We start from the raw sequence: 61,946 nt of genomic DNA, 5'->3' as shown, positions 1-61,946 counted from the left end.
CAACAAGCACTGAATTAAGACATGACCGCAATAGTGAAACCACTCCCATGCTAATTAGGAACTGAAACCCAGGCTACTCTATCATTTTTTACTATTGAGAAACCGATACCCACGACTATGGCCTCATCTGGAAAAATAAAAAAGACCTGAAAAGCACGCCTGCTATCACATCTCATGTGATGAGCTGAAAACCACGCCAAATGCTAATTAGGCTCTTTATAAATACTCAGGGAGCGACCAGGAGACATGGAAAGCTCCCTGTGTCCCACTGGTGACAGTGTCCTCGGTGCCACCCCAGGGCTGCTCACCCGCGCTCCCCGGTTCGGTTACAGGAGGGGCGATGCCCCCCGTGCCCCCCAAGGTCCCCGTCCCGCAGAGCGGGGACACTCGGACGCTCCAGGGCTGGAGCACGTCCCTGTAGGAGCACGGACCTTCAAGAGTGGCCCAGCGGGCGGGGATAGTCGCAGAGAGGGACTCCAAGCTGCACCCGGAGCTCCCGGGAAGACAGAGAAGGCTCCGAGCAGACTCTGCCCGCCCCGTCCCGCCGGAGCAGCCTCGAGCCAGGGTCTCTCTTCTCCAGGAGAGCTCACAGGACGAAGCCACACATGTCACATCCCCCTTATTCCTCATTTGGGGACAAAGGGGCAGCGGGGACCAGCCCATGGTGGCACCATGAGTGTAACACCCGGTGCTCCCGGCCCGGCTCTGGTGGCACCACCGCGTCCCCGGCCAGGTGAGGAAAGCTCATTAAAGGGTTTTTTATTTACTTGTGGGCTTTTTTCAGCAGCGCTAGCAAAGAACCTCCAGCTCCGGGAGCGCTGCACGGCGGCAGGCCCAGTGCCAGCTCCGGCTCCGGCGGGATACGGGGTGCCGAGGGGCCCCAATTGGTCGGGGGTGCCCGCTTAGCTGGGACATCCGCCGAGAGGGGAAGATCCAGGAGCTGCCGCATTCTCAGCGGGTCTTCCAGCTGCTCGTCTCCATCGCTGAACTCTAAGATCCGGCTCTCCGGGGAGGGCAGGATGGGCTTCAGCTCCTTCTCCGCCCTCCTCACCGCCTCGTCTTCCTCCTGCTCGCCGTCGCCGTGCCCGCCGCGCCCCGCCGGCGCCGGCCCGCGCCGCTCGCTGCCGCCCCAGCGCACGGTGACACCGGGAGCCAAGCGAGCCGAGGCCAGCCAGGGGTCACACAGCTGCGGCTGGCCCCTAGGAGCCCGCCCGGCTACCGGCAGAACGTGCCGGGTGCCAGACGGGATCAGCCGGGACCGCGTGGCGACCTGCCGCACCCGCTCGGGCTCGGTGGTCACGTCTATCACCTTCACCTCGGGCAACAACCAGCGAGAGGCATCGCGGCGGGCGCTCAGCCTGAGCGCCGGGAGGATCGCGGTGCCCCGGGAGGATCTGCGCTGCTGCACCGATGCCAGGCTGATGCGGGAGGCGGGTGACGGCGGTGGCGCCGTGCCCCGGCGGGACTGCCGCGATGCCCGCGCCGCGGCTTCCGAGGGCGCGGCCCGGGGAGGAGCCGGGGTCTGGGGCCGCAGGGGCCGGGAGCGGCGGCGGTCCCTCCCGGGGGACCGGGGAGAGATGGCCGGCACGGGAATCTGGATGGAAATATCTGAGGATTCCGAAAAGGAGGACAGGCACGGCGGCGTCGGAGAGCGGACCTGCCAGGGGGACAAAAGGGACCCGGTGTGGGTGGGGGTGACCCGTGGTGTCCCGTGGCCCCGGAGAGGCTGGGGCTCAGTCCGGGGGGCAACATGCTTCCAGCTAATTAGTACAGACACCCCTATCCTCCTGCACCTTGGTTATGGGAGGTCGAGGCTACCTTCACTTTAGTAGAACTTCCTTTAGTTAGTCCTTCCCTCCCTGACGCACGCGTGCTGCCAGGACAGAAGTGGGTTTCCCATCAAATTTTTCCCAATTTTCCCCAATTTTCCCAAAATTTTTCCAATTTTGGGAAAAAATTTGGGGATTTGGGGGTTATTTTGGAGGAATTTCGAAGAGAAAATGAAGAATTTTGAGGAAATTTGGAATGGTTCTCCAAGCCTCACCCCAGATTCCCCCAAAATGACCCAAATGACCCTAAAAGGATCCAAAATTGCCCCAAACTCTCCCAAAATGGTGCTCGGGGAGGGTTGATCGGGGCACATCTCACCTCGCCTGGGACACTCAGGAAGGAAACAGCGTCGGGGACCTCGGCGGGACGCACGAGCGGAGATTCTTCAGCCTCGGATGTCACGGAGAGATCCTCGCACGAGACCTGCCCGGGGGACAGGGGGGACCCGGTGTGGGTGACACCGCGAGTCCCACGGCTCGGGCGGGTTCCGGGGCACATCTCACCTCTTCCGAAGGCGGAGGGACATCCGCGACATGGACAACACCGGGTGTGCAGGAGTCCCAGTGGCTGGTTTGGGGCTCCTCATCCTCGCTCCAGACTCCGTCCCGTTCGGGATCCGGATCCCCCGCGCGGTCAGGGTCGCCGTCATCCCGCACCAGGAATCGCCACTCGGCGACAAACAGGATGGCATCCCGCGCCCGCGACACCGTGAACGGCACCCGCTGCAGAGACAGCGCTGAGACCCCCGCCCGCAGCTCCCAGCCCCCCTCAGACCCCCCGAAATCACGGCAAGGGGGGTCTCTCACCTGCCGTATCGCGGCCGCCAGCGCGCAGGCGGTCAGCACCCGATCCACGAGATCGTCCAGGATGGGCTCGACATCCAAGGGCTCCTGTGGCTCCTCCTCCGGGGGCGGCGAGGGCTGAGTCGGGGTCCGCCCGAGGGTTTTCTTGGACTGGGCTCGGGCTGGCGTGCGTGCCTTGTCCAGTTTCGATCTGGCGCCCGCGCCGCGGGATTTTCCTTTCTGCTCCGGGACATAGACCCCCAGCAGCCCAGTGCGCCCCAGTATAGACCAGTACATCCCCACGCAGCCCAGCGTGGCCATTCAGCTCATCCCAGTATAGCCCAGTACATCCCAGCCCAACCCAGCACGGCCCCCCAGTTCATGGCAGTACATCCCAACCGGCCCCAGCAAGACCCCCAGCTCACCCCAGTACATCCCAGTATGGCCCAGTACACCCCAGCCCAACCCAGCACAGTCCTCTAGCTCATCCCAGTACATCCCAGTACAGCCCAGTATAGTCCAGTATATCCCAGTCCAACCCAGCCTGGCCCCCCAATTCATGGCAGTACATCCCAACCGGCCCCAGCAAGGCCCCCCAGCTCACCCCAATACACCCCAGTATACCCCAGTACCTTCCACATCCCCCAGCTCCTCCCAGCCAACACCAGCCCCCTCTGCCCCGCTTTGCCTCCTCCCAGTCCCGCCCAGTTCTTCCAGTCCCACCTCGGCCATCCCGCCCCTTTGGCGTCTCGGGCTCCACGGCAACGTGACGTAATCACTGAGCGCTTCGCGTCCTTACGTCATCACGCCGCGACCGGTCTCCATGGCGGCGAGCAGCGGGTGAGCGGGGAGGGGGAAAGGGGAAACTGGGGGCACTGAGGGGAAACTGGGGCACTGAGGGGGAACGGGGGACACTGAGGGGGAACGGGGGGCACTGAGGGGGAACGGGGGGCACTGAGGGGGAACGGGGGGCACTGAGGGGGAACTGGGGGGCACTGAGGGGGAACGGGGGGCACTGGGGGAAACTGGGGGCAATGAGGGGGAACGGGGGGCACTGAGGGGGAACTGGGGGGCACTGAGGGGGAAAAGGGGGGCACTGAGGGGGAACTGGGGCAATGAGGGGGAACGGGGGGCACTGAGGGGGAACTGGGGGCACTGAGGGGGAAAAGGGGGGCACTGAGGGGGAACTGGGGGCAATGAGGGGGAACAGGGGGGCACTGAGGGGGAACTGGGGGCACTGAGGGGGAAAAGGGGGGCACTGAGGGGTAACGGGCAGGGGTGGGTGAGGGCGGGGGCCTGGGAGGTGGGGTTGGGGTGGGGTCGCTGGCAGAGAGCCTTGGGCCGGGGGTTGTGGGGGGCTCTGGGAGGGAGAGGGGTGGATCTGCCCCCGCTCCCCTGAATCTGCCCCCAGCCCCCTGGAGCTCTCCGGACCCCCTTGGAGCTGCTCCCGGCTCCCTGGACCCACATCAGCCCCTCCGGATCCATCCCTGGCCCCTCTTGAATCTGCCCCCATTCCCTCTCTGCACCCATCCCACCCCCTTGGATCCGCTCCAGCCCCCCCAGAATCTGCCCCAACCCCCTGGATCTGCCCCCACTCTCTCTCCGGAGCCACCCCAGCCCCCTGCTGGCTGTGCCCTCCCGTCCCCCAGGCGGTACCGGCGGGAGCGGAGCCTGGCTCTGCGGAACAGCAGCTCCGCCCTGTACAACAACCTGGCCGTGCTGTGCCCTCCCGCCCGGCCCCCCGCCTTCGGAGCCGTGCACGGCACCATCCTCAGCCTGCTGGGCAGCGAGGGGCCCCCCCGGCAGCTGCAGGCTCGGGGAGGGGGCTCGGCCCTCAGCACCCCCCTGCTCACACAGGTGGAAAGCACAGGAAAAGCCTTGGCTGGGTGCGGGACACTGAAATGGGGCAGGAGGACTCCAGGAGTGACAGATTGTGGGGAGGGGGAAGGAGCCTTTGAGGGGTCTGTGGGACTCTGGGGGGTTCCCCAAAGACAGCAGGGAGCCACCTTTGGGGACATCAAACACATCTGGAGTGGGGGGACTTGCCCCACAGGAGAGAGATTAAGAGGTCCTGGCCCAGGAGGAGCAGTCTGGGGGGCTCCGGGGGAGATTTGGGGGGCTTCTATTCCAGGAGGAGGGGTTTGGGGGGACTCCAGGAGATTTGGGGGGCTTTTATTCCAGGAGGAGGGGTTTGGGGGGGCTCCAGGAAATTTGGGTGCTCCTGTTCTAGCAGGAGGGGTTTTGGGGGGACTCCAGGAGAAGGATTTGGGAGGCTCCAGGAGGGGATTTTGGGGGGCTCCAGGAGAAGAACCAGGAGGTGGGGTTGGAGGGAGGTTTTGGGGGTCCTGCCCCAGAAGGGGACAGTGGGGTCCTGCTGTGCCCCCCACTCCCACCTCCCTCTGTCCCTCCCAGGCCGCGTGGTGCGAGCTCCCGGCGCGGGTGCTGCTGGTGCTCACATCCCAGCGCGGGGTCCAGGTGAGGCCTGGGGGCATTGAGGGCTCCTGGGGGTCCCCCTGTCACCCCCAGAGTGTCCCAGCCTGTCCCTCCATGCCAGATGTACGAGTCTGATGGCTCCACCATGGTGTTCTGGCACGCACTGGACATCCCAGAGCACCCAGCAGGTGAATGAATCTCTCAGAGAGCCCCAAATTCCACAGCACTGCCCAGGCCACCAGTGTCCCTGTCCCCAAGTGCCACATCCACAGGGCTGGTAAATTCCCCCAGGGATGGGGACTCTACCCCTGCCAGGGTGGAAATTCCAGCTGTTTCCAGGAAGGAATTTTTCCAGTATCCAACCTAAACCTTCCCTGGCCCAGCTTGGGTGTTGGAGTCAGTGAGTGGGAGTGGAGCCTAAGAGCTCCAGAGTAGGTGCCTTAGAGCACTGGAAATCAGAGAACCTCACACCTGGGGCTGTTCCCTCTCAATCTGTCCCTTGTTCCCCCTCCTGTCAGGGAGGTGTGCAGAGACACAAGATCCCCCCTGATCCCCCTTTTCTCCAACTGAGCCCCTTTCCAGCTCCCTCAGCCCCTCCTAGGGCTATAGACTCTTCCCCAGCTCCCTTCCCTGGACACCACCACCTCAATATCTTGTTGTGACAGGCCCAAACCTGTGCCAGGATTGGGGTGTGACCCCAGTTCCTGTCACAGAGATCAGTCCCTGCCCATGAGTGACACAAAGTTCCCTTGCAGCACATTCCGTGTTCGCCCGAGGCATCGCCGCGGCCGGCGGCCGCTTCATCTGCGTGGGTGAGCCCAGGGTGTGAGGAGGGTGGTGGCCCTTGGGTGGCCCAGCCCTGCTGACCTCCTGACCCCACAGGAACATCCTTTGGGGCCGTGCTGGTGTTTGACATCCCCCCAAAAGGGACCAACGTGACGCTGAACGAGGTCCTGGAGCAGCACCGGGATCCCATCACCGACATTGCAGCTGAGCAGGGCCAGGCCCCGGTATGGGGAAGGGTTTGTTCCCAAAATCCCACCCCAATGTCTCCTTCTCCACTGGGAAGCCATTCCCTCTGTCCTGTCACTCCACCCTTTGTCCCAAGTTCCTCTCATCTTTCCTGGAACCTCCTTAGGCACTGGGAGCTCACAGAGCAGGTCCCTGCACACTCACCAGCTATTTCCTCCCACTCAGCACTTTCCCTGATGAGTCACTGAACTTTCCTTGCACCGGGATCCCCAAGGAATTCATCCCCCAGAACCCATTCCCGAGCTGCTGTGTCAGCGTGGGGACACAGAGCTGTTGTGTCACCTCCCACTGCCGCCCGTCCCCTCACACACCCCCCTGGACTTTGCTCCATGACTGCTGAGAGTTCCCAGGGCTGCCCTGGGACATTCCCAGGGCTGGGAGGAGCCAGGAATCCTCACGGAGGGAGGGAGGGGTGCACTGACTCTTCCTCGAAATCCACCCTCGGCGTGGCAGCGTGGGCAAAGACGGACGAGTTCCGACGGAGCCGCCCGTGGGCGCTCCCACCCTGCTCCAGCCGGGTTCCTTAGCATTGCAGGCGCTGTTTGAGCTTGTCCTGGTGCCCGTGGGGCAGTGCTGGTGCCATCCCAGAGCTGGGGACAGTGCTCCTGAGTCATCTCTCCCCACAGGATGGGGCTGGAGACCTGGTGACAGCCGATGACTCGGGAACCCTCTGCCTCTGGAGCACCGGGGAGGAGTTCACCCTGCTCGGGCAGATCCCGGGATCTGGGTGAGCCCCCCGGGGATCCTGCAGGGTGTTGGTCATGAGGGAGGGACACCCTAGAGGTGGTGACACGTGGCCCTGTGTGCAGCTGCACCTGCTCCTCGGTGAGGCTGTGGAACGGGATCGTGGCTGCAGGCTATGGGGACGGGCAGATCCGGCTGTGGGAAGCGGGGTCGGGGCGGATCTGTGCCCAGGTGAGCGCCCACGCCCGCTGGATCTACGCGCTGGACCTGGCACCTCTCACCGGCAAGGTACAGAGGGGACAGGGGGTCCTGCCTGTGTCACACCTGGAGTCACACCTGGCATCACACCCAGCATCCCACCCCGGCATCCTGCCCAATATCCCAACCTGCATCCCACGCAGAGATCCTGCCTAATATCCCACCCTGCATCCCACCCTGACATCCTGCCCAATATCCCAACCTGCATCCCACGCAGAGATCCTGCCCAATATCCCACCCTGCATCCCACCCCGGCATCCTGCCCAATATCCCAACCTGCATCCCACCCCAGCATCCTGCCCAATATTCCAACCTGCATCCCATGCAGAGATCCTGCCCAATATCCCAACCTGCATCCCACCCCGGCATCCTGCCCAATATCCCAACCTGCATCCCACCCTGACATCCTGCCCAATATCCCACCCTGCATCCCACCCTGACATCCTGCCCAATATTCCAACCTGCATCCCACGCAGAGATCCTGCCCAATATCCCACCCTGCATCCCACCCTGACATCCTGCCCAATATCCCAACCTGCATCCCACCCCAGCATCCTGCCCAATATCCCAACCTGCATCCCACCCTGACATCCTGCCCAATATACCACCCTGCATCCCACCTGCCATTCCAACCTGAAATCCCAGCCTGGCATCCCAGCCCAGTGTCCCATCCTGCCCCATGGCACTGCCACCTCCGTGGTGTCCCCACTGTCCCTCTGCTCCCCTCGCAGCTGCTGTCGGGAGCAGAGGATTCCTTTGTCCACGTCTGGAAGCTCAGCAAGAACCCGGACACTGATGACATCGAGGTGAGTCCAGGCCTGGGACATGAGGACTGGGGACCTGGGCAGGGATGGAGCTGTGGCTGCCATGGAAGGCTTGGAATTGCCTCTGGATCCGCTCCCACCACAGATCCAGCACTGCCACGCCGAGTGCGTGACGGACACGCAGGTTTGTGGCGCCCGGTTCTGTGACCCCGGTGGGGACACCTTCGCTGTCACCGGCTACGACCTGAGTGAGATCCTCTGCTACGGCCTCGCCTGAGCCGGGAATGCCGGGAACACCAGGAATACCGGGAATGCCGGGGCACTCCAGTGAGCACAGACCCCGCTCCAGCTCCGTGGGGATGTGTGGGGGGATTCCAGCCAGGATCCCCTCCTGCCCAAAGCCCTCCTGAGATCTGGGAGCTGCTCCGGGCTCCAGCTCCACCAGCCCGAGGGGATCCCCAGGATCCTCCCACCGGCTCCGGGATCCTCCCGTCGGCTCCCACCCTTCCCGGAGGGCGGCGTGGCTGGGAACAGACCCGGCTCAGACGGGAGGATCCCGGGAAACCTGTGCTACCTGCTGCTCCAGCCCGGACAGCCCCAGCCCAGCCCAGCGTCCCAGGGTGCAGCACCCGCCGGCCACGGCTGCTGGGGAGGGAAGAAAAGAGGGGAGGGAGGCCAGAGGAACGTGGGGGACCCCGCATCCCAACCCCCACAGGATCCCAAATCCCCAGGGGATGCTGCAGACCCATGGCCGCTGGCCAGAGGTTTGAGGCCCCAGCTGTGCTCTGGGGCAGGAAACAGCTGCAGCAGGACCCCAGGGACCTCCCCAGGTCCCCTCCAGCCCCCCTGACTGTCCCTGACCACCCCCATGGGAGCTGAGGTGACCCCAGGCTCTGCTCCCAGGGCCCTGTGAGGCTGGGAGGGGAGAATGGGGGGCCCAGCCTGGGAGAGGAACCCCCCAGCCCCTCCTGCCATTGCCAGGGATCTGCCTCATCCATAAACGACCCCCCACCCTGTATGTCCCACTCGTGTCCCCCCAGTGTGTGGGTTCTGTTCCCCACCCCCATGTGCTCTGTACCCCCCACAATAAATTCACCCCAATGAAGCCCCCCGTGTCTCTCCTTCCTGGGGAAAAAGGGCTGGCGTGTTGGGGGGCACAGCAGAGTCAGGCTCCGTTACAAAAAGCTTTATTAAAGGTTAAAACAGCTGCTGCTGAGGTGGGAGGGGAGCCCCGCTCCGGGCCGCGGGGGGGCCGCTGTGCTCCTGGGTTAAAAAAGTGTAAAAACGGTTGTGCAGTTCAGCCCGGGGTCGGGACTGTGCCCCCTGCCCTCACTCCGGGGTGGGGACACAGCCCGGGGACAGTGACAGTGCCACACCCCCGGGACAGGGACAATGATCCCCCCCGGGACACAGCCCGGGGCCGGGGGGCCCGTCCAAGGCACAGAGATGAGCCGGGGGCTCTCGCAGCCACACAAGCACCCAGGGACCCCTCCCCACGCCCACCCCCCACCCACCCCACCCTGCTCACAGCTTGGCCCCCCCGCCACCCCACTGTGGGGGGGGGGGAGAAGAAAATACAGCACCAAAGAGCCCTACGGGGGTGGGGACCCCCCAGAAAAGAAAGGGGGAGCGGCAGAGCCCCCGCTCCCTGCACACCCCCAGCCCCAAATACTGCTCGGTCAGAGGTAGCACCAGCGTTGGCCGGGGCGGGGGGCCCTGCCGGGGGGAGGGGGCTCAGCACGGCCCCCCCACACCGGGAAAAGGCACGGTGGGACCTGGGGGGGCTGTGACCCGGCAGAGCCTGTAAACAGCCCGGGTGGGGGGTAAACAAGCCCTTGGAGGGCCCCCACCCCGGCCAAGCCCCCTGGCTCAATGTTGGGGGGGTCCCAGGGCTGAGAGGCACAGCCCAGGTTGGGGGTCCCAGGGGTCCAACCCCTCTGTTAAGTATGGGATCCCTGGACCGAGGATGGGGGTCCTGAGCCCCTCAGCCCAGCACAGGGACCCCCAGCCCTGTATGGAAGCCCTGGGCCCAAGCCCCCCACTCACCACAGGGACCTTCAGCCCAGCCCACCCCCCAGCCCTTTATAAAAGCCCCAGGCCCAAACCCCTCACTCCACACAGGGACCCCCAGCCCAGCTGAGCCCCCCAGTCAAGTGTGAGGGTCCCAGGCCTGTGACCCCTGCTCAGCAGAGAGACCCCCCAACCCAGCCAAGCCCTCCCATCCCAAGCCTCCCACTCACCACAGGGACCCCCAGCCCAGCTGAGCCCCCCAGCCCTGCGTGGGGATCCCTGGGCCGAACCCTCTGCTCAGCACAGGGGCTCCCAGCCCTCCCAATTCCCCCAGCCCCACTCGGGGGTCCCCTCCCCGAGCCCCCCGCGCTCAGGACACGGAGGGGGAGGGCCGCCAGAAGCACCACTTGCTGCGGGGGTGCTGCTTGCGCTGCAGCTGCTCCTCGCGCTCCCGCTCCTTCTTGGAGCGCAGGTACAGATCCTCCTCCTTCAGGTACCACACCGGGGGCCAGCGGTGCCGCTCGAAGTGCGCCTGGTTCTCTGCGGGGACACCCCGGGCTTCAGGGCACGGCGGGGACCCCTCCCCGTGTCCTCCCCACCCCGCGCCCCCCGCCCCGCGCCCACCCCGTACCTGGGGACATGAACTTCATCTCGCGGGGGAAGCGGCGGCACACGCGGTTGTAGTTGGTGCAGATGTAGTGCAGGCACCACGCCGCCAGCTGCCGGGCGTTGTGGAACTGGTGGGGGGAAAGGAGGAGATTTTGGGGGGTCACCCCATCACTTGGAAGTCCCCCCGGGGGTCTCCGTGCCCTCCAGCCCCCCATACCTGCGTCATCTCCAGGTAGATGATGACCTGCTCGTCGATCTCCACGCGCTGCATGAAGGCTCGGAGCAGCTCGTCCACGGCGTATTGCTCTGGGAGAGGGGGGAAAATGGGGGGACGCGGGGGGGGGGGTCACACACCGGGGACGTGTCCCCCGGGGCCAGCCGGGCCCCCCCGCGCTTACATAAGGACAGCAAATGACACACGGGGACAATCGATCTGTCCCCGCGGCACCAGCAGGGTATTGGCAGGTGACGTCAGGGGACACGGGGGGTGCGGGGGGACACCGGGGGGGTGCGGCGGGTGGGGAGAGGGGGGGTCTCACCGGTGAGCGCCTGCAGCCGCGGCAGGCACAGCCGGTCCGTGAGGATGAGCAGCTCCATGGCGTCCAGGTCGGGCGTGGGGGTGAAGACCCCCGTGTAGAGGAAATCGAGGACGGCGCGGAGGCAGGCGCAGTTGGTGCCAGGCAGGGACACCTGTGGGATTTGAGAGGTTTGGGGGGAGCTCAGAGCCACCCCCAAAGGAAAGTGGGACCCTCCTGGCAGTGCCTGAGCTGGCACAGCACCCTCAGCACTGGAATAACCCCCACAACCCAGCACAGCCCTCCCAACCCAGCACTTTCTCCTCTGCAAAAGAGAAGTAGGAGACACAAGTCTTTGGGACAGGGGGTCTGAGCAGCCCCTGACCCCAACCACAGATGGCCACCCTGCCCACAGAGCCACAGGCCCCCTGCTGGCCCCCACCTCGTCGGCGTAGCTCTCACGGAAGCCCCCCCGGAACATGGCCCTCATCCAGTCACAGCCAGCGATGAGCAGCGGTTTGTGCGCCGGCACCACCCCGTCATCCACACGGAACACCACGTCTGGGGACAGGGGACAGCTCAGGGGGGACAGCCACCCCTCAGATATCCCTTGTCCTCCTCAGCCCAGGGGCAGCCACCCCTCAGACACTGCAGACCAGGGATAGCCAACCCTTGACCACCACTGTCATGGAGACAAGAATCCCTTGGACACCCCTTCCATGGGGACAGCCACCCCTCAGACACCACTGCCTTGGGGACAAGCACCCCTTGGCCACCAGAGCCCAGAACTGTCACTCCACCCCAGCAGCACCTCCATGACTGACTGGGACAGGCTCCCATGACCCCAGACTCCAAACACCTCAGTGGTGCGAGGGGCTCAAGGGTGACCATAGTGACCACACCAGCACCACGAGAAGGGGACACCATCTGGAGAGGACAGTGGTGACCCTCCTGTCCCCACAGCCCCTCATACCTGCAAAGACACCCTTGGCCAGGCACTCCTTGACGCGGTTGGCGCGGCGCACGTGGAAGGCCTTGGTGATCTCCTGGTTCATGAAGCTCTCCTGGTTGAGCTCGTTGGCCACCATCATGCGCAGGTCAAACACCTCCAGCAGCTCGGCCACGGCGCCCACCTGCCGCAGGTCGCCGTGGGGCCGCTCCAGCTTCCCCGTGTACAAATACTCCAGCACGGCACGCAGCGGCTCCGGCCGCACGCCCCCGTCCATGGCCACCACCGCCATCCGCCGCTCCCGCCCCGCCACCGGGTCGGCCACCGGCTCCCAGCGCAGGCTCAGGAAGCCGCGGCCCCACGATGACAGGTCACGGTCCCCTTCACCGAGGGTCTCAGGCGGCCCCTCCAGCGTGAAGAGGTCGTAGAAGCGGGAGCAGGCGGTGGCCAGGTAGACGCGGTGGGCGAAGACGCGGTGGCCGCCCTGCAGCTGGAAGACGACGTCGGCGCAGAGCGGGGCTTGGAACAGCGCGGCCGGGCCCCCCCCCAGGCCGGGGGGGGCGTCGGGCACCTGGATGAGGGGTGGAGGGGGCTTGGGGGGCAGGAAGGGCTCCTGCAGCAGCGGGCGCTGCATCTTGCGCAGGTGCGACTTCCAGAACTGCAGGTGGCGGCGGGACACGAGCGCGGCGCGGATGGCGTTGTCAAACACGTCCTTGACCCCGAACTGGGCCACCACGCTGGTCTCGTAGTACGGCACCCCCAGCTCCTGGGCCACCTCGTGCCCCCGCTCCGGTGGCAGGATGTCCGAGGGCTTGATGGGCCTGGGGGGGCATGGAGAGGACAGGGGGCTGAGGAGGGTGTCCAGGGCAGCCCCTGCTCATTCATGTTGGGAGGTCTCATCCCCATCCCAGGGGGGCCTGGAGAGGAGGCCCCAACCCAGGAGTGCTGAGCAGGGCAGAGCTTCTACCCCCCAAGTGCTGTCAGAAGACCCTGACCCACGGGGGGACCCCATCCTGTGGGGTCAGGGGGACATAAGGCAACACACCCTAACCTGGTGGTGGCAAAACTGGGGAGCAGAGGGAGGAGTCCCCATTTTAATGGGACTGATGTGGCCCTGGTGATGACACACTGGGGTGTCCCTGTCCCCGTGCGGCTGGGAGGTGACACTTTGGGGGCTCACTTGGCCAGCGGCCGGCGCGCGCGGTTGACGGCGTCCAGGTCGGCGTAGCGCAGGTCCAGCTGGCAGCCCACCAGCACGATGGGGGTGCGGGGGCAGAAGTGCTTGATCTCGGGGTACCACATGGTCTTCACGTGCCGCAGCGAGTTGGGGTTCGCCAGCGAGAAGCAGAGAACCACCACGTCCGACCTGGGGGGAGGAGCAGGAGCGGGAGGGCAGCGCTGCCCCGGTGCCACCCTCCTGTCACTCGGCGTCCCCAAACACGCCCTGCTCAGGCGGCACCCGAGTCCCAGCCCCGCCTCAGGACACCAATCACTGCCTGGGACCCCCAAGAGCCTCAGGACCCCCCAAGAGCCCCACAGCCATGAGAATCCCACAGATCCCCGGAAGCCACACGATCCTGCTTGATCCCCATGACAGGGGCAGCCACAGGGGCAGGGGACAGCAGGGACCCGAGGGGACCTGGCTTCGGGTCGCCACTTTTGGCCAAGCTCGTGTCGGCACCGTGGTGGTTCCAACCCCTGAGCACCCACGGCGGGTGGCTGGGTGGGTTCCAGCCCCCAGACCACGCCTGCTGTCCCCAGTTCTGCCCCCGCGCCCACCGTGCCAGCCCAGCCCTGGCTCAGGGGTACATCGTGCCAGGGGACACGGTGGGGATGCCAGGGGACACGGGGGAGTGCCAGTAGCCCCAAGTTCCCGGAGCAGCCGCGTGGCCTCGGGCCCGGGTTGTTTTTAGTCTGTGCCGGGACGGGACGTGACCGGGAGGCGCCGCTGGAGCCGGGCCCGTGTCCCAGACCAAGATAGCCGCCACCGGCCCCCCCGGGGCCCCCGGCCAGCCCCGAGGCCACCGCGGACCATGGGGACCCGGCCCCCCCAGAGCCCCCTTGGTCCGGGGGGCTCCCCACCCGCGGGGCCCCGCCGTGCCGCGGGGAGATTAGCGGTGCCGCGGGGCTGGCGCGGGGCGGCGGCGATAAGAGCCCGGACGTGCCGGCGGCCACGGGGACCGGCTGTTTACAACCGGGGGGCCACGGGAGGTCTGGGGGGGCCCCTCCTGCGGCCAGGCCAGCGCCCCCGGGAAGGGTTCCCGCACAACAGCCCCGCTGGAGCCGCCCCCCCACCCCCAGCTCCGGAGGGGCCGTGAGCAGCCGGGTCCCTGCTCGGGGCGGGGGCTTCGGGGGGCACAGTGTGGGGGTCAGGGTGACCCCAAAGCTGTCCTCCGAGGAGGATGGGGGCAATCTTGCCCCTCCCAGAGGATTTGGGGTGCCAGAGCTGCTCCCTGGGCGCTGGCAGGAGCTCCTTTGGCTCTGAGCATCCCGGGATGGGCAGGGCTTGCGGTCGGGGTGCCGGTGGCAGGAGTTGGGGTGCCGGTGGGGGTCTCGGGGGTGCCGGTGGCGGGGGTCAGGGTGGTGCTGGTAGGGGGCGGGGTTCCGGCGGCGGCTCGCGGTCCCACCTGCCATAGGCGAAGCGCCGATCCTTGTGATGGTCCCCGAAGGTATCCCAGAGGCGCAGGGAGACGCTGACCTCGTCCACCACATCCCGGGAGCGCTCCAGCACCTGTCGGCACCGGGAACGGCACCATCACCGACCGCCCTGCCTGGAACCACCAGCACCCCCCCGCTGTGCCCCCGCTACCCCCTCCCGGTTCTCCCCTCGCTGTCGCTTGTGGCACCGGGTGCCCCCGGGTGCTCGGTACCCCCTGTTGCTCCCCCCCCGCCCCGGTGCCCCTCAGTGCCCGGCGATGCCCGGTGCCCGGTGTTCCCCGGTAACGCCCATCCCGCTCGCTGTCCGGCCGTGCCCAGCGATGTCCCTCGCCCCTCACCTCCTGGCAGACACGGTACTGGTCGATGGCCCACACGGTGGGCACGTGTGTGGCCAGCAGCCGGTACTGGCTCAGCGTGGCGTTGCAGGCGCGGGCGCAGATCAGCCGCGTCTTGCCCACGGCGTTGTCACCCACCACGACGCACTTGATGGTCTCGACATTGGGGCGCTCGTAATCCACGTCGGGGTCCATGGGGGCGCGGGGGGCCCCGAGCAGCGGAGCGGCCCCGCTCAGCGCCCCCCCCCGCCCGCTCCCGGCCCGTTACCGGCCCCCGCCCCGCCCGCGGCGCGACCAATCAGCGCTCGCGGCTCCGCCCCGCCCCGCCCCGCCCCGCCAATCCCGAGCGGCGCCGCCCGCCGAGCCCCGCCCCCCGCGGCCCCGCCCCGCGCGCGGACAAAGGAGCGCCGCCAGGGGGCGCTGCTCCGCCACGTGACGGCACCGCCCCCTCGGGGCCCCGCCCACCCCCTCGCAAGGCCACGCCCAGAGGGCGGGGACACGGGGGTACGCCCCCGCGTGAGGCCACGCCCACATGCTGTCGCGACAGCGGCGACACCAGCAATACCTGTGACAGCGGCGATACCAGCGACACTTGTGACACCAGCGAGACATGTGACACCGGCAACACATGTGACACCTGTGACACCTGTGGCACCGGCGACACCAGCGACACCGGCGGCATCTGTGACAGCAGAGACAGCACCGGCATCAGTGGCACCAGTTACACCAGTGACAGTAGTGGCACCACGTGACACCAATAACCCCAGTGGCACCAGTAAAACCAGTGACGCCGGTTACACTGGCAAAACCAGTGACAGCAGTGACAGCAGTGACAGCAGCGACAGCTGTGACAGCTGTGACAGCAAGGACAGCAGTGACACCAGTAAAACCAGTGACACCAGTGCTACTAGCAAAACCAGTAAAACCAGTGACAGCAGGAAGAGTGACACCGTAAAAGTAACGCCGGTGACACCAGCAACACCAGTGAAACCAGTGACGCCAGCAGTGCCAGTCACACCAGTCACACTGTGACCCCAGGACGGGGGGTGACAGGCTCGCCACACACTGCGCTGGGCGTGGCGCCGGACCCAAGATCCCATTTTCCAGCATTTTTTTCCTCCCTGGGGATTTGGGATTTTTCAGTCGCGGTGCCCAAATAAGGGAACGATGGGAGAGGCTTTGGGACAGGAGCCGTGTGGGGACGGGCCGGGCCAGACTCTGGGCTGAGAATGTCCTCAAAACCCCCCCTACCGCCTTCATGACTCTCCCAGCCCCCCAAAATCCTGTTTCCTGATGTAAAAAGTGAATGGGGGGAGAGGCTCCAGGGACGGGGGAAAGGACGGGGGAGATAAGAGGGAAGGGGGACACACCCCCCTCCCTGGTCCTGTGCTGGATGCTGGCTCAGAACACTGATCCCAGTCCAGGATTCCAGCCCAGCACCCGCATTCCAGTGTGGGATCCTCATCCTGGTGTGAGATCCTAGAACAGCGCCCACATCCCAGTCTGGAGACCCCAGAAACTTCACCCACATCCCAGTCTGGGCCCCTGGAACCTGCACCCACATCCCAGTCTGGGGACCCTCATCCCGCTGTGGGATCCTGGCACCGCAGCCACATTCCAGTGCTGGAGCCGGGCACAGTCCCAGCGTGGGCCCCTGGGACCTGCCCCACATCCTGGTGTGACATTCATGTCCTGGTGCGGGACCCTGGGACCTCCACACGCATTCCAGTGTGGGATCCCGGAACCCGCATCGATTTCCCGAGTGGGAAAGTGGCACAGCACCCTCATCCCGGTACAGGACCCTCATTCCGGTACAGGGACCCTCACCCCGGTACAGGGACCCTCATCCCGGTACAGGGACCCTCATTCCGGTACAGAGACCCTCATCCCGGTACAGGGACCCTCATCCCGGTACAGGACCCTCATTCCGGTACAGGGACCCTCATCCCGGTACAGGACTCTCATCCCAGCCCGGGACCTTATCCAAGTGCGGACCCCGGCCCGGAACCCGCGTCCCGGCGCTCCCAGCGCTCCCGGCGCCGCCCGTCCCGTGCCGGTGCCTCCCGGCCGCTCCCGCCCCCGCCCCGCCCGGTGCCGCCCGTGGGCGGTGGAAAGTGCCGGGGGGGGTGGAGGGGGAGGGAGGAGCGGGCGCAGGGCGGCGGCGGCCCCGGGATCGGGATCGGCCCCGGGATCGGGATGGCGGGGCCGGGGCTGGAGCGGTACCGGCTGGCGCTGCTGGCGGCGCGGGAGGACGTGGGGAACCCGCGGGCTGGGACCGACTGGTGAGAATGGGGGGCACCGGGAGAGGGAACGGGAGCCGGGAATGGAGACCGGGAACGTGGACGGAAGGGAGGACGGGGAACAGGGCGCCGGGAATGAGGAGACGGCGCAGAGAACCGGGAACGGGGACGGGAACGGAAGAGGGGACCGAGACTGGGAACGGGCACCGGGACAGGCACCGGACACAGGACGGGGAACGGGAGCAGGAACCGGCGCCGGCACGGGCCAGGGCGTCGGGGGCGGGCCGAGAGGCACCGTTACCGGCACCGGGACGGGGGCTCCGGGGTGCACTCGGGACTCGGCTGGGGGGTGCCGGTTCGCGGTGGGGGGGGGTGTTCCAGGACTGAGCTCTCGGATCCGCCGCGCTGGGAACCGGGAGTCCCACCCGGTCTCGCCCCGTCCCTCCCGGTCCCTCCCGGTGCCGCCGGGCTGGGAGCGGCGCCGCCGCCTGGGGCGGGGGCAGGACGGGCCCGGGGCGGGGGTTGAAGGAGCGGGGAGCACCCCGGGGTGCGGTAAAGGGGGTTCTGCCCGGCTGCACGGGGGGGACGCGGGTCCCGGGACGGTCCCGAGTTGAGGCGGGGGTCAGTTCGGTGCCGGTGCCGCGGCGCCGGAGTCCGTGTCCCCCAAAACCTCCATCCCGGGATGGGGGGCGACTGCACCGGGGCTCATCAGCCTCGCAGCCCCCGGACGTCACGGGACGCCCGGTCACGGTGGCCACCGGCCACCCGGGCATTGCCCTCTGCCCCCGGAGCGCGGCTGGACCCGCTCCAGCACCGGCTCCTCCCGGCGCCCGCCCGGCCGCGTGCCGGGCTCTGTCCCGCCATGTGGCGCCGCAGCCTGTCGCGACATGCCGTGACATGCGTGACGTGCCCGGCCGCGCCGTGCCCCACGAGTGCTGCCGGAGCCGGAGCCACGCGGGAACAAAGAGGGGCAGAGCCGCTGGAAATGCCCGGGGGGGAGGCGGGGAGGGTCCCACCGGGACGGGGCCTCCTGAGCCCTCCCAGGGCCGGGCGGGGGGTCCCGGCCCCGCAGCACGGGGGGGGTCGCTGGGGGGGCCGTGCCGCTCCGGCGCTTCCCACATTCCCATTGTCCCGGGGGCGGATGCTGCCGGCGGCATTTCCATGAATTCATCCCAAGCTGGTGGCATGGGGGATCACGGGGGTTGCCCAAGCCTGGCAGGTCCCCCAGTTTATGTGACACCAGCTCTGACCCCCACCTTGACCCCCACCCTGACCCCCCTTTTCCCCCCCAGGGCCGTCTTTGGCTATGAGAAGCACCACGACCTCAAGCTCCTGGATTCCGGAGGTACCGGGAGCGACGCTGCCGGGGAGTATTGGGGGGTCCCCCGAGTTTCCCAGTACCCCCTCTGATCCCCCCTCCTTACAGCCGGGGGGCCGGATGAGCTCGCTGGAAAATTCTCTGTGGGCAGCGTCATGTACGGGCTGTGCCGGGTCCCCGATCCTGGTTCCGGCACCCCCAGAATCGTCCTTATCAGCTGGGTGAGTGCGGGGGGGCAGCTCGGGGGGACCCCCGGATGGGATCCCCTCGGGCTGAGCAATGGCTGCGGTGCCAGGTAGGGGAAAATGTGCCGGAACCGCAGCGGGCAGCGTGTGCCGGGCACCTGCCGGCCATCCGGAGCTTCTTCAGGGTGAGTGAGGGGCACGGAACCCTGGGGGGTGCTGGGGGGGGTGTATCGGGGTCCCCGCCCCATCATGTTCCCCATTTCTGCTCTCTCTGTCCCCCCCATCCCGCCGCCCCGACCTTTGCCTGTGCCCGGGCGCATTCCTGGCGCTGCTGACTCAGCCGCCGCTTTCCCAGTGCTCCCAGTCTTGGCCGCCGTGCCGGAGCTGTGGTTGGGATCCCTGCCCCCCCCATCCCGTCCTGGCGGGGGGGGGTCCTGCCCTCCCCATCCCCCGGAACAGCTTCCTGTGATCTGTCTGGGTCCGGGGTCTGGATCCGGCCCCACATCTGGATCCAGTCCCACATCTGACACGTGGGAATTGTGCCGAGCTTCCCCGGGGAGTGTGAATCCGTGCGGGGGAGGTGGCCGTGGGAGGGGTGGCACGGTCCCATCTCGTTCCGTGCCGGTGGCAGGAGGCCACGGCCGTGATCAGCGCCCGCCGCTCCGAGGAGGTGACGCTGGAGGGGCTGCGCCGAGTGCTGGCACAGCTGGAGCCCCCCGCCCCCCGCCCGCCCAGGAGGACCCCCCAGGACACCCCGGAGCTGGTGGTGAGTGGGGGTCTCGATGTCCCTGCGGGAATGGGGGCGCCCTGCGGGGGGGTGTCTGACGAGGGGATGTTGGGGGATTCTGGGGGTCCCATCCTGCCACCCTGTGCTCCCCAGGGAACCAACTACCGCAAAACCAATCCGGCATTGGAGCTGCAGCGCACCCAGCGCGATTCCTTCTGGGAACAGGCTGAGGTGAGGGGTCGGGGGGCGGGGGAAGGGCTGGGGGGTCCCCACGGTGCCCCGGTATCCCGGGGATGGGGTCACGGCTGCTGCCTCGGGCTGGGCTTGCGGGGGCTGAGCCCAGAGGTTCCAGTGCCGAGCTTGGTGGGAGTCCCAGTCCCGGTGTGGGGTGCAGTGGGGTCCCAGTCCCAGAACCGAGACCGAGGGGGTGCTGGCGCCGGTGCTGGTGTGGAGCTCGGTGGGTCCCCGTCCTGGTGCTGGTGCCGAGGCTGGGACAGTCCCAATGTGAAATGTGAGGGTACCAATCCTGGTGCCCGTCCCTGTGCCGGTGCCGATGGCAGTGGGATCCTAGTGCCGCTCCTGGTGCCGGGGTGGGTGAGTTCCCGGTGCCGATCCCGGTGCCGGTTCCCGGTGCTGATCCCGGTGCGTGCGCAGCGCGAGGAGCAGCAGCGGAAGGAGCAGGAGCGGCAGCGGGAGCGGGAGCAGCGGCGGCGCTGGGAGCGGGAGCGCATGGAGGAGGAGCGGCGGTGAGGGGCAACGCTGGGCTCCATCCTTGTCCCCATCCCTGTCCCGTCCCCGTGTCCCCATCCCTGTCCCGTCCCCGTGTCCCCATCCCTGTCCAATCCCGGTGTCTCCATCCATGTCCCATCCCTGTCCCCATCCCTGTCCCGTCCCCGTGTCCCCATCCCTGTCCAATCCCGGTGTCCCCATCCCTGTCCCGTCCCCGTGTCCCCATCCCTGTCCAATCCCGGTGTCTCCATCCATGTCCCGTCCCTGTCCCCATCCCTGTCCCGTCCCCGTGTCCCCATCCCTGTCCTGTCCCCGTGTCCCCATCCCTGACGCCCCAACTCCCGGCCCCGCAGGCAGGAGCAGGCGCGGCTGGACGCGGAGGAGCGGAGGAAGGAGCAGGAGCGATGGGTGAGCGGGAAAAGGGATGGAACGGGGGGTCTCAGGGAGATACAGGGGCTCCGTCGCAGCAGGATCCAGGGCGTTCATCCCAGGGATCTGCGGAGTCCCATCCCAGGGGAGGGTCAATCCCGGGGGATTCAGGGATTCTCATCCCAGGGAGTTTCAGGCACCTGTCCTGGGGGATCTGAAGGGGTTCATCCCAGGGATTTGGGGTGTCCATCCTGTGGGACCGAGCAGGTCCATCACAGGGAATGTGATATGTTTCCGGGGATCCGGGGTGGGGATCTAACCCTGGGGGGGGATCCAGGATCCATCCTAATTATCCATGTTCCCCATCGCCGCCCAGGAGCAGCAGCAGCGGGAGCAGGAGGCGGCCGAGCGGGAGCGCGGGGGTCGCACCGGGCTCAGCGGGACGGCGGCCGTGAGTGCCGGGAGCGGGTCCCTCCTGCCCCCGGGGACACAGGGCCACTGGCCCTGCCGTGGGGGCCACAGCCCCGCTGACCCCCCTGTCCCGCAGGAAGCCGCCATCCTGGTCTCCCAGCGCACCCAGAACCCCCGGGAATTCTTCCGGCAGCGGGAGCGCTCGGGCTCCACGTCCACATCCCCCCTGCCCGGCAGCACCCCCGGTAGGTGCCATGGAAGGGTTGGAGGGTACCGGGGGATCTGGGGGTCTCTGCTGACCCCTTCCCTCCCTTCCAGGGGCCCGCCGGCCTTTCCTGCGGTACCAGCGCAGCCTGACGGAATCCGCCTTCATCTTCCGCCGGCCGGAGCCCCCCCAGACCCCCCCCGCCCGGCGCCTCCAGGGGGGCACCGCCCCCCAGCCCCCGCCGGCCGCCGCCGCCTCTGCCCCCCGGCCCCCCGTGTGCCACCACCGGGACCCCCGTCAGCCCTGTGGGGAGGGGCAACCCTCCCTCTGCCACCCTGGGGACGCCCCCCAGCCCAGCCCGAGCAGGGTCCCCCCTTGCCACCAGTCCTGTGGGGACAGGGACCCCACAATATGGCACCCTTGGGACGCCCCCCAGCCCAGCCCGAGTAGGGTCCCCCCTTGCCACCAGTGCTGTGGGGACAGGGACCCCCCAAAATGCCACCACCGGGACCCCCGTCAGCCCTGTGGGGAGGGGCACCCCTCCCACTGCCACTCTGGGGACCCCCTCCAGCCCAGCCCGAGCAGGGTCCCCCCTTGCCACCAGTCCTGTGGGGACAGGGACCCCCCAAAGTGCCACCACCGGGATTCTCCACAGCCCCGTGGGGACAGGGATCCCTCCCTCTGCCGCCCCAAGGAGACCCCCCAGCCCTGTGGTGACGGGCACCCCCCAAAGTGCCACCACTGGGGCCCCTAGCAGTCCCATGGGATGGGGGACCCCTCCCTCCACCACCCTGGGGACCCCCGATTTTGCCACCACCAGGCCAGGGTCCCCCACTGCCAGCCCCCCCCGGATGGGGGTGCCCCCTGTCCCCTCCGGGTCGGGGCCTTCTGAAAGCACTTATGGGGTAGAGCCCCTCCCTCCTTTCAGCACTCCCGCCTTGGGGTCCCCCCCCAGGCCCCCCGGAGATGAGGAGGGGTCCTACCCGGACACTCCCCCCCTCCCCAGCCCCCCAGCATGGGAATCTCTGGGGCCACTGCTGGAGGATGTGCCCAGCCCGCGGGAGGGGTCCCCAATACCGCCCCGCCCGCTGCAGGACCCCCAGGATTTGGGGCGCAATGGAATCGGGGGGCACGAGTGGGGGGGCTGGGAGGCCCCCTGGGAGCCGGGACACCCCCCCGGGCAGGTACGGGGAGGGGCTGGGGGCGATGTGGGGGGGCCGAGATGGGGTTCTGAGGTTGTGTGGGGCTGGGGGTGAAGGGGGTGGCGCGGGGGCTGCAGGTTTTGGGGTTGGGGTCAGAGGGGGAACACACGACCCCGGGGGCTGATTTTGGGGTTTGGGATGGGCGGGGGGCAGGGAGGGAAGTGGCGTGGGGTCCCCTGGGGAATGGGGGTGGAGAGACCCCTCAGGCCCCTCCCGCTTTTTGCAGGGGGATGAGCCCAGCGAGAACCTCGTCCTGCACAAAGCCACGCCAGGTACCCCAAAACCCCCTCCCCAAATTACCCAACCTCCCCCAAAACCCCCCGAACCTCCCACAACCCCCTCCCGCCCCATATCTCACCCCCATTCTCCCCCCAGGCTTCGCGCTGCTGCTGGCCCGTGACGCCCCCCACCCACCGCTTATGGGGGGCCCCACCCCCCCCACCGAGGACGAGGATCTCTCCCCCCATGCTGTGTAGAGGGGGGGGCCCCAGCACCTCCTTTTGGGGGGGTGGGGGTCCCCCCTATTGCACCACAGCCCCCTCCCCACTCACCCCCCAGCACAGCCTCCACTCCCCCACTTGCACCCCAAATGAGCAGCTTGGGGAGGGGGCAGCACCCCAAGACCCCCCCCCCCCCCCCACTGGTGGCAGCACATGATGGGAGGGCACAGACCCCCCCCCCCACCCGGGCACAGGGACCCCCACGCCCCCCACCCCCCAAAATCACACACAGCAGCTGTTAAATAAATTTTAATGCAAATTATTAGTGAATATTATTAATGTGGGGGGGCCTGCCGGGAGGGGGAGTTGTGTCCCCCCCGGGTTAGAGGTGAGGGGGGGGACTCTGTGTCCCCCCCGGGTTAGACCCTGAGCACCCACCCTGCGGTGGGGGGGGGGTCCCCAGCACCCACCCTTGGAGGGGGGGAAAAGAAACCACCCCCCCATTTTTGGAGTTTAGCCCTGAGCCCCTCCCACCATGGGGAGGGGCAGAAATTCCAGTTTCTCCCCAAAAACAGAAGCTGGGAGCCCCCCAACCCCTGTGCTAAGAGGGGGGGTCCATCCCCCCTGCCCCCCCCAAGTGCTGGGGGTCAGACCCGCGACTGGAGGGCTCTGGGGGGGTCGCTCTGGGGGGGCCCCGGGCTGCTGCTGCCGCTGCTGGAGGAGCTGGAGTGGGGGGGTTTTGGGGGGCCCCCCCGGCCCTTCAGGGTGCCGAGCCGGGCGTCCAGGGACAGGGTGCGGGGTCTGCCGCGGCGGGGGGGGCTGGGGCTGCGCAGGGGGGGGCCCTCGAACAGCGACAGCCACGGGGGGGGGCCCGGGGCACGGGGGGGAGCCCCCCGGTGCCGCGTCAGGATGTCGGTCACCGCCGCGATGTCATCCGAGGGGTCAATAGCTGCGGGAGGGAATGGGGGGGGTCAGGGGGATCCCCAAAACCCCCCCACTACAGCCAGCACCCCCCCAGCCCCCCGTGGATTCCCCTCACAGGATTGGGGGTCCCTCCATTGGCCCCCCCTCCCCAGTCCCCATCGTCCTGGGGGCTGTGGCAGTGGGTGGGGGGCACCCCCCGTGTCCCCCCGTCACCTGTCGCTGTAGTAGGAGCTGAGCAGAGCCCGGATCTCGGCTGAGACATTCTCCTGCAGCAGCAGCCCCTCGCCCGGGGGGGTCCCGGGGGGGCCCGGCGGGGCTGGGGGGGCGGGAGGGGCGTGGCAGAGCAGAAAGAAATGGGGAGGGGGCACAGAGAGGGGGGACAGCGAGAAAAGCAGCGTTAGGGAGAGAGCAGAGAGCAGAGAGGGGGAGACAGAGCAGAGCCCCCCCAGACAGACCCCACTCACCCGTCTGGTGGTACAGGGAGCCCTGGGGGGGCAGCGGGGCCGGGGGGCGGCGCGTGGGGGGGGCTCCTCAATCCGCATCAGCTCCTCACAGCACTGCTTCCACTGGGCTGTGGGGACAGGGACAGCAGGGGGGACATGGGACAGAGCCCCTGTGCTGGGTTGGTGTGGCCAGAAATGTGAATTCTGTCCCCACCTGGGTGGGGCAGTGCCCCTGATCTCCTGGCACACATTATCTGCTCATGGGCCATCTTTAAACCAGCTGGGCAATCATCTTTATCTTCCCACAGCCCATCCTCCCTCCAGGAGATATCTCCTGTTCATGGCCACTGAGTCCCAGGGCATGACTGATAAAATTCCATCATCCCACTGGGAGATGCTCCAGCCAGGGGAGGAGCCAAGCCTTTCCTACCCAGATCAAAACTGACATTTGGAACACCAGAGCAGCCTTTGCCACTGGATTCCAGAGGAAAGCCAGACCTTTGCACATCATCCCTGCACCTTCAGAGGAAACTGCACCTTCTCCAGGAGCACTGCTCCAGCTGAACCACATCTGCCCCTGCAGGAGGATGCAGCCACCATTGAATGGGACTGTGCCAACACCCTGACTGACTGATGGGTGTCAGCTTGGATTCTGACTCTGGCAGGGTTGGGATTGTTCTGTGTAATACTGCATTTCTATTTTAATTTTCCTAGTAAAGAACTGTTCTTCCTAATTCCCATATCTTTGCCTGAAAGCCCCTTCATTTCAAAATTACAATAATTTGGAGGGAGGGGGTTTACATTCTCCATTTCAAAGAGAAGCTCCTGCCTTTATTGGCAGACACCTGTCCTTCACACCAGGACAGCCCCCCAGGATCCAGGTGCTGGGATTGGGATTGCAGTGGGATGGGGTCAGCCTGGCATGGGGGTTTCACAGGAATGGAGTTGGGTGTCCTGGGGTGATGGAGATCCCACAGAGATGGTCTGGGGTCCTGCCAGGGTGGGGTTCCCACAGCGATATTTGGGATTCCCACAGGGGTGTGCAGGGTCCTACAGGGATATCTGGGGTTCCCTCAGGTGGGGTGGGGGTCCCGGGGCTCACCCAGGTCGCAGAGGTGCTGCCCGAAGGCCTCGAGCCAGCGCTGGGCGTCGTCGGCGCTCTCGGCCAGCAGCGCGTGTGTCACCTCCTCCCCGCCCAGCCGGTTGGTGACGGCCACCCCGGGGGGCTGCCCGCGGCCCCCCGCCGGCACCGCGTGCACCCGCGTGTCCTGGGCACCGGGGCAGCCTGAGCCCTGCACCCCACAGAGCCCAGGGCACCCCACAAACCACCCCCAGCCCCCTACAGCCCCCTCTTCCCTGTGCCCACTGCGCCCCCATGTCCCCTCCATCCCTCACAACCCCGTAGTCACCCCAAAGCCCCTGTGCCCCCCAGAGCCCCCAGATCACCCTCTGTGCCCCCCAGATCACCCCCTGTGCCCCTCAGAGCCCCCAGACCCCCCCTGTGCCCCCCTGTGCCCCCCAGACCCCCCCATGCCCCGTACCTTGGTGACAGCGATGGTGAGGGTGGGCTCCTGCCCTGCCTCGGCCTCGCCAGCGCTGCCGTAGCAGAGCAGCCCCGGACCCCGCAGCACGCAGAACAGGGGGGGCCCGCTCGGCCCCTCAGCCCCTGGAGCCTGAACCGACACCCCAGAGCCGTCAGCACCCATGGGTGCCCCCCGATTCTGCACCATCCCCTGCACGTGGAACCCCCCAGCTCCACCCCCACCACTGCCGGGGATGGACGAGACCCGGTGGGTTTGTGTCACCCCCATCCTGTCCCAATTCCCAGCTCTGTCCCCATCCCATCCCATCCCATCCCATCCCATCCCATCCCATCCCATCCCATCCCATCCCATCCCATCCCATCCCATCCCATCCCATCCCATCCCATCCCATCCCATCCCATCCCATCCCATCCCATGTCTCTATCCCACTCCTCTCCCATCCCTATATCCCATTCCCAATCCCATCCCTCACCTGCAGCCAATGCTCCTGTTCCCACAGGGATGTTAACACATTCAATTCCTTTACTCCACTCCTCTCCCATCCCTATATCCCATCCCTATATCCCATTCCCAATCCCATCCCTCAACTGCAGCCACAATGCCCCTGTTCCCACAGGGCTGTTACCACATCCCACCCCTCTCTCCCAGCCCTCTATCCCATTCCCAAACCCATTCCTGACCCCGCCCCTCACCTGCAGCCGCAGTGTCCCTGTCGCCGCCGCCGTGTCCATGCAGCTCGGCCTGGCCGCCAGGCGGCAGCACATGCGGCCATAGAGGGGCACCCAGCAGGGGCTCTGCTCTGGGGGGGGACACGGGGACACCGACCCCAAACCCATGGAGAGACCCCCAAAACCGGCCCCAAACCCACCCAGCAGGGGCTCTGCTCTGGGGGGGACACGGGGACATCAGGGACCCCCACACCGACCCCAAACCCATGGAGAGACCCCCCACACCGACCCCAAATCCCAGACCCCCAAACCGGCCCCAAATCCCAGACCCCCAAACCGGCCCCAAACTCACCCAGCAAGGGCTGGGAGGGACCCTCACACTGACCCCAAACCCACCCAGCAGGGTCTCTGCTCTGGGAAGGGACCCATGAGGCTCCCAGGGTTAGAGAGGGACCCCCAAACCCCAATAAGAGCCCAGAGCCACCTCCTGCTCTAACCCGGACCCCCAAACCCGCCGAGACCCCAGACCCCACCCACACCCTTTCAGCACCCCAATATCCCCCCTCCACTCTGTCAGGACCCCAAACTCCTCCCCAGTGTTCCAGCCCCATTGCTCGTGTTATGGGGTGCCATGGGATGCTGTGGGGAGTTTTGGGGTGCTGTGGGGTGGTTATGGGGTGTTACCAAATGCCATGGGTGTATTACGGGGCTTTATGGGGTGCTGTTGTGTGTTTTGGGGTCACATTGGGTACCGTGGGGTGTTATAGGGTTTTATAGGGTGGTTATGGGGTGTTACAGGGTGCCATGGGGTGGTTATGGGGTGTTATCAGATCCCATGGGTGTTATGGGGCATTATGGGGTTTTACGGGGTGCCTTGGGGCGTTATGGAGTATTGCAAGGTGTTATAGGGTGTTTTAGGGTGTTATAGAGTGTTTTAGGGTGCCATGGGGTATTCTGGGGTGTTTTAGGATGCCATGGGGTGTTATAGGGTGTTTTGGGGTGTTTTAGGGTGCCATGGGGTGTTATAAGACGTTTTGGGGTGCCATGGGGTACTGTAGGGTGTTATAGGGTATTTTAGGGTGCCATGGGTTGTATGAGGGTGTTATAGGGTGTTGTAGGGCGCCATGGGGTGTTACAGGGTGTTTCAGGGTGCCATGGGATGTTTTAGGGTGCCACGGGGTGTTACAGGGTGTTTCAGGGTGCCATGGGGTGCTGTGGGGTGTTTTGGGGTGCCGTGAGCCCCACTGACCGTCGGCAGCGATGACGAGGTCGTGGGTGCGGAACCCGTCGTGCACCTGCGCCAGGGACAGCGCGGCGTGGGCCAGCAGCTGGAAGCGGGGACACCTGGGGACAGCCGGGGGAGCTGAGGGGTCTGGGGGCACGGGGGGCACAGGGGGGACACAGGGGGGACAGGGGGGACATGGGGCACACAGGAGGGCACACAGGGGGACACCTGGGGACAGCCGGGGGGAGCTGAGGGGTCTGGGGGCACGGGGGGCACAGGGGGGACACAGGGGGAACATGGGGCACACACGGGGTGACAATGGGGCACACACAGGGTGACATGGGGCACACACGGGGTGACAATGGGCACACACAGGGAGGGCACAGAGGGACATGGGGCACAGGGTGACAATGGGAGTGACATGGGACACACACGGGGGCACACAGGGCACACACAGGGTGACATGCAGGGGGGTCTCAGGGTGACAATAGGGCACATACAGGGGGGTCTCGGGGACATAGGGCACACACAAGGTGACATGGGGCACACAGGGGGCACAGGGGGTGACATGTGGCACAGCACAGGGGGTGACATGGGGCACACATGGGGGGACAATGGGGCACAGAGGGGGTGACAATGGGCACACAGGGGGTGACAATGGGCACACAGGGGGTCACAGTGTGACAATGGGGCACACAGGGGGGGTCTCAGGGTGACAAGAGGCACACATGGGGTGACAATGGGCACACACAGTGGGGCACAGGGGGGACAAGGAGCACACACACAGGGGGGTCTCAGGGGGGACATGGGGCACACAGGGGGGCACAGTGCGACAATGTGGCATGCAGGGGGTCTCAGGGTGACAATGTGACACACAGAGTGACAATGGGCACACAGGGGTGTCTCAGGGGTGACACGTGGCACACACAGGGTGACAATGTGGCACACAGGGGGTGACAATGGGCACACAGGGTGACAATGTGGCACACAGGGGTACAGGGGGGACATGGGGCACACAGGGGTGTCTGAGTGGGACACAGGGCACACACAGGGTGACATGTGGCACACAGGGGGTGACAATGGGGCACACAGGGGGATCTCAATGGGCACACAGGGTGACACATGGCACACAGGGTGACAATGTGTCCCACAGGGGTCTCGGGACACTCACGGCACACCGGGAGGGGGCAGCAGCAGCGCCCCGGTGCCGCCGGTGCCCGGGGGGCTGCCCGGCGCCCCCTCCATGGCCGCCCGCGCCCGGCGCCCCGAGGCGCGCCCCAGCGAGGTGCTCAGACGCGTCGCCAGCTTTTTGGGGGTGCTGCCCTGCGCCCCCCCGCCCGGCAGCCCCGCGCTGTACAGCTCCACCTTCAGCTCGAAATCGGGACCCGCCTCCGAGCTGGGGGCACAGAGCGGTCAGGGCACACCCGCGGCCACCCCGGGGACACTGGGGACACTGCAGGGGACAGGGGAAGGCGTGCCAGAGGGGAAACGTGGGGCAGGGGGTCCCTCCCGGGGTGGGCAGGGGTGGCTAGGGGTCCCCAGGGGGGCAGGGGTCACCCCCCAAATGGTGAGAGGGGGGGTCAGGGGTCTCCTGGAGCAGGGGCAGGAGAGGGCAGGGGTCCCCAAGGGGAGTTTGGTGGTGGCAGGGGTCCCATGGGGAGGGTCAGGGGTCCCATGGGGGGGTGTCAGTGTCACTGCGGGGCTGTGGGGGTAGGCGGGGGGTCCCATGGGCAGGGTCAGGGGTCCTGTGGGAGAATATGGGGGTGTCAAGGGGCCCATAGTGGGGTGATCAGGGGTCCCATGGGGAGGATCAGGGGTCCCTGGGGGTGTCAGTGTCCATGAGGGGGGTGTCAGGGTGGTCAGGGGTCCCACACAGAGGCTATGGGGTCCCACAGGGGGGTGTCAGGGTCCCAGGGACAGGTGTGGGGTGCCGGGGGTCCCATGGGGAGGGATCAGGGTTCCCAGGGAGGGCACACTGGTGTGGTCAGGGGTCTCATATAGAGGCTCAGGGGTCCTGTGAGAGAATATGGGGGTGTCAAGGGGCCCATAGTGGGGTGATCAGGGGTCCCATGGGGAGGGTCAGGGATCCCATGGGGGGGAATTGGTGTGGTCAGGGGTCCCATATAGAAGCTCAGGGGTCCCACAGGGGGTGTCAGGGTCCCACAGGGGGTGTCAGGGTCCCAGGGAGGGCTGTGGGTCCAGGGGTCCCATGGGGAGGGATCAGGGGTCCCACAGGGGGGTGTCAGGGTCCCACAGGGGGTGTCAGGGTCCCAGGGAGGGCTGTGGGTGCCGGGGGTCCCGTGGGGAGGCTCAGGGGTCCCGTGGGGAGGCTCAGGGGTCCCACAGGGGGTGTCAGGTCCCAGGGAGGGCTGTGGGGTGTCAGGAGTCCCATGGGGAGGGATCAGGGGTCCCACAGGGGGGTGTCAGGGTCCCACAGGGGGTGTCAGGTCCCAGGGAGGGCTGTGGGTCCGGGGGTCCCGTGCCCCCTCACAAGAGCACGGCGCCCTCGAAGCAGATGTCGGTGAGGGTCCGGTCCACCAGCACCGTGGGGGTGTCGTGGATCTCGGCCCCCACCTGCAGCAGCAGGAACACGGCACAGCGGTGCAGCTCTGGGGGGGCACCGGGGGTCACAGAGGGCATCACAGGGAAAGGGGGGACCCCCAGCACCCCAACACTCACCCCCCTTGTTCCTGAAGTACTCGGTGTCCTTCCACATCAGCGGGATGCGCAAATCTGGGGTGGTGGGGGGGGGGAGAGAGCAGGAGGGGGGTGAGACCCCCAGACCCCCCACCCAAAATGCAGACGGTGCACCAGGGGGGGCAGGAAGAGAGGATGGGGTCCCCCCTCCCCAGAAGGCCCCCAGCCCCCCCATACCTGAGATGCAGACGGTTCCCCTGCACGGCACCCGCTCAGCCCCGGGCCCGGCGTCCGAGGGGCTGCGGGGGAACGGGGGGGGGGTCAGCAAAGCTCCCCCCAGGTCCTGGGGGGCTCCCTCCAGGTTTGGGGTGTCCCCTGCTGCCACACCCTCACAGCTGTGCCTCGCTGCATTTCCCCATTCCCTCCAAATTTTGGGGTGTCCCTCACTGCTGCAGCCCCCGCAGGGTCTCTCATCCCATTCCTGGGTTTTGGGGTGTCCCTCAATGCAGTGTCCCCCATGTCCCCCCAAGCTTTGGGGTATCCCTCACTGCAGTGTGAACGATATCCCCCCAGGTTTTGGGGTGTCCTTCACTCCTGCAGACCCACAGGGTCCTTCATCCCATCCCCTGGGTTTTTGGGGTGTCCCTCACTGTAGGGTGACTGATATTCCCCCAGGTTCTGGGGTGTTCCTCACTGCCGTGTCTCCCACGTCTCTCCAGGTTTTGGGGTTTTCCCTCACTGCAGTGTGACCGATGTCCCCCCAGGTTTTGGGGTTTTCCCTCACTGCAGTGTCCCCCATGTCCCCCCAGGTTTTGGGGTTTTCCCTCACTGCCACACCCCCATGGGGTCCTCAAACCCCCTCCCTAGATTTTGGGGACCCTCCCCACCACTCCCTACCCCGTGTTTTGGGGTGCCCCTCACCACCCTGTGGGATTCTCCCTTCCCCTCCACTTTAGGGTGCCCTCCCCAGGTTTGGGCATCCCTTGGGGTTACCCAACGCCTCCCCCCATAATTTTCGGGGTGCCTCACCGCCGGGCCCCCCTCAGCCGGGCCTCCTGGCGCCGCTGCAGCTCCCCCCCGGCCGCGACCACCCTGGCGTCGCACAGCACCAGGGTCTTGGTGGTTTCCAGCGCCTGCTCGGGGCGGCTGCAGGCGGGGAGGAGGCGCCGGGCGCCCTCCCGCACCCGCAGCGCCCGCTCCAGAGCCCGCTGCAGCTCCGGCTCCTGGAACGGGACATTTGGGGGTTCAGGGATCCCCAAAACCCCTCCCGCACCCGCAGCGCCCGCTCCAGAGCCCGCTGCAGCTCCGGCTCCTGGAACGGGACATTTGGGGGTTCAGGGATCCCCAAAACCCCTCCCGCACCCGCAGCGCCCGCTCCAGAGCCCGCTGCAGCTCCGGCTCCTGGAACGGGCACATTTGGGGGGTCAGGGATCCCCAAAACCCCTCCCGCACCCGCAGCGCCCGCTCCAGAGCCCACTGCAGTTCTGACTCCTGGGAATGGGCACATTTGGGGGTCAGGGGGGCCCCAAAATCCCTCCCGGACCTACAGAGCCCGCTCCAGAGCCCGCTGCAGCTCTGGTTCCTAAGAATGGGACACATTTGGCGGTCAGGGGGACCCCAAAACCCCTCCCGCACCCGCAGAGCCCACTGCAGCTCTGGTTCTTGGGAATAGGCACATTTGGGGGTCAGGGGGTCCCCAAAACGGCTTCAGCATCCACAGCATCCACTGCAGCTCTGGCTCCTGGGAACGGGACATTTGGGGGGTCGGGGGTCCCCAAAACCCTCCCGCACCCGAAGCACCTGCTCCAGAGCCCGCTGCAGCTCTGGTTCCTAAGAATGGCACACATTTGGGGGTCGGGGGTCCCCAAAACCCCTCCCGCACCCACAGCACCCACTGTAGCTCCGGCTCCTGGGAACGGGCAGATTTTGGGGGTCAGGGGGACCCCAAAACCCTTCCTGAACCCGTAGCAGCTCCGGCTCCTCCCACATTTGGGGGTCCGGGAGGGTCTGGGGGAACCCCCCAACCCACGCCCCCCCCCCCCCCCCCCCCCGGGGGTCCCAGCCATGCACAGGCGGTGCCAGCATGGGGAAGGGTCCCACACTGGCTGGGGGGTCCCAGCCACACAAACGGGGGGTCCCAGCTGCACCCACACATCGTGCACCCCATAGATTTACCAGGCGCCCCACAAACACAAACCGTGTGCCCCACAGATTTATCAGGAACCACATCATGTACCCCGCGGGGAATCCGTGAACCCCAAAACCACACCGTGCACCCCACGGATTTATCTTGCACCCCACAAATTATTTCTGCACCCCACAAGCACACTGTGCACCCCATAAGAGAACCACGGGGCCCACAAACCCATCGTGCACCCCATGGGGGAGCTGTGCACCCCAAAGGCAGGGCACGCACCCCACAAACTCATCCAGCACCCCCTAAGGGAACCATGCACCCACAGATCCATCCTGCACCCCACAAACCCCCCGGATTCACCAAGCACCCCAAAATTTCCCAGCACACTCCTCCCTCAGCCCCCCGACTCCTTCCCGGTACCTCCTTCTCCTCCATCCCGATCCCGATCCCGCCCCTGTTCCCCCCCTCCAGTGACGTCATCACCTATAAATAACCCCCCGCTGGAAACAGGGGGAGCGGGAGCCCCCCCAAAATCCCCCCCCTCTCGTAGTTTTGGGGGGCTCCCGAGGGGGTGAATCCCTTGGGATATGAGGGGCGCATTCCATCCTCCCGGGTCGCCGGGATCTCCCGGTTTCCCGAGGTTTGGGGGTCCGGGGGGAACCCGGGGGATCCCGGAATTTGGAGTCAGCAAGGGGCGGGGGTGGGGGGGGTCCCCCCAAAATTCCCACCTGGATGCTGGCGGCGATCTGGCGGATGTAGAGCATGTTGAGATCCTCCAGGATCCGCAGCCGGCGGCCCCCCCCCACCTCCATCGGGACCCCCGGGACCCCCCCCCCAGCTATTTTGGGGGGTCCCCCCAAAGCCCCCCAAGGGGGTCCCGCCGCATCCAGCGCTGGGGTGTAGTGGGGACCCCTCCCCACACCGAGGTGGCTGCGGGGAGAAAATGGGCTCTGGATGGGCACGGCCCACCCCTCCCCGGGAATTCGGGGGGTCCCCCACGCGCCTGGGCCCCTCCCTGGAATCTGGGGGGGGCGTCCACGTTGTCTGCCCTCCCCAAATCGCCGCCCCCTCCCAGGGAACAAGGGGGGGACTGTGCGGGAAAGGGCAGCGGGGGCGGGGGGGACGGGAGGGAGGCAGGGAAAGGGGGGCTGGGATGGGGTGGGCTGGGTTTGGGGTGCACGGAAGGGAAGATTTGGGGTGCGGGGAGAGGATATGGAGGGCGGGGAAGGGAAAAGATGGGGTGAAGGGTTTGGGGTGCAGGGGAGGGGGATAAGGGGTCAGGGAAGGGGTGCAGGGGACAAGGTGGGGTACAAAGCGTGGGGGGACAGGATAGGGGCAGGGATGGGATGGGGGTGCAGGAATGGGGTGCAGGGAGACGAGGGGGTGCAGGGACGGGAAAATGGGGGCGGAATGGGGTGCAGGGTTTGGGGACACGATGGGGCAAGGTTTGGGGTGCAGGGAGGGGATTGGGGCAGGGAGGGAGTGCAGGGATTGGGGTGCAGGGTTTGGGGTGCAGAGCACAAGAGAAGGGGTGGAGAAAATGGGGTGCAGGAGACAAGATGGAGTGTGGGGATGGGAAAAGAGGAGCAAGGAAGGGATTAGGGGGACAGGGGACTAGATGGGGTGTAGGGTTTGGGGTTCAGCGAGCGGATAAGGGGTGCAGGGGAGGGGAGACCAGCTGGGGGCGGGGAGGGGGTGCATGGCGAGGATGGGGTGCAGGGTTTGGGGTGCAGGGGACGGGGGACAGGACAAGGGGTGCAGGCGAAGGACGGGGTGCAAGGTTCGCGGTGAGGGGCGGGACGAGGGGTGCCCGAGGTCAGGGTGCAGAGCCTGGGGGTGTCGGGAACGGGAAAAGGGGTGCGGGGAGGGGGGGACACCATGGCCCGGGGGAGGAACACGGGGTCCCGTGCGGGGGAAGGCGGGGAACGGAGCCCCGGTAGAGACGGACACCGGGACCCCCTTCCCCCCCCGCGCCCCCCGCCCCGTGCAGCGCTGCCCCCCATTCCCGGTACCTCCGGCCGCTCCCGCTCCGCCGCGATCGCGCACAGGAAGCTGCGGCCGCCCCCGCCCCATGTCCCGCCCCGTGTCCCCCATTCCCCGTGTCCCCCCCCTCCCTTCTTCTCCCAGGAGCCGCCTCCGTGTCCCCCCCGCCCCCCCCGCGGGGCTCCGGGACACCGGGAATGGGCGGGGGGCGCCCCCTGCTGGGGGAAACGCGAGGTGCGGGGGGGCCGAGACCCCCCCGGGGTACCGGGACCGACCCAACAGAACCGGAGCCCCCGTGTGCAGCTGGTACCGGGGGGCTGACATCAAACTCCCCCGGAGTGAACCGAGACTCCTCGGGATGCACCGGGACCTCCCCGGGGAGCACCGGGATGGCATCAAATGCCCCGCGATGATCCCCGAGTTAACCGGGAGCCCCCCAAGTGTCCCCCAAGTGCACCCGGACCTGCCAAGTGCAGTTGGTACTGAACGACGGGGACCCCTCGTATCCACCGGGACCCCCACAAGTGCAGCAGGAGCCCTTAAAATGCACCAGATCCACCCCAGGATGCACCAGAACCCCCCACGAATGCACCGGGACCCCCCAAAATGCATCAGGCTCCCCGAGGGCACCGGGCCCCCCCGAGAGTGGGTGTACCAAGTGAGCTGGGACCCCCCCAGTACACCAGGACCCTTCAGTGAGCAGCTGGGACTGGGTGAACTGGAACCCCCGAACGCAGCAAGAACCCCACAGCGCCCAGTGAACCCCAAAATGCAGCTGGTTTGGGGTCAAGCGGGACCCCTTGTATTCACCAAGAACCGCCCCCCGCCCATCCCCGAGCACTGGGACCTTCATAAAGATGCCAGGACCCCACTCATATACACTGGGCCCCCCAAGCGCAGCTGGTTTGGGGTGAACCAGCACCCCCCAGACCCACCAGGACCCCCCCAGACCCACCAGAACCCCCTAGACCCACCAGAACCCCCCGAGTGCCCCGCGGCCTTTTTGGACACCCCGTCTCCTGTGTCCCGTGTGCCACCTGCCCCAGTCCTCCCGTCCCCTCCCCGATCCCCCGTCCCACCCAGTCCCACCCAGTCTCTCCCAGTCCTCCCAGTCCCCCCCTCCCCGTCGGGTGCCGGGGGCGCGGGCGCTTCCCGCTACGCCGGATCCCTCCGGAATTCCCGGCTGGGCCGGGGCAGCGGGACGGGCCGGGGGGTGCCCGGGGGGCAGGGAGAGGCTGCGGCCGCCCCCGTGGCCTCGTGCCCGGGCTGGTCCCGCTGTTCCCGGCGCTCCCGGTACCTGCGAGGCCGGGGCTGGGGGGCAGCAGCGGCCCCGGCGCAATTCCATGTCCAGCGCTGAGCCCCGCGCCACCGTGGCGCGGTTGCGCTCGTCCCGCCGGAACATGAGTGGGGGTCCCGGGGGGTCCCGGGGGGTCCGGAAGGTCCGGAGGTTTCTGGAGAGTCCCGGGGATTTTGGGGGATCCCGCGATCCGGAGCTTTCCAAGGGGTCCGGGAAGTCTCGGGGTGTCGCGGAGTCTCCGTGCGCCGGAGTTCTGGGGGGGTTTTCTCGGTGTCCCAGGTGGTCTCGGTCCTCTGGAACCTTTCAGGGGAGCCCCGCGGGGTCCCGGCGCTCCCGAGGGGTCCTGGGGTTCGAAGCTTTCCGGGGGTTCCCGAGGTCCCGGTAATCCGGGAGTTCTGGGGGTCCCGGTGCTCCGGGAGGGGGAATGAAGGGAAGCGTTCGGGGCGTTCCCTCGCACACCTGGGACAGGTGGGATCCCGGGGATGGACGCACGGGGAGATGCCGGGGTCGCCTCTCCCGGCTCCCTGCTGAGGGGGGGCGGCGGCGCCGATCGGTGCCGGCGGCTCCTGGCACGGGCGGGACAATGGCCCGGGGCAGCGGCAGCTGCGGGCGGGGGGCGGGGGGTGTCTCTGTGTGTGACATCTGTGCGCGTGTGACATCTCTGTGTGCGTGCCACATGCAGCTGCCACCCCTCTGGAGATGTCCCAGTGCCACCCCCCGCCCAGGCAGTGCCACCTGAGAGGTGACACACGGCCAGGTGACCTGTCCCAGGGCTTGGCCCCTCCGTCGGAGCAGCTCTGCCCCGTGCTGAGCTGGGATTTGTGTTTAGTTCGTGGCCAAAATTCCTCGTTCTGCCCTGGGCACCTTCCTGACACCCCGGGGAGAGATTTGTAGGGCTGGATGGGGTTTTTGTGTGGATGGATGGACGGGATCTCCTCTCAGATTATTTGAGGTATTCGGGTGGGTATTTGAGGGTTTTGTGACGATATTCAGGATATTTGTGTGGATTGATGAAGTCCTCTCTCAGTTTTCTTCTCGGACAAACCAGACCCAGCTCCCTCAGCCTGAGAAGTGCTCCAGACCCCAAATCAGCCCCATGCTCTGCTCTGGACCCGCTCCAGGTCTCCGTGGTCCCGACACAGCGTTCCAGATGTGCCATACCTGGGCAGGGCAGAGGGGCAGGATCACCCCCTGACCTGCTGGCACTGCTCTTCCCCCGGGATTCCATTGCCCCCCAGGACTCGCGGCTGGATCCCACAGCTCATACCTGAGCTCACACCTGTGTGTTCATCCTGTGTTTTCACACACACCTGCACAGTTCACACCTGAGTCCGCACATCTGCCCCGAGCGGCCCAAAAGCACCCGCGGCGCCAGTTTCCCCCCGGGACATTGCACAACATGCCCACTTCAAAGATGGCTTCGGCAGCGTCATCTGCCCCCGATAACGGACGGAAGCGAGTCCGGGCAGAAGCGAGTTTGGGCGGAAGTGGGTCCGTCCCGAATTGGGTCCCCCGCAGCCGGATGCGCAGGGCCTGGCGGCGCAGCGGGATGGAGGCCGGCGGCCACGGTGAGAGGGCGCGGGGCCGCGGAGGGTCCGGGGGAGCTCCGGGATCGCTCCCTGGCGGGGCAGAGCCCGCGGGGAGCCCTCGCTGACCCTGTGTCCCCCCTCACAGGGCAGGAGGCCGAGGCGGGCGGCCATGGCGGCCACAAGAAGAAGCACAAGAAGCACAAGAAAAAGCACAAGAAACGGCACCACCACGAGGCGGGGCCGCCGCCGGGTCCCGAACTGCCTCGGCAGCCCCGGCTGAGGCTCCGGATTAAGCTGGGAGGGCAGATCCTGGGCACCAAGAGGTGAGGAGGGAGCTGGGGCAGATCCTGGCAGCAAAACGTGGGAGGAGGAGGTGGGAGGCTGGGCCAGGGGTGTTTCCATGTGTCCCCCTAATCGGGACCCACCCCAGCCCGGCCTCAGCGGAGTCCCCAAACTCCTCTCTGTTCCTCTGCAGCGTCCCCACGTTCACGGTGGTCCCCGAAGGGGCGCACTCGCCATCCCCCTCCCCACTGCTGGGAGGGGACGAGGAGGAGCCCAGCGAGGGGGTCCCCATCGAGCAGTACCGGGCCTGGCTGGGTGAGCAGGGGGGCTCACGGGGGGCTGTGGGGAGGGCAGGGGAAGCTCTGAGGAGGAATGGGGGGGCTCAGAGCGAGGGCTGCATGGGGAGGGGGTGCTCTGGATTCCTCTTGTGACCCTCACCCCCCGTGACTTTTCCCATCCTGACCCCCCCAGATGAGGACAGCAACCTGGCCCCCTCCCCACTGCCCGACCTGGACCCCGAGAGCTGCTTCCCTCCCCGTGAGGAGGGGGAGGAGGAGGAAGAGGAGGAGGAGAAAGAAGAGGAGGAGGAAGAGCGGCGCTGGCTGGCAGCCCTCGAGAGGGGGGAGCTGGACGACAACGGCGACATCAAGAGGGAGGTGGACGAGTCCCTCCTGACGGCCCGGCAGGTATGGGGGGGCTGGGGGCAAGGCTGAGGGGGGCTGTGGGGACTGCAGAGCTGCTGTCACAGGTCTGGGGAGGGGCTGGGCAGGTTTGGAGACACTGGGATGGAGCTGGGGTGCTCAGGGAGTACCAAAACCAGATGAGCACTGGGGTGATGGGGACTGGGCAGCCTCATAGCCCCTGGGGCATGACTGAGGGGATCCCAGAACTGCCGTGGGGATGAGCTGGAACCCTTGGGGTGCCCTGGCGCTGGTGGAGAGGCAGTTTGGAGGCCTGTTTTGGGGGAGCTGTGTGGATCTCCCAGCCCACCCCGACACCTCTCCGTGCCCCCCACAGCGCGCGCTGCTGCACAAGCAGCAGAGCCAGCCCCTGCTGCAGCTGCCCATGGGCGCCAAGGCCAAGGAGGTGACGGAGGAGATGCGGGAGAAGCGGGAGGAGCGGGCGCGGCGCCGGCGGCTGCAGGCCGCCCGCAAGGCCGAGGAGAGCAAGAACCAAACCATCGAGCGCCTGACGCGCACGCACAAGGCCAAGGTCCGGGCCCTGCGCGAGCGCCGCGCCCGCCCCGCGCCCTGCCCCGTCGTGCACTACCGCAGCGCCGCCGACGGCGTCACCGTCTCCTTCCCCGCGGGGCTGCCGCTGCCGCTGCCCCCCGCCGCCGCCCCGCCCGTGCCCCCCGCCCAGCCCTGCGCCGTGCCCGGCTGCCCCAACCCCAAGCGCTACAGCTGCGCCCGCACCGGCCGCCCGCTCTGCAGCCTGGGCTGCTACCAGCGCAACCTGCAGCTGCTGCAGAGCGCGGGGTGAGCCCCCGAGAGGGATGCGGGGGCTGCGGATCCTTTGCTGTGGATACACCGGGCCTTATGGATGTAGGGAGTTCTAGAGGGGTCTGGGTTATCCACATGGACGCAGAGGGTGAGAAGAGGAACCTGTAGATCTCCAGTGTGGAGCTCCAGATCTTCCTCACAGACCCAGAAGGTCAGAACAGGGGGTTTCAAACCCTCTGCTGTGGACACAGAGGCTCTGGCCACTCCACATGAACACAAGGGACCAGAACAGCTGCAATTCCTCATGGATATGGTGAGCTCTGGCTCCTCCAAATGGATATGGACAGCCAGGATGTGGAGCTCCAGAGGGCTCCAGCCTCTCCACCATGAACACAGAGGGTTGGGGACCCCTGCAGGGACTGAGGGTGGTCCTGAGGGGATGAAGGATGTCGCGGAGCTGAATAAACGCTGTTGTTGAAGTAGCAGTGTGTGGGCCGGCTGGGATGGGGAGGCAGCCCGACCCCCCGGGAGCTCTGTGGTACAGCCCGACACCCCCCGGGAAGCACTATGGTACAGACCTCCCCCCCGGCAGTGCTGTGGAACAGTCCGATCCACCCCGAGTGCGTTATGGTCCGTCCCGCCATCGAGGGCGGGCGGGGCGCTCTCCGGCAGCGCCCATTGGCTGCGGCTCTGCCCAGGGGAGAGTGGCGGCGCTGATTGGTCGGACGCTTTGCCAATCAGACGGACCGAGGGCTGTCTGCTCGCCAATTGGCCGTGCTGAGCGGAGTGTCCGCCCCGGGGCGGAGCGGGGGGCCGCGCCCTTCGCCTATCTCGGGACTGGGCCGCCATTGGCGAGCGCTGCTGTCAGTCAGGGCCTGGGGGCGGTGCTCCACCTCCGGTTGGTTGCTGAGGCCGCCAATCACCGCGGGGGCGGGGCTCGGCTCCTTTGTCTCTGTTGTTGGGCGTGAGGCTCAGGCAGACGGCGGGCGATTGGCTGCAGCCCGGCGGCGGTGCCGGCGCCAATTGGCTGTCGGCTGCAAGGCTCCTGCTGATTGGTCGGCGGTGGCCGTGGGGGCGGGATTTCGGGCCGGGCGTGATGGCGGCGGCGACGGCCCCGGCCCGGGCGGCGGCGGCCGCGGGGGCCGCGATGGCGGCGGCGGCGGCGACGGGGCGGCGGCGGCTGCTGCGGGCGGCGGGGGCCGCGGCCGGGCGGGCGCGGGGCTGCGGCGGGCTTTAGGCGGCGGCGCCATGGAGCGGCCCGGGAGCGCCGAGGGGGCCTGGGCCGCGCTGCTGGGCCGGCAGCACCCGCAGGTACCGGGCGGGCCGGGGCGGGGGGACCGCGCGCGGGGCCGCGGTGACGGTGCGGCCGTGCCCGCAGGCCCGGGAGTTCTGCCCGGGGGTGAACAACCGGCCCTACGTGTGCGAGACCGGGCACTGCTGCGGGGAGAGCGGCTGCTGCACCTACTACTACGAGCTGTGGTGTGAGTTCGGGGGGATCCCGGGAGAACGGAGGGGACCGGGGATTCTGGGCGGGCTGATGGCTTCGGGAGGATCCGGGATTCCAGGGGCGTCCTGCGACTCGGGGAGGACAGGGACTGTGTGAGGGCTCCGTGTGAGTCCTGCGGGAACTGGGGTGGGGGACAGGGACTGAGCGCTCCGAGGACGATCGGGGGCTCTGTAGCGCTCCTGTGGCTCAGGGGGCTGCGGGCTCCGAGCTGCACTGGAGGCTCAGGAAGAGCTGGGACCGCGGGTTCTGGGAGGTTCTGGGGACTGCCGCCGGACCCCCGGTGGGAATGGGGGTTCTATGTGAGGGTGACCCCCCGCTCTGCGCCCCCGTTCCCGCAGGGTTCTGGCTGCTCTGGACCATCCTGATCCTGCTGAGCTGCTGCTGCGCGTTCCGGCACCGCCGGGCCAAGCTGCGCCTGCAGCAGCAGCAGCGGCAGCGTGAGATCAACCTCATCGCCTACCACGGTGCCTGCCAGTACCCCCCCTCCTCAGGGGACCTCCGTGAGTCAAAGGCTTCTGAATTTCCCCTGTACCCCCCAATCCCAGCCCCTCGTCCCCCACTATCTTCATAGGGGATTTCAGTCAGTCAGGACACCCTGTGCCATCCCACAATATCCTGGATCTCCTGTCCCTGCTCCAGCCCCTGCATCCCCCCCAACGCCACATCCCCACCCGTGCCCTGGGCTGCTGCTCTCCAGCTCCATCCCCCACATCCCCCACATCCCCCTGAGTCCCCCAGCTCTGCCCTGTGCCAACCTGCACCCTCCTCCTCCATCTGCATCCTTTTGGGGGCCGTTTCCCAGTGCCCCCCCCGTGTCCCCGGTGTCCCCCTAACCCCACCTCTTCCCCCCCAGGGCTGCTGGCCTCCTTCAAGCTCCCGGCGTATGAGGAAGTGGCGCAGCGCCCCGGGACGCCGCCGCCGCCCTACAGCCCCGGGAGCCCCTCACTGTCCCCCGGCTCCTCCGGGGGCTGCAGCTCCTGCTCCTGCGGCTGCTCCTGCGCCTCCTCCCCCAGCAGCTCCTCGCTCTCGGCACCGGGCACCGACGAGACGGACCCGGAGCCGGGTCCGGGCCCGGGGGGTGGCAGCACCGGCCGTGACGGTGGCTCCAGCAGCACCGGCACTGGTGCCAGCTGGGACCTGCCCCTGCCTGAGGAGCTGCAGGCCTGCAGGGACCCCCCCAAACAAGTCCCCCTGGACTTCTGTGAGGCTGAGGGCCGCCCCTGCTCCGACACCGAGGGGGGCGAGGGCGGCGGGGGCAGAGTGGTGCCAGGGGGCTGCCCCGGGCGGCACCGGCGGCTCACAGGGGATTCGGGCATTGAGGTGGGCCGTGGCCTAGAAGAGGAGGAGGGCGAGCCTGAGGGCTGTGGGGGACCAGGGGGTGGTGGGGGGCCTGGCTCACCTGTGCTGCCTGTCTGAGCCCCCCCCAGGACCCTCAGCTGGGGTCTGGACTCATCACGGAGCCTCTGGGGGCCCCTTGCACCGAAGTGACACCCATCCTACAGTGTGGTGGGGGACATGCTGGAGCCCCCTTCCCTCTGAACTGCTTCTGGGGCCTCCCCTGTGATCCCAATGCTGCTGCCTGGGGGGGCCCCATTGCCCGGGGGGTGCCTGACCATGGGGGTGGGTGGTCCTGGCACATTCTCTCACCATTAAAGAGATGTGGAAATACCATCGCCCCTTGTGATGGGTGTACTGGGCTGGGTGGCGACCCCTGACTCCACAGGGAAGGGGCAAAACGTCCCCGCTATGGCATGGGGGCATCACAGCAATACTGTGACACCAACATGGGTGGCGAGAGGCCACAGTCGTGGAGGTTTATTGCAGGGGAGACAGGGGGGCTCTGACACAGCCCCCCAACATCTCCCCTGGCCCTGAGCACTCCAGGCAGGCAGGGGGAACAGGGACCCTCCACATTAATAGTCCTCAGCCATGGCCAGCACGACGAGCGCGGACCAGCCGGCAAAGGGGTGACAGCCCTGCCCGGTGCCATCACTGTCCCGATAGTGCTCCCACAGGAAGCCGGTGGCCTCGTACTGCCGGAACACGTTGGCCACCAGGTTGTGGCGCAGCTCCCGGTAGAGCTGGGCCGCGCGCTCCCGGTGCGGCCCCGCCGCCCGCGCGTAGCCGTGCAGCGCCCGCAGCGCCAGGAAGTTGATGTTGATCCAGATGGAGCCGCGCCAGTACGGGGGGTCGTGCTCAGTGTTGCGGCGCAGGTACCAGGGGCTGTCACGGGCCAGCGAGCGCAGCCCGAAGGGCGTCCAGAGCTGCTTCTCACTGCGCATGGAGCCCAGCAGCGCCGGCAGCCGCGGGGAGTCCGCCCGGAGCAGCTGCAGCAGCAGCGGGAACAGGCTCACGTAGCCCAAAGCACCCACAAACCGCGGCCGCGGCGCCTCCCGCACCTCCCGCCGCAGCTGCGGGGCCGGCGGGGGCCTGCCGGGCACGGGGGCGGCGCGGTGCCAGCGCAGAGCCACGGCCGTGCTGTGGTTGCCAAAGTCAGCGAAGGTGCCCAGCTCGGGCGCCCAGTGCAGCCGGTCCAGCAAGTCGTTGTCGCTGAGGGCCGCGGCCATGTCGCGATAGGGCGCGAGGGGCTCGCCCAGGCGCTCGGCCAGCGCCGCCAGCACGCGGGCGCCCAGCGCCATCCAGCAGCGCAGGTCCAGGTGCCGCTCCTCTGCAGACGGGTGCGAGGCACGAGGGTAATCGTCCAGCCCCGACGACAGAGTCTTGGGGTTGAGGAAGCGCTCGAGGTCGGTGTCGCGGCCACGCCAGCGGAAGGTGAAGGGCTCGGGGCCGGCCTGGGTGCGGTTCAGCCACTCGAACCAGGCGCGGAGGCGCGGGAAGAGGCGGCGCAGGTAGGGCAGGGGCGCGTCGGGCAGCAGCCGCTCCAGCGCCAGCAGCAGCGTGGGAGGGTTCGCCGTCTCGCTGTGCTGCAGCACGAACTCAGGGGGCACCCGGGCCCGCGCCTCATCCCCCAGGATCTGCTCCCGTGGGATCCAGCCGTCAGCGTTGAGGAGGTCGAGCCAATGGGCGAGGATGTCGCGGGCCAGCGCGGGGTCCCAGCGGCCCAGCAGCAGCAGGTGGAAGCCCTCATCCCACAGAAAGCCACGTGGGAAGCAGGAGCGCGAGGGCACGGCCGTGAACAGCATGGACTCGATGCCGGGCACCGGCTCTTCCCGGCGCTCCGAGCGCATCAGGGAGCGGCCATGGAAGAAGCCGATCCCGCCCAGCATCTCGCTGAGCGCAGCCTGGGCGAAGCGGCGCTGGGGGAGGGACACCCCACGTGCCCCCAGCCCGAAGGTGTCCTCAAAGCGTTGCTCAAAGGTGGCCACGTGCCGGGCCAGCGCTGCGCTCAGTGCCGGCCCCGCCAGCCGCCCGCGCCGCGCCCCGGCCGCGCTGCCCGACTCCAGCGTCACCTCCAGCACCGCTGGCGGCTCCAGTGTCACCTGGTGCAGCAGCAGCTGCCCCCGTGGGCTCTCCCCAGGCAGCCCCCCAGTGCTGGACACCCCGAAATAGCGGCGGCGGGGTCGGCCCGGTGGGGAGAACACGGCGCTCTCACGCAGGCTCTGTCGGACCAGGTCGGTGAGACGGTGCAGCCCCGGCACCCCCGCGGCCAGGAAGTTGTAACTGTGGGGGACAGGAGAGTCAGGGACGTAGTGGGGACATGGAAAACAGGACAGATGGAGGGGACACAGAGGGTTTAGGGGCTGGAGCCCAGACGCTCACCTGGCATACTTGTGTCCCTCCCCGCCCTCCCCCGTGGGGGGCAGGAAGGTGAGGGTGAAGTCCCCGAGCTCCTCCGCCGTCCCTGCCACAGCCGCCAGCCGTGTCCCATTCTCCAGCACCGGCCGCAGCGTCCCCTGCCCATCTGTCGCCACGTAGAAGAAGAGGGACACGAGAGGGGCCGGGCCCTTGCCCTGTGGAGGAGGAAGACGAGGATGACAAAAGCTCCCCGGCATCCCAACCCCTCTCCCACTCTCGCCCCCTCACCTCCATCTTCACTGTGACCCGCCAGCTCCAATCGCCACCGTGGTCTCCCCCCGGCTGCTTCACGAACTCGGTTCTCAACACCAGCCCCTCATCGCGGATCTCCTGCACTCCGAAATTCTCCCCGTCGTGCATCAGCCACCCGTATCGCGACACGCCGTCGTTCTGATCGCTCGTGTGCCGCAAGTTGCCGCCGTGTTGGAGCCACATCAGTCCTGGAGGGGCGGGGAGGTGTCAGGGGCGGCTCTCGTGGTGGGAGCGGGGCCGGACGAGCCCCAGGGCGGGGCAGAGCCCCCCGCGCCCCTCACCGGTCACGACAGATCGCGGGCTCCGCGTCTTCATCCCGAAGTAGACGTGAGGCCGGTACGTGCCCCAAAAATAGGTGGGCGATGCGAGAGGCCCTGTGGAGCCCGGGGGAACGGCGGGGGGCGCGGGGTGGGGAGTGACGAGGCGGGAGACTTCGCTCCACCGGTTCCATTCGGCCACCGCCACCGCCAGACCCAGCGCCAGCGCTGCCGCCGCCGCTGTAAGCACCAGCACGGTCCGGACCCGCCCGGATCCTCGCGGTGTCTTTTGCTGTTGCCGCAGTTTCGGGTCGCGCTCCCGGAGCCGCTCCCGGGGCCGTTCCCGGGGTCCATCCCCGCCGCGCCGCCGCCGTTCGCCCGCCATCAGGGCTGTCGCGCTCGTGACGTCAGCGCCGCGCCACGTCTGCGGCGGCCGATTTCCGCGAGCGCCCCCTAGCGGGCGGGAGGAGCACGCGCAGGCTCGGTCCTCCCGGGGACCCCGCGAACCCCGACTGGCCCAGAGGTGTAAAAGTCGGTCCAAAGTTTCTCTGATCTGCCTCACGACCATCATCAGAGACTGAGGGCCCCACCCCAGGGCCCCACCGCTCACTCTGGACCTGAGTTCTGGCCTGGCCCAGGTGGATGCTTGCCCAGGACTGTCTGTAGCTGTGCCTGGTGCTGCCATGGCACGAGCAGGTGCTGCTTATAGCGCCCTGTTCCAGCACCTGCTTCATGGAGCAATGATCTCCGCATACAATAGTCCATAAATCTCCCCACCTTTTGGACAGAGGCCACTCACTTTGGAAAAGGACTATAAAAAGTGACTTTCTTAAAGAGGCTTTGAGATCTCTTTCTCCCCAAAGGATCGAAGACGCGTCCACCGTCGGACGACCACGAGGATGCGTCCCTTCTGTTGGTAGCTATTCCCCATCATTTCTCTCTCTCTCTCTCTCTCCCTTTTTACTTCATTTCCTTTACTTCTTTCTCTCTCTCGCTCTCTTCTATCGCAAAACTGAATTGTTGACATGCAATAAACCGCATTGCTGCTTTCTGCTGAACAAAACCTGAGTTTCTTGCTTTTGTCTTTTGCACCCTGGTGTCGAACGAACCATCACGACTCCCGCTCGGCTTGAGCGGATCGATCGTGACACGAGGGGACAATGACACAGCACAGTGTCCCTGACCGGCCCTGCCACCCAGTCCATGCTCCTCACATCCTGTTTGTTACATCTGTTAACCTCTCCAGGGACACCTAAAGGACCCCCAGCCTTCTCTAGTACTACCCTGGGACCCCAGCTATGCACCCGCAGTGTCCCCCAGCACCCCCAAAGGAATCCCACCCTGCACCCCCAGCCCCTCCAGGACCCCTTAGCTCCACCAGTCTCCCCACAAGTGTTCCATTTAGATTCTGCCCTCCAGGAACTGGTCCCAGTTGTAATCCCAGGATCACATCCCAGGGATACCCCAATATCCCACCCACAGACATAGCCACAGCCATGGTGTTGCCAGGTTTATTCCAGGTCAGCCCTCGGGGCTGTTGCCAACGCACGGCAGCCCTGGCACACGCCAGCGGCGAGCGCGGTGCAGCCGCAGGGACAGCCACTGCTGCTGGCTGCCCGGGAACGGGGACTCGGGACGGGACGGGAGATCGGCCTCTGGGGCCAGTGGGGGAGTCCCTGGGATTGGGCTTGACCCCTCCAGAGGGTCCAGGCCAGGGAGAGGGTCCATGGATGGTTCCAGGGGGTGGGCGCCTTCGTCTGAGCCTGGAAAGGGATGGATAGGCTGGTTTATCAGATATTGCTCCTGGTGGGGGTCCCTATCCCCATTCCTGTCCTCATTCCAATCCCATCCCCATCCTTGTCCGTCTCCCTGTCCACATTTATCCTTGTCCTAATCTCCCTGTCCCTATCCCACCCTGTCCCTATCCCACCCTGTCCCATCTCACCTCCACCCCATTTCATCCCAATCCCACTCCACCCCACCCCACCCCACCCCACGCCATGCCATGCCATGCCATGCCGTCCCATCCCACCCTACCCCATCCCCACCCCACCCCATCCCCACCCCATCCCATCCCATCCCATCCCACCCCACCCCACCCCACCCCACCCTATCCCATCCCATCCCATCCCCACCCCATTCCCGCCCTGCCCCGCTCTCACAGCAGCGCCGGAGGCCGCCCCAGCCCCGGGGGGGCCCCCCCAGCCCCCCGGGCTGCTGCAGGAGGCAGCGCACGGCCGTGTCCGTGTGCCGGAAGACGCAGAGGGCCCGCAGCGCCTGCCGGGCCTCGGGAGCCAGCCCGGAGCGCTCCGAGCACACCAGCTCCCGCACCGCCTCGAAGTCCCGCCGCAGCTGCAGGGCACCCTGCAGGCTGGGATAGGGGTCAGGGTTGGCATGGGACTCCTGGAATCCCCACCAGGACCCCACCAAAACCCCCTGGCACTGCCACCACGCTCTGGGACCACCACGGAGAGCATGGCACTGCCATCAGATCCCCAAGACTATCACTGGGACCCCCACAGAACCTCTGGCACTTGCACCAGGTCCCTTAGGATCCCTACTGGGACACTTGGCACCATCAGCGGGACCCCAACCTGCCACTGGGACCCCAGGAATTGCCTCTGGGACCCCAGGAAGTGCCACCGGGACCCCTGGCACTGCCCACCAGCTGTGGATGCCCATCCCCGGTACCTGAACTTGATCCGGCGGGTCAGGATGTGATCCATCCAGGCCTCCAGGAAGGCCGTGGTGACCCGTGCCAGGGTGGGCACCTGGGCATCGTAGGGCAGGGCCTGGGCCCCCTGCAGCACCTGCCCCAGCACCGCCTGCACCGCGGCCGCTGCGTACGCGCTGGGGGAGCTGGGCAGCTCTGGGGGACACAGGGACCCAGCTCAGAGACCCCCTAAAGCCCCCACACAATCACCCCACGTCCCCCCGGCCCCCACACCCACCGGTGCGTAGCCCGAGCCGCCAGTGCCGGCCCAGTGGCATCGTCTGGTCGAAGATCTCGGCCGAGAGCCGCTTGCAGCTGGTGGAGAACATCCAGAGCACGTCCCTGGAGAAGAGCTGGGACACAGGGAACATGGGATGACACAGGGTGACACAGGATGACACACAGGATGACACCAGGTGACACAGGCATCCTCGTGCTCAGGACCCCCCTCCCACAGTCCCATTGTACCTGGATGCTGTTGGCCATGTCACGGATCTGCCGGCACAGCTGAAGCTCCCACGGGGATCCCAGGCTGGGGAGTGGCTCAGAGGGGCTGTCTCCGTGAATGTCCCCTGGCTCTGGGAAGGTCTCACTCACCTGCAGCATCAGCTGCTCTGCCTCTGCCTTCAGCACCTGGAGGGGAGCAGGTGGAGTGAATCCAGCCCCGCTACGTCCCCCCAGACCCCTGTGCCCCCTGTGCCCCCGTACCTGCAGGTCTCCCTGGGTGAGCAGCAGGAACTGTGGCAGCGCCCAGGCCGCCAGGTACCGCCCAGCCCGGCCCGTCAGCCACGCGTGGGCGGCCGCCACCGCCGCCAGGCACCGGCCCAACACCTGCAGCCGCAGGCAGAGACCCCCGGGGGGGGCTGTGGGTAGGGGTCAGCACACAGAGGATCCCCAGACCCACCTCGCCCCCACCAGGACCCCTCTCACCGTGTGGGCGGGCAGGCAGCAGGCGCAGGCAGCGCAGGGCCAGCGCCAGGGCTGGGAAGAGGCACCGGAGCTGCTGGGCTGTGCGGCTGCACCCCGGCCCTGGGGGACCCCCTGGGGCCTCCAAGCACTTGTCTGACAGCCCTGAGCCCAGAGCACGGGTAAAATCTGGAGGACAAATAGTCAGAAAGCCGCAACATCCTCTACTTCCACTCCACACCCCATACCCCATATCCAACACTTTATAGCATACCCCACTCCCTCACCCCATATCCACCAAGTGCCCCCCACCTTGTATCCCAAACCCCACACCCTGTACCCCTCCCTGTGCTCCCCCTGCCCCCCATACCCGTGTCCCAGCTGCAGAGGACGCTCCGGCACAGCAGGCGCAGGCAGAGCCCCCCCAGCTCCTCCCGGCACTCAGGGGGCACACGGGCTGTGGAGACACAGTGGGGGTCAGAGCAGGGCAGGGACACCCTGAGGGAGCCCCCACACCCCCTGTGCCCCCACATACCAACAGCGAGCGCACGGCTCAGCTCCCACGCCGCGGTGACGGTGGCACTGGGGGTGGCAGGAGGGGTGCCCAGGCTGTCCCCCAGCACAGCCCCCGCGGCCTCCCAGAGCAGCAGGCGGTAGCGGGCACTCAGCGCAGCAGCTGCGGGGCCACGGGCAGCGTCCAGCCACCGCACGGCCTTCCAGCCCCCTGCGCTGCCCGGCCGCAGCCCCGCGGGCTCGGGGCTCTCCGACAGCACCGGCTGCCACAGGCTGTCGGCTGAGGCCACCAGCGCCCCAAAAACGTGTCCCATCAGCTCCTCGTCCTCCTGGCACAGCGCCTGCAGCTCAGCCACCAGCGCTGGCGGCACCTCCGCTCCGGAACGTTCTCTGTCCGTCCCCACGCCCTTCTCCACCGCGTCGTGCCCTGGTGGCCACGGCACCATCACGTCCTCCCAGCAGACACGTCCATCCCTGATGATCCCATTCTGGGGCCACAGGAGGGGCTGGAGCCTCTGGGCCACGGCCCGGCCACGCTCGGCCGCCAGCAGCCGCAGCACCCCGCCCACCGTGAAGGCACCGGGGGCCTTCCCCTCGGGGCCCAGCTCCTCCGCCAGCCCCTGCACCACGCGGTTGTAGATCTCCAGCCCCTGGAAGAGGTCAGCCAGGCACTCAGAGGCTGGTGTGGGCGCGCCGGGGCGGCCGAGCTCCCGCAGCCGTCCCTCGATGTGTCGCCCGGCCAGGCGCGCGGCCATCAGGGCGGGCAGCAGCAGCGCCCACCGCATGTGCAGCACGGCCCGGCCCCGGCGCCGCGGCAGCGCCCGCAGCCACGCGTCCGTCCGCAGGCGCCGCAGCAGCGCGGCCCAGTGCCCCGCGTGCGCCCGCAGCTCCTGGCACAGCTCCCGCAGCGCCGCCTCACCGGGCTCCCCGGGCTCCGGCAGCGCCAGCAGCCGCCGCAGGAAGCCGGAGGAGGCCTTGAGGCGTCGGGTGAAGTCGCGGGCCAGGCGCAGCTGGTGGCGGTGCTGCAGCAGCGCGTGCAGGGCCGCTCCCCGCTCCGCCACGCGCCGCCGCACCGCGTCCTCGGAAAAGTCACCGGCGCCGCCGGGATGGGGCCGCACGTAGCCCAGGAAAGTCTCGGTGCGAGGGTCCTCCCAGACGCAGAGGCAGCGGCGCAGCCCTGAGAAGCTTTGCTCCAGCGGGACCACCATGGACGCTGCTTCGTCCTCGTCCTCATCGTCGTCTTCGTCGCTGTCGCCGCGCCGGGATGACCGCGGGGACAGCAGGCGCCGCAGCCCCGGGGTGACGCTGCGCAGCATGGCCTCTGCCCGCTGCAGGGAACGTGCCAGGGGTCCCCTCGACCCTCCTGGGGGGCACGGGACCCTCAGGATGGGGCAGGGATCACTGGGGGATACCCAGTGTGCCGAATCTCGGTGCAGAGCAGCACCTGCCCACATTACTCCATCACTGCCCCACTGCCACCCTAACCCTGAGACCCCCAGGACCCGGTAACATTCCCCACAAGTCCCCCTAGGACCCCTCAGTCCCATTACATGCCATGAATGCCCCCCTCCCAAAGACCCTGGACCCCACTAGTATCCTCCACACTCCCCCCAGGACCACGCAATCCACCAAGATCCCCGCAGCCCCCCAGATCACCACATCCCGTTACGGTCCCCGCAGCCCCCGGGGGTCTCACCGGGCTCGGGGGGCTCTCCGCGGGCAGCCCCATCGCCCGGTCCTGGTCGGGCCGTCAGCAACAGCAGGATGAGGCCGCCCAGGCCGACATCGCCCACCTGGAGGGGGCACAGGGGCCTTAGGACCCCCGGGCCAGGGCGACGGGCGGGGCCACGCGTGACCCCGCCCATTACCGCACTAACCACGCCCCTCCCGAAGCACCACGCCCCTATGCCCGCCCCCGCTGACTCCCGCTGTGACCACGCCCCCGGCCAGAGCTCGCCACGTTTGGCCACACCCCCGCCCCGCCCCCTGGCCGTTGCCATGGAGACCCAGCACTGCTTGGGCCCGGTGCCCACCCTCCCACCCCGTTACCGGCCCGGCCCCGCCGCTGCCCCGCCAGGCGTGTCCGAGCCCCCTTTGCCCCGAGCGGCCTTACCTGCAGGCACAGCTCCCCGCCGCGCCGCTCAGCGCCGCCGGCGTCCATGCCGGGCCATGCCGGGGGCGGGGGCAGCAAAGAGGCTTAGGCCGCGCCCCCGCTAATCCCGGGGGCTGTGCCAAACTGGCCGCCAGGAGGGGCTCGGCGTGCGGGGCGGGAGGAGCGCCCGGCCCTGGAGCAGGCGGGGACGGCGGGAGATTATGTGGAGCCGTAATTCCGCTTGTTCCGGGCCCTGCGGGCCACCGTCCTGCCCTCATCCAACATGGCGGCAGGGCGGCCTCAGCCCGCGCCGTGACGTTGTTCCGGTAGGCCCGTGATGCAATTCTGAGGCGCGGCGGCGGCTGTTTGTGGCGATAAGGGGTTCGGGCGGGACGGGGGAGCGGGACGGGCCCGGACTGGGCGGCTGCGGCTTCGGGCCTGCCCCCGCTGCCTGCCCCTGGGGCTGCACGCTCGGCCCCGCTGGCTGGAGCGGCGGTACGGGCCTTGGCGGGGCCGGCGGGGCGCGGGGTGGGAGCCCGGTTTCGGTTCCGCCTCCTCCAGCTTGTGGCTGTTTGTGCTTCCCTCAGCGCCCTTCTGCCCCCAGCACCGTATGTCCAGCTTCGCCGATTTCCCGTTGCCGTCGCAGGGCCCGTCCCAGACGGTGATCAAGTGCAAATCGGGGGAGGTGTGTCTGCTTTGGGACGACGGTGAGTGGGGCGGGGGCTGCTCGTGCTCGGGAGTTGCCAGGGAAGGGGGAACGGGACGGGATCCGGTGCCTGGCACTGCTCCTCACACACCCCGCTCTCCTGCCAGGCCCCAGGGTGGATTATTACCAGCTGGGGTATGACGATGACGATGACGACGGCAATGACGATTACGATTACGATGACGATGAGGATGTGTTCAGCGGATTGCAGTTCCTGGACGTTCCCGTCGCGGAGGAGCCCATTCCCTACAGCTACTGCGGCTTCCGAAAGTCCTTCCTGTGCTCGGAGCTGCCTCCACAGCTCCCCCGGACCTCTCCCACCCTCCTGGATGCACGGCTGGACCGGCTGCCCATGCCCCGCCTCACCTGGCTCACGGCTGAGGTGGGAAATCCCCCACACCGCCCCTCCTGCTCTCCAGGGGCTGGGAGGACTCGGGTTGATATCACAAGAGGGGCCCCACCTCATGGCTTTTGGGGGGTCCTCACTCAGGACATCTCTCCTGCAGGAAGCCGAGAGGAATGCACAGGAGCTGGTGGCAGAAGAGGAGCGAGCAAAGAGAAAGGCAGAGAAGAAGAAGCTGAAGAAGAAGGTGGGTGAGCCCTGGGAAGGGTCACTGGTGTTGCCTTGAGGAGCTGGAACGGAGATCACACAGAGTTAAGGGGAATAAAATGGGTATTTATTGAAAGGCCTTCAAAGGCCACACCCTGGCAGTACCAGTGCCACAGTGTGGCCTCTGCCCTGCCTGGGTGGCTCCAGGATAAAAGTAAAAGAGGGCTTGGTCACAAAATCTCATATCTTTATAGCCTTCAGTCCATTTGCATAGAGGAGTCAACCATCTAATTAATGATCTTAAACTGTAACATTTCATCGTCCTCACCTCCTGGCTGGCCCGCCCTCCTCTTTTCACATTGTTTATGCTTAGGGCCTGGAGTTTGAAAAACTGTCCTTGAATAAGTAGCTGGAATCAGACTATTTTGTCTTCATCACCCTAAGTACAACAGAAAACATAGCCAAGCAGAACAGAAAACTCAGAACTTAAGGCATCACTGGCAGCCCCTGGGGGTTGGGATCAGTGCCTCTTCTTGGGGTGCTGCCAGCAGGTCCCAGAGCTTGGGGATGGCATGGCTGGGGGGTGAGGGTGGTGGGGTTGGGGGGACTGCATTTCTCTGACTGACACCTCCTGGGTCCATGTCCTCTCTTTCCAGAAACAAAAAGACCGAAAGAAACGGGAGAAACTGGGTCAAAAGCAGAAGAACAAAGAGAACACTGACCCAGTGAGTGACCAGTCTGACCCCCTCATGCTGTTCTGGGGTTCCCCAGAGGTGGGGGCCAGCTAGCACCCCCCAGCCACCACCTTAGCCCCTGCTTCTCCTTGCAGAGCCCCCCAAGTGGCCCTGCAGGCACTGGACCTCTCTCAGATGATGCTAAGGATGAGGGATGCTGCCCAGAGCCCTCCTCATGCTCTGGGGACTCCACAGTCCTCTCAGGGGAGCCTGAGTCAGAGGACACAGCAGTGGCAGAGGTGAGGGACAGTCTCCCCAGGGGGTCCATTTGGGGGTGAGGGGTCCCAGGGCTCTGTCTGCCCATCCCTTCTTGCTTCCCCAGGAGGAGCTGGACCTGAGCTGCACTTTTGTCTGCAAAGCACGGGAGAAGGCGGGAGTCCGGCTGCCCCCCCCGGGCAGTGACCAGTCCCCTGGGACACAGAACACAGAGCCAAGCAGGAAAGTGCCAGAGAAGGAGAGTGGGGACCCTGTGAAGAGTCCTGTGCCCTCCCAGCCTCTCCAGCCCAGGCCACCCAGTCCCAGCACATTAGAGCAGAGCCTGGCACTTGCAGGTCAGTGTAGGGGAACAAGAGGAAGGCACTGGGGGCTCTCCCTGCTTCTCCCCAACTCCTAGAGGGCCTGTTCTAGGAGCTCTGTCCCTCCCTGTGTCCTCACTGACCACCCCTGTGTCACCTCCCCAGGCCATGGCATCGAGGCAGCCCAGATAGGCCAACACAATGAGGCCGTTTGGGCTTTCACCACCGCCCTGGAGCTGAACCCCCAGGAGTACCGGTGAGCAGAGTGGCTTGGGGTGAGCTGGGGGGTCCTGGGGTGGGAGGGACAGGCCACAGTGACCCCCCCATCCCCACAGGCTCCTGGGGAACCGCTCCTACTGCCTGGAGAAGCTGGGCAGGTACGAGGAGGCGCTGGCGGATGCGGAGGCGGCGCTGGCGCTGCGGCCAGGCTGGCCCAAGGGCTCCTTCCGCAAGGGCAAGGCCCTGCAGGGGCTTCAGGTACCTGGGAGGGTGGGCTCCAGGGGCTGTGTGGCTGACTACAGGAGCCTGGAGTCTTGGGGAAGGGCTGGAGGAGGTGGGTGCTATGGCTGGGTGAGGGGCTGCTGGGTTCTGGGAGTGAGTATGGGGATTTCAGAATGGCTGTGGGGTGTTGTTGGAGACAAACTGGGGGTTTTGGAGTGCTGGTGGGCGGGGCAGGGGGCTGAGGGATGCCAGTGTGCCCGTGTGGGGCTGTAGGGTGCTGTGGCTGAGTGGGGAGGGCGGTTGCATTAGGTGTGAGTTGGGGCTGGCAGGGGACTGGGGTTGCTGCAGGGTTTTAGTGGAGTGGAGTAGGGCTGGGCTGGGTGAGGGGGTGTGGGGTGCCTGTGGGGCCAGGCATGGGGCTGCAGGTGCCCTCCGGCCCCCAGCGCTACACCGAGGCCGCACGCACCTTCGAAGAGCTGCTGCTGCAGGATGGATCCTATACTGAGGCAGCCACACAGCTGGAGGCCTGCAGGGCTCGGCTGCAGGTGAGACCCCCCCCCCTTTCCCAACCCCCTAGCCCCTCCCCCTATCCTGCTGTGCCCCCCACACCTCACCCCTGTCCCCTCACAGCAGTGCAGCCGCCCTGCGGGTATCCCCGTGTCCCCCTTCCTGCTCAAGGCTAAGGAGCCGCTGTTTCTCCCTGGTAAGGGGCAGGGATGGGTGGGCTGGGGGGACCCCGGGGGTATCCCTGTGTCCCCAGTGGGTGCTGATCCCCTTTGGCAGCAGGATGGACGACCAGGAGCTGCCAGGACACAGGTGACACAAGTGTGACAAGAAGCAGTGCTGGGACCCCCACAAAAAACCTGAAACAGGAACCTGCTGTGGCCAGTGGCCACCCAACACTGCCACCAAACCACCCTGCCAGGTACAGCTGTCCGGTGGTCTGTGAGGGGGGGCCAGAATGGCACAGTGACACTGTGATGGCTCTGGTGACACTGGGATGGCTCTTGGCAGGGACTGCTTCCCACTCTGGGTGGGCAATGTCACCTCCCACATCGATGAGAAGGTGTTGCGTCGTGCCTTTGGCCGGTGAGTGACCCCCAGGATCTCTCCTCCTCCAGGACCCCGAGACTGTTGCACAGCTCTGGTGCCCCCCAAGATCCCCAGCTCTGCCCCTGTCCTCATTCTCTGGTGGTTTTGACCTGCAAGGAACACTTGGGGGATAGTCTCTGACTCACATACTGCCCCCAGGTTTGAGGGTCTCTATCCCACAGCTTAGGGTATCTTTAACTGTTCCTCTTCAGGTTTGGGAGTTTCTGTTCCCCCATTCCACAGGTTTTGGAGTGCCTCACTCTCTCCATCTTTGGGACTCTTTTCATCCTTCCCCAGCTGTTGGGGCTTTCTAAACCTGCTTTCCTTGTTTGAGAGTCTCTGGCCCTCCCACCCTGCAGGTTTGGGGGTCTCTAACCCTCTGCCTCCCCATTTAGGAATCTCTAACTGTTGCCCCCCACATTTGGGGGTCTGTGCCCCCCAGGTTCGGGGAGATCCACTCCGTGCGACTGCTCCCAAGGCGCCACTGTGCCTTCATCAACTTCTGTGGGAAGGCCGAGGCCGAGGAGGCCTTCAGGGCCATGCAGGTGAGCTGGGGAGGTGCTTGTGGGACCATCCCCACAGGGGGCACCTGTCCCAGTGCCAGCTGCCAGCTCTTTCTGTCCCCAGGGTGCCACCGTGGAGGGCACCAAGCTGTTGCTGCAGCTCAAGCACCCGGCCCACGCCACCCCGGCCCCTGTGCCCCGTGCCAAGGGCAGGGCCACCCCCGGGGGGCTGATGAGTTGACCCTGCTCTGCTGGGGGGGCTGCCAGGGCCCCCCCCTCACCTGCCTGTACCTTCCTGTGCCTTGTCCCCCAGTGCCAGGGGTGGGAGTGTCTCCCCCTCCTGCCTTGGGGGTGCTGGGGGTCGGGGCCCACCCTGCAGCCCCTTGTGCTGAGGTGGTGGGCCTGAGCTGTTGTTCCCAGTGGCCCCTCAGGGATTTGTACCAATTTGGGTTTTGTAATAAAACCGAGGTTTGTTTTTCCTCCCTGGCTTTCGTTTGAGCTGGTGTCTCTCAGCCTCTCTGCCACCCCTTGGAAGCCCACTGCTCCCGCACCCCCATGTCCCTGTCCCACCCTGTGTCCCCCTCTGTCCCCCCTCACTCCCCATGTCACTCCAGCCCCGGGGGACAGCGAGGGGGGGCCTCCACCCCCCTTAATGTCACTGGCTGGTGACAGGAGCTTGGGAGTGGGGGTGGTGACAGGCGTGAGATCAAATACAATTTGATTAATATGCAAATTGAGGGGGGCAGGGGCGGCCGCAGCCGGTAATTAATCACCGGTTAAAACAAATTAATGCCCGCGGTGGGAGGTGCTCGCCTGGAAAAAAAAGTGGGGGGTGGGGGGCTCTGGGGTCCATATTAAGGTGTCGCCTTTATTGCAAATATTTACACCGGGGCCGATAGAAAATAAAATTAAAAACAAAAAAAAGAAAAAAAAAAAAAAAGAAAATAAAAACAAACAATGGAAAGACGAACAAAAAAAAAAAAAGCCGAAAAAGGGTGCACCGATGGGGCGGGGCTGGGCTCGGCTCCGTTCGGAACCGAGCCGAGCGGATGTGGCGGAGCCGAGTCAGTCCGAACGGACCCGAGTGCACCCGAACGGAGCCGAACGGAGTCCAGTGGATCCGAACGAATTCACTGGGCTAGAACCGACCCGAGTGAATCCGAACTCAGCCGAGTCGGCCCGAATGGAGCCGCGTGGATCCCAACGGAGCAGTTTCGGTCCGACCGGATCGGAACAGAGCTGAGCGGAGCCGAGCGTGCTCGGCTCAGTCCGCCACGTCGATCTCCTCCTCCGAGAGCTCGGCGGGCTCTGTGGTCCCGGTGCCGGTACCGGGAGAGCCCGGGGGCTCGGGCAGCCCCGCCAGCTGCTGCAGGGCGGCGGGGGGCAGCGCCTGTAGCGAGGCCACGTCCGCCCGCAGCTCCTCCAGGTCCCGCTTGAGCTTGGCGCGGCGGTTCTGGAACCAGGTGATGACCTGGGCGGCGGAGAGCGCCAGCCGAGCCGCCAGCGCGTCCCGGTCCACCGGGGAGAGGTAGCGCTGCCGCCGGAATCGCTGCTCCAGCTCCCGCAGCTGCTGCGCCGTGAACGCGGTCCGGGACTTGCGACGCTTCCTGCAGGGAGGGCGCGGGCCCGAGGCGCCCGGCGGGGACGGACCTGCGGAGACAGCGGGGTTAGGGTACGGAGAACGGGGAGCAGCACCGGGGAACGACCCCTGGGCGCCCGGCTGTGAAGTGCCAGCGAAGACAAGGATCGCACCCCCGGTGATGGGACCGGAATCCGCAGCGGCACCGGGATGCCCGGCGGGGAAGGGCTTGTGGGGCAGGGTACCGGCACCGGGACCCGGACAGCACCGGCACCTGTAAGCCGCATAGCACCGCCGGTTCCGGTCTGCGGGGGCAACGGCGTCAAGTCAAAGACACCGGGACCCACGCCGAGCACTGCGGGTCCCGACCTGTGGGCACAGCAGTGCCAGGGCACCAGTAACGGCACCCGTACCGGCCCCGCCGAGCCGCGCCGAGCACTGCGGGTGGGTCCCGGCTCCGGGCCCCGCCGACTCCCGGTAGAACGGAGACGAATCGGCCCACATCGAACCGAACGCAGACGAGCCGTCCCAAAGCGAGTCGTGCCCGACCGAACCGAGCAAACCAAACCGCGGCCGGCGCTGGAAGCCAGGAATCATCGTTCTGCAGTGGCCCCGGTCGTGTCGGAGTCGCCCCCGTTGCGACCGGGGCTGAGACATCCGTGTGCCGCCGGCGGCTGCTCCGGGAGCTCGGAAAGAAGCCGCGAGCCTCGGTAGAGAACCGGGACCCTCCTTCTCCGCGATTTCAGGAGACCCGAGGCCGGGCTGAACCCCGCATTCGATCCCGTGGCCGCTCCCGGCCCCGGTGCCGTCGCTGCTGCCCCTAGCGACGTAGAGATCCCCGGCGAGACGCGGATCGCCACCCCGGGCACGGCTCCACGCCGCCGGCGGGATCCCGATCGCGGTCCCGATCTCTTTCTCGCTCCGGCCCCCGGTCGGTTCCAGCCCCGCCGCTGCCGCTGACACCGACCCGAAACGCGGCTCACTCCACATCCCTCAGTAACAGCGATGGCTCCCGGGGTCTCTCGCAGCGTGGACCCCACTCCTCGTTCGGTAGAGGAGCTCCGAGCGGTCCCGGCGGAGTCCATGGGTCCGTCTCGGTAGTACGGCTTTGCCGTGGTCACGAAAACTCGATCGATGTCGAGTAACGGGGCTTCCCCTCCGCTCTCGGCCCCGTTTCTGTCCGTCCGTCCATCCCGGTAACGGGGATTTACCCCCGCTCAGGGAGCCCTGATCGCTCCGTTGTCAGTCCGTCCTTCCGTCGCGGTGAAGAGGCGTTTTCGTTCATCACGGAAGCCCTGGGCTGTCCTGGCTGTGTCGGTGGATCCTCCCGGTAACGAGATTTTACCTGAATTACCGGCACCTCCATCTGTCCGCCAGTCCCGGTTGATTCCGCCGTTACCCGCGGTCGGTTCGCGACCGGGTTTTGTCAATTCCGAGATCCCCGCTCTGCTATGTCCATCTGTCCGGCCGGTACCGGAGCTTCATCACCCCTCTGGGCACCCCGATCTCTCCCGCATTTGTCCGGCCGGCAGCGGGGTCTTTTTCGTTCATTTTTATTAGTCCCGTTCCTGTCCTTCTGTCTGGCCGGTAACGGGAATTTACTCTAGCCCGGGAGCCGCTATCGTTCCGATTTTTGTCCGTCTGATCAGCCGGCAACGGTTTTTTTCGTTATATTTTTTTTTTTCGATCCTTTTTTTCTGTCGATCTGTCCGTCCGGTAACGGGCCTTAATTCCTGGACCTCCGATCGGCCTCTTTTCTGCCTGTCTGTCCGTCCCGGAAAAGGGAATTTTTCTCCCCCGTTCCTGTCCGTCTGTCCACCCGGTAATGGGATATTTTCGCTCACATATTTCGTTCCTTGCCGTGTCCGTCCGTCAGATAACGAAGATTTTTACCTTAAAATCGGGCGCTTGAGGCGTTTCCGTTCTGTTCGTCTGTCCCCCCGTTAAAGGATTGGTTTATTCGTTAATCTCGGGATCCCCGCTCTGTCTGTCCGTCTGTCTGCCCGCTATGGTGGGTTCCTTAATTACTGGAGCGCCTCTCGGTAATTACGGATTTTTTTTTCCCCGTTAATTATCGGAGTCTGGCTCCATCCTCGTTCATCTGTCCGGCCGGTAAGAAAGGTTCGGTTACTCACGGGAGAGGTGATCTAGCGGTCCGTGTCCGTCTGTCCGAACGGCTTTTCGTTACCGGCGTGAGTCGCGTTGTGCCCAACCGTCTCCGTTAATTACCGCACGCTGCTCTGTCGTGACTGTCGGTCTGCCTGTCCCCGTAACGTTTGGTTTTGTTTTTATTTTTCACGTTAATCACGGAGACCCTCTCTGTCCGTGTCGGTAAGGAACAGCGATTGTTTTTCTACGTTAATTACCGGAGCCTTTTGAGGTCCGTCCGCGTCGGTTTGTCTGTCCCGGTAACGGTTTTATTAATTCTCGGCCAAGCCGTGCTTTGCCTGTCCATGTGTCCATCCGTGTGAGGGATTTTCCGTTAATCCCAGCGTCACGATCTGTCCGTCCGTGTCCGTCTCTCCAGTTCAGTAGCGGATTTTTTCGTTGCCGGAGGCGCCGTGCTGTCTGTCGGTGTCCGCCCGTCCTCCCGGTTCGGCCGAGCCCGGGACGTGCGGGGCCGGTTCGTTCCCGTCCGTGAGCGGCCGTCGGGCCCCGCCGGTACGGCGCTGCTCTGTCAGCCCAAGCCCCGGACGGAGCCGCCGTCCCCGCTGAGGGTCGCGGCCGGTACCGGCTTTCCGTTGCCGGCGGACCCGATCCGCCGCCCGGTCACGGTCACGGTCACGACTCGGCGGCGCCGATCCACCTCCCGGTCCCGCGGCTGCCGGCAAAGCTGCCGTCCCGGCGCGGCCGGTTCTCCCGGAGCTCCGGTGCCTCGGTGCCTGCGGCTGATCACCGGAGCCGCGGCTCGCTCCGGTTCCCTGTGTCCGGTCCCGGGACTTCTCCCTCCCTTCGGACTGAGGCTGCCGCGTGTCCCCGATGTCCCGGCCGAGCACCGGCGGCATCTCGGGCCTCCCAGCCGCGCTCACCCCTCTGGGACAAGGAGGAAACTTCCCGGGACGGAGGACGAGGGACGTCGCCTCCTCACCGCCCTCCAGCCCCACCACCTGCCCGGTGCCCGATGCCCGGTTCCCGATGCCCACCCCGCTCCCGGCGGAGTCCCCCCGGCCCCGGTACCTCCGGCCGCCTGCAGCATTCCCAGCTCCAGCCCCTGAAAGGTTTTACTGGCGAGTTCCTCCAGCGCCCAGAGCGGCGAGGCCGGGGCGCAGCCGCCGCCGCCGCCGCGGGGCCCTGTCGGGGCGGGGGGGGCGGCGGGACCGGTCCCGGTCCCGGGGGGGCTCCCGCCGCGGGGGCGCCCCAAGATGTCCTCGATGCCGAAGGGGGTCAGCGGTTTTGTGGTGTTGGCGGGGGGCGGGAGCCGGTCCAGGGGGCTCCGCCGGTGGCCGCCAACCGCGGCGGGCAGCGGGGGGGAACCGGCGGCCTCCCCCGCCGAGGTCATGCCGGGACCGGGACCCGCGCCGGGACCGGGACCCGCCGCCGCCGCCCCCCCCCCCCAGCCCCGCGATTCCCGTTCCACCGCCTTAAAGCCCCGGGATACCGGGAGGAGGAGGAGGAGGAGCCACCGACGCCCCCCCTGACGAGGGGGGGGACCGACCCCTCTCCGCCACTACCGGGGCGCAGCCCCGCGCCTTCCCCCTGTTGTCTCCCCCATTTTAACCCACCCCAGTGCGTTCCCCCTCCTCCTCTGCTCCCTCCTCATCCTCACCGCGGCTCTTACCCTCATCCAAAAATTTATTGGCTCTTTTGCTCTAAAATGCCCCATAAAAGCATCGGGGCCGCGGCTGGGAGTGATTAAGCCCTTTTGGGTGGGTTTTGGGTTTCAGAGCCATAAATTCCGCCCCCCCCCTCCCCACATTCCCGCTGCCCTTTCCCGGTACAAATAGCTCCGGGATTTCGGCCGCTCGTAAAAATCCCGGGATGCCGCACACGCAGGTGAGGCCCGGCTGGCGACGCCGCGTCCGGATTATCCGGCGGGTTTGGGTCTGGGGGATGCCGAATTGCCCCTCCGGAGAGTTGATTCGGCACCCCCCAGCCCCAATCCCGTCGGGTGTCCCCATGGATCTGTCGCTGGGATCGGGGACATGGCGAGGTCACGGGGGTCACGGCGGTAATGAACCTGCGGACGGTGCGGGGGGGGCCGGTGGGAGCACACGGAGCCGGGTTGGGGGAGCAGGTGCAGGGGGATCCGGCAGCGCCGATGCCAGGATTATGGAAGTGGGGAGGGGGCGGGAGGGAGGCTGGAGGGGGGGGGATTTTTTTCCAATCTTGCTGACAAAGGCAGAACGCGATCTCCCGGCTGGAAATCGGAGTTTGACAAATTCAACCTTGAAATTTCCCAGCAGCCGGAGCAATTAAAGGCCGGCGGTTGGGGGGGGTGGGGGGGGTGGGGAGGGGGCTCGGTTTGGGAGAGGGACACGGGGCCCCTCGCACGGCGGCGTGCCGGGCACAGCGGCGTTTGCACGGATTCCTCGCACGCGGCTTTTGTCCTCTCCGCAGGGCGCGGGGAGATGGCGGAGCTGCCGTGGCCGCACGTGCCGCCGGCTCTCTCCGGGGAATCGAGCCCGTCCCGGGATGCAGGCGAGCTGGGACCCCCACTCCCACCCTCCCACGGGAGCTGCCAGTGGTTCTGCACTCGGATGGACCCCTGTGAGCCCGGTCCCTTCCAGCAGCACCGCTGGCATGAGGCCACAGTGCCGGCCACAAGGCCCTGGGTGAGCAGGGAATGGGGGTCGCAGCCGTTCCCAAGAATCCCAACCCTTCCCGAGCATCCCAGCCCCATGGGGAGGCTGCGGTCTTAGTCCTGGTTTAATGCTCTGGGACACACAGACTGGGAAATCTCTTCTCGGGGTGATTCCATGTTCTTGTGGTGATGGGGAATTGCGGCCGCCCACCCGCTGAGCAAACCCCTCTGGAACGCGCCGGCTCCTCCGGGGCCAGCGGGATCTCGGCAGCGAGTCCTGGGCTAGGAATGTG

General features: G+C 66.8%; 11 protein-coding genes across 16 annotated transcripts; 5 read left to right on the top strand and 6 right to left on the bottom strand.

The window, feature by feature from the left end:
* Window positions 1–742: 742 nt before the first annotated feature.
* C4H2orf81 (chromosome 4 C2orf81 homolog) lies at window positions 743–3,424 on the bottom strand. The gene is made up of 5 exons (XM_056489305.1): window positions 3,336–3,424; window positions 2,637–2,852; window positions 2,334–2,552; window positions 2,149–2,253; window positions 743–1,657 (listed from the first exon to the last, which is right to left on the bottom strand). Exons 1-5 carry the CDS (start codon window positions 3,342–3,344, stop codon window positions 764–766), a joined length of 1,443 nt encoding a protein of 480 aa, XP_056345280.1. The 5' UTR covers window positions 3,345–3,424; the 3' UTR covers window positions 743–763.
* On the top strand, window positions 3,353–8,891 carry WDR54 (WD repeat domain 54). Its single transcript, XM_056489306.1, has 10 exons — window positions 3,353–3,452; window positions 4,262–4,469; window positions 5,025–5,087; window positions 5,167–5,233; window positions 5,801–5,857; window positions 5,928–6,055; window positions 6,704–6,804; window positions 6,887–7,049; window positions 7,751–7,825; window positions 7,929–8,891. The coding sequence occupies exons 1-10, from the start codon at window positions 3,436–3,438 to the stop codon at window positions 8,058–8,060; spliced, it is 1,011 nt and encodes a 336-aa protein (XP_056345281.1). The 5' UTR covers window positions 3,353–3,435; the 3' UTR covers window positions 8,061–8,891.
* Window positions 8,892–8,954: 63 nt separating this feature from the next.
* LOC130252099 (rho-related BTB domain-containing protein 2-like) lies at window positions 8,955–15,117 on the bottom strand. The gene is made up of 9 exons (XM_056489304.1): window positions 14,863–15,117; window positions 14,494–14,597; window positions 13,047–13,232; window positions 11,891–12,687; window positions 11,360–11,478; window positions 10,942–11,092; window positions 10,620–10,708; window positions 10,425–10,530; window positions 8,955–10,333 (listed from the first exon to the last, which is right to left on the bottom strand). The coding sequence occupies exons 1-9, from the start codon at window positions 15,052–15,054 to the stop codon at window positions 10,164–10,166; spliced, it is 1,914 nt and encodes a 637-aa protein (XP_056345279.1). The 5' UTR covers window positions 15,055–15,117; the 3' UTR covers window positions 8,955–10,163.
* A 1,879-nt stretch (window positions 15,118–16,996) lies between these two features.
* Window positions 16,997–23,000, top strand: LOC130252097 (drebrin-like). The gene is given in 14 exon segments (XM_056489302.1): window positions 16,997–17,141; window positions 18,392–18,444; window positions 18,526–18,638; window positions 18,713–18,787; window positions 19,234–19,368; window positions 19,483–19,560; window positions 19,984–20,072; window positions 20,364–20,466; window positions 20,804–20,878; window positions 20,975–21,083; window positions 21,157–21,239; window positions 21,241–22,227; window positions 22,472–22,517; window positions 22,621–23,000. Coding segments are annotated over 14 exon segments (2,133 nt in total). The 5' UTR covers window positions 16,997–17,055; the 3' UTR covers window positions 22,722–23,000.
* Window positions 22,982–34,336, bottom strand: RTKN (rhotekin). The gene is given in 14 exon segments (XM_056489303.1): window positions 22,982–23,634; window positions 24,074–24,125; window positions 24,128–24,180; window positions 25,155–25,320; window positions 25,594–25,725; window positions 26,289–26,395; window positions 27,514–27,608; window positions 28,661–28,885; window positions 29,981–30,098; window positions 30,169–30,222; window positions 30,364–30,425; window positions 31,156–31,349; window positions 32,992–33,175; window positions 34,260–34,336. Coding segments are annotated over 14 exon segments (1,821 nt in total). The 3' UTR covers window positions 22,982–23,332.
* A 2,621-nt stretch (window positions 34,337–36,957) lies between these two features.
* On the top strand, window positions 36,958–39,278 carry INO80B (INO80 complex subunit B). The gene is made up of 5 exons (XM_056489299.1): window positions 36,958–37,111; window positions 37,218–37,395; window positions 37,548–37,669; window positions 37,826–38,040; window positions 38,372–39,278. The coding sequence occupies exons 1-5, from the start codon at window positions 36,958–36,960 to the stop codon at window positions 38,834–38,836; spliced, it is 1,134 nt and encodes a 377-aa protein (XP_056345274.1). The 3' UTR covers window positions 38,837–39,278.
* Window positions 39,279–39,959: 681 nt separating this feature from the next.
* Window positions 39,960–41,972, top strand: WBP1 (WW domain binding protein 1). Its single transcript, XM_056489301.1, has 4 exons — window positions 39,960–40,107; window positions 40,175–40,277; window positions 40,642–40,803; window positions 41,157–41,972. Exons 1-4 carry the CDS (start codon window positions 40,045–40,047, stop codon window positions 41,717–41,719), a joined length of 891 nt encoding a protein of 296 aa, XP_056345276.1. The 5' UTR covers window positions 39,960–40,044; the 3' UTR covers window positions 41,720–41,972.
* Window positions 41,973–42,088: 116 nt separating this feature from the next.
* Window positions 42,089–45,476, bottom strand: MOGS (mannosyl-oligosaccharide glucosidase). The gene is made up of 4 exons (XM_056489298.1): window positions 44,593–45,476; window positions 44,288–44,499; window positions 44,024–44,214; window positions 42,089–43,924 (listed from the first exon to the last, which is right to left on the bottom strand). The coding sequence occupies exons 1-4, from the start codon at window positions 45,251–45,253 to the stop codon at window positions 42,217–42,219; spliced, it is 2,772 nt and encodes a 923-aa protein (XP_056345273.1). The 5' UTR covers window positions 45,254–45,476; the 3' UTR covers window positions 42,089–42,216.
* Window positions 45,477–46,065: 589 nt separating this feature from the next.
* Window positions 46,066–50,976, bottom strand: CCDC142 (coiled-coil domain containing 142). The gene is made up of 11 exons (XM_056489293.1): window positions 50,814–50,976; window positions 50,397–50,493; window positions 48,723–50,063; window positions 48,558–48,644; window positions 48,212–48,376; window positions 47,990–48,144; window positions 47,750–47,914; window positions 47,520–47,634; window positions 47,260–47,437; window positions 46,731–46,939; window positions 46,066–46,331 (listed from the first exon to the last, which is right to left on the bottom strand). Exons 1-11 carry the CDS (start codon window positions 50,859–50,861, stop codon window positions 46,090–46,092), a joined length of 2,802 nt encoding a protein of 933 aa, XP_056345268.1. The 5' UTR covers window positions 50,862–50,976; the 3' UTR covers window positions 46,066–46,089.
* Window positions 50,977–51,122: 146 nt separating this feature from the next.
* Window positions 51,123–55,813, top strand: TTC31 (tetratricopeptide repeat domain 31). 4 transcript variants are annotated; one of them, XM_056489295.1, is made up of 15 exons: window positions 51,123–51,287; window positions 51,380–51,499; window positions 51,606–51,880; window positions 52,005–52,088; window positions 52,705–52,773; window positions 52,878–53,021; window positions 53,105–53,333; window positions 53,463–53,553; window positions 53,633–53,774; window positions 54,182–54,283; window positions 54,369–54,441; window positions 54,525–54,663; window positions 54,753–54,827; window positions 55,273–55,375; window positions 55,458–55,813. In XM_056489295.1, the coding sequence occupies exons 2-15, from the start codon at window positions 51,403–51,405 to the stop codon at window positions 55,572–55,574; spliced, it is 1,740 nt and encodes a 579-aa protein (XP_056345270.1). In that variant the 5' UTR covers window positions 51,123–51,287; window positions 51,380–51,402; the 3' UTR covers window positions 55,575–55,813. The 4 variants fall into 4 exon arrangements, with proteins under 4 accessions (XP_056345270.1, XP_056345269.1, XP_056345272.1 ...); XM_056489294.1 differs by having other exon boundaries at window positions 51,126–51,287; window positions 54,522–54,663; XM_056489297.1 differs by having other exon boundaries at window positions 51,137–51,287; window positions 54,372–54,441.
* Window positions 55,814–56,175: 362 nt separating this feature from the next.
* Window positions 56,176–60,450, bottom strand: LBX2 (ladybird homeobox 2). 3 transcript variants are annotated; one of them, XM_056489291.1, is made up of 2 exons: window positions 57,260–59,635; window positions 56,176–56,983 (listed from the first exon to the last, which is right to left on the bottom strand). In XM_056489291.1, the coding sequence occupies exons 1-2, from the start codon at window positions 57,900–57,902 to the stop codon at window positions 56,598–56,600; spliced, it is 1,029 nt and encodes a 342-aa protein (XP_056345266.1). In that variant the 5' UTR covers window positions 57,903–59,635; the 3' UTR covers window positions 56,176–56,597. The 3 variants fall into 3 exon arrangements, with proteins under 3 accessions (XP_056345266.1, XP_056345267.1, XP_056345265.1); XM_056489292.1 differs by lacking the exon at window positions 57,260–59,635 and adding an exon at window positions 60,090–60,450 and having other exon boundaries at window positions 56,178–56,983; XM_056489290.1 differs by having other exon boundaries at window positions 56,183–56,983; window positions 57,282–59,635.
* Between the last annotated feature and the right edge of the window lie 1,496 nt (window positions 60,451–61,946).

The sequence above is a fragment of the Oenanthe melanoleuca genome, chromosome 4, assembly GCF_029582105.1.
Source record: "Oenanthe melanoleuca isolate GR-GAL-2019-014 chromosome 4, OMel1.0, whole genome shotgun sequence".
Classification (NCBI taxonomy): Eukaryota; Metazoa; Chordata; class Aves; order Passeriformes; family Muscicapidae; genus Oenanthe; species Oenanthe melanoleuca.
Note: the sequence above shows the minus strand (reverse complement) of the source record. Positions and strands in the feature narration are given on the sequence as shown.

Bases quoted from the DNA above. Each gene is read 5' to 3' on its own strand.
- TTC31 (XM_056489294.1), top strand. From the start codon at position 51,403: ATGTCCAGCTTCGCCGATTTCCCGTTGCCGTCGCAGGGCCCGTCCCAG. The intron at 53,334-53,462 runs GTCAGTGTAGGG...TCACCTCCCCAG, and splicing joins GCAGAGCCTGGCACTTGCAG to GCCATGGCATCGAGGCAGCC. The intron at 54,664-54,752 runs GTACAGCTGTCC...GGCTCTTGGCAG, and splicing joins CCACCAAACCACCCTGCCAG to GGACTGCTTCCCACTCTGGG.
- WDR54 (XM_056489306.1), top strand. The intron at 5,088-5,166 runs GTGAGGCCTGGG...CCTCCATGCCAG, and splicing joins CATCCCAGCGCGGGGTCCAG to ATGTACGAGTCTGATGGCTC. The intron at 6,056-6,703 runs GTATGGGGAAGG...CTCTCCCCACAG, and splicing joins CTGAGCAGGGCCAGGCCCCG to GATGGGGCTGGAGACCTGGT.
- LBX2 (XM_056489290.1), bottom strand. From the start codon at position 57,902: ATGTGGAGTGAGCCGCGTTTCGGGTCGGTGTCAGCGGCAGCGGCGGGG. The intron at 56,984-57,281 runs GTCGGGACCCGC...CTGTCTCCGCAG, and splicing joins TGGCACTGCTGTGCCCACAG to GTCCGTCCCCGCCGGGCGCC.
- WBP1 (XM_056489301.1), top strand. From the start codon at position 40,045: ATGGAGCGGCCCGGGAGCGCCGAGGGGGCCTGGGCCGCGCTGCTGGGC. The intron at 40,108-40,174 runs GTACCGGGCGGG...CCGTGCCCGCAG, and splicing joins TGGGCCGGCAGCACCCGCAG to GCCCGGGAGTTCTGCCCGGG. The intron at 40,278-40,641 runs GTGAGTTCGGGG...CCGTTCCCGCAG, and splicing joins CTACTACTACGAGCTGTGGT to GGTTCTGGCTGCTCTGGACC.
- CCDC142 (XM_056489293.1), bottom strand. From the start codon at position 50,861: ATGGACGCCGGCGGCGCTGAGCGGCGCGGCGGGGAGCTGTGCCTGCAG. The intron at 50,494-50,813 runs GTAAGGCCGCTC...TGCCCCCTCCAG, and splicing joins GCGGGGAGCTGTGCCTGCAG to GTGGGCGATGTCGGCCTGGG. The intron at 46,940-47,259 runs GTACCGGGGATG...CCCCTATCCCAG, and splicing joins ACCCGCCGGATCAAGTTCAG to CCTGCAGGGTGCCCTGCAGC.
- LOC130252099 (XM_056489304.1), bottom strand. From the start codon at position 15,054: ATGGACCCCGACGTGGATTACGAGCGCCCCAATGTCGAGACCATCAAG. The intron at 10,709-10,941 runs GTGAGACCCCCC...CCCCTCTCCCAG, and splicing joins GCGGCTGCAGGCGCTCACCG to AGCAATACGCCGTGGACGAG. The intron at 10,334-10,424 runs GTACGGGGTGGG...GTGTCCCCGCAG, and splicing joins GATGAAGTTCATGTCCCCAG to AGAACCAGGCGCACTTCGAG.
- C4H2orf81 (XM_056489305.1), bottom strand. The intron at 2,254-2,333 runs GTGAGATGTGCC...TCCCCCGGGCAG, and splicing joins TCCCTCCGCCTTCGGAAGAG to GTCTCGTGCGAGGATCTCTC. The intron at 1,658-2,148 runs GTGAGATGTGCC...TCCCCCTGGCAG, and splicing joins TCCTGAGTGTCCCAGGCGAG to GTCCGCTCTCCGACGCCGCC.
- MOGS (XM_056489298.1), bottom strand. From the start codon at position 45,253: ATGGCAGCACCAGGCACAGCTACAGACAGTCCTGGGCAAGCATCCACC. The intron at 44,500-44,592 runs GTGAGGGGCGCG...CCGCCCCTCCAG, and splicing joins CCCGCGATCTGTCGTGACCG to GACTGATGTGGCTCCAACAC. The intron at 43,925-44,023 runs GTGAGCGTCTGG...TGTCCCCCACAG, and splicing joins GAGGGACACAAGTATGCCAG to TTACAACTTCCTGGCCGCGG.
- INO80B (XM_056489299.1), top strand. From the start codon at position 36,958: ATGGCTTCGGCAGCGTCATCTGCCCCCGATAACGGACGGAAGCGAGTC. The intron at 37,670-37,825 runs GTGAGCAGGGGG...TGACCCCCCCAG, and splicing joins GCAGTACCGGGCCTGGCTGG to ATGAGGACAGCAACCTGGCC. The intron at 38,041-38,371 runs GTATGGGGGGGC...TGCCCCCCACAG, and splicing joins CCCTCCTGACGGCCCGGCAG to CGCGCGCTGCTGCACAAGCA.